Source organism: Apteryx mantelli, chromosome Z (assembly GCF_036417845.1).
Source record: "Apteryx mantelli isolate bAptMan1 chromosome Z, bAptMan1.hap1, whole genome shotgun sequence".
NCBI classification, from domain to species: Eukaryota; Metazoa; Chordata; class Aves; order Apterygiformes; family Apterygidae; genus Apteryx; species Apteryx mantelli.
In genome coordinates, this window is record NC_090020.1 from 59,217,749 (window position 1) to 59,288,690 (window position 70,942).

The 70,942-nt window shown below is 39.7% G+C and overlaps 3 protein-coding genes across 12 annotated transcripts; 2 read left to right on the top strand and 1 right to left on the bottom strand.

Moving 5' to 3' along the window:
• The first annotated feature begins 6,068 nt into the window (after positions 1-6,068).
• BTF3 (basic transcription factor 3) lies at positions 6,069-13,173 on the top strand. Its single transcript, XM_067315455.1, has 6 exons — positions 6,069-6,147; positions 6,457-6,525; positions 9,345-9,458; positions 9,661-9,862; positions 12,443-12,499; positions 13,083-13,173. Exons 2-6 carry the CDS (start codon positions 6,457-6,459, stop codon positions 13,127-13,129), a joined length of 489 nt encoding a protein of 162 aa, XP_067171556.1. The 5' UTR covers positions 6,069-6,147; the 3' UTR covers positions 13,130-13,173.
• On the bottom strand, positions 7,887-34,610 carry ANKRA2 (ankyrin repeat family A member 2). Of its 9 annotated transcripts, XM_067315452.1 has the most exons (10): positions 34,553-34,610; positions 33,425-33,822; positions 31,217-31,375; positions 30,670-30,735; positions 29,276-29,373; positions 28,962-29,087; positions 28,484-28,550; positions 28,308-28,388; positions 10,504-10,580; positions 7,887-9,216 (listed from the first exon to the last, which is right to left on the bottom strand). In XM_067315452.1, exons 2-9 carry the CDS (start codon positions 33,723-33,725, stop codon positions 10,540-10,542), a joined length of 939 nt encoding a protein of 312 aa, XP_067171553.1. In that variant the 5' UTR covers positions 33,726-33,822; positions 34,553-34,610; the 3' UTR covers positions 7,887-9,216; positions 10,504-10,539. The 9 variants fall into 9 exon arrangements, with proteins under 9 accessions (XP_067171553.1, XP_067171552.1, XP_067171554.1 ...); XM_067315451.1 differs by lacking the exon at positions 7,887-9,216 and having other exon boundaries at positions 9,880-10,580; XM_067315446.1 differs by lacking the exons at positions 7,887-9,216; positions 10,504-10,580 and adding an exon at positions 16,304-19,879.
• Positions 34,611-34,860: 250 nt separating this feature from the next.
• UTP15 (UTP15 small subunit processome component) lies at positions 34,861-46,837 on the top strand. Of its 2 annotated transcripts, XM_067315402.1 has the most exons (12): positions 34,864-35,001; positions 35,491-35,583; positions 35,694-35,878; positions 37,001-37,179; positions 37,980-38,105; positions 38,738-38,873; positions 40,071-40,155; positions 42,488-42,637; positions 42,828-42,929; positions 43,144-43,277; positions 44,240-44,298; positions 44,803-46,837. In XM_067315402.1, exons 1-12 carry the CDS (start codon positions 34,912-34,914, stop codon positions 45,024-45,026), a joined length of 1,563 nt encoding a protein of 520 aa, XP_067171503.1. In that variant the 5' UTR covers positions 34,864-34,911; the 3' UTR covers positions 45,027-46,837. The 2 variants fall into 2 exon arrangements, with proteins under 2 accessions (XP_067171504.1, XP_067171503.1); XM_067315403.1 differs by lacking the exon at positions 44,240-44,298 and having other exon boundaries at positions 34,861-35,001; positions 44,803-44,933.
• The last annotated feature ends 24,105 nt before the right edge of the window (positions 46,838-70,942 follow it).

Here is a 70,942-nt window from a genome sequence, read left to right on the forward strand (position 1 = left end):
CTGTACCCACCACTGAAAATATTTTGTCACACTTGGAGATGACCTCACCACCCACTTGTTGTCAAACTTTCTTTTTTGACCACGTTCATGGTTGTCTTTCTGTCTGTCTTTCTGTCTTTGTTTTGTAATTCTTCCAGGGCAGATAAATTTGCTGTGTTTGGTGAAATTCACTTTCCGAAAGGCCCTTTTGGCCTTTACCTTTTGTAAAATTTGCTTAAATGTTCTCAGGACGCTTCTGTACTTCCAGTTTAACAGAACACAGGAAAAGCTTAGATCAGGTTACATCAAGGTCGGTCTGCAACATACGCTGCCTTCAACAGCAGCCAATATCAGTTTTTGAGGGAAGAATACAAGAACAGGACAAGAGTGTAAAATTGTTTTCCAGCAGCCAGAAATCTACCTCTTGGGGATTTTCTAAGCTAGAGATAACATTTGAGTGCAATAGTCTTTGAGGGATTTTCTTTTATGAATTCGCTCAGTCACTTTTTGAAATCGAGTACATTTTCACCACTGAACATATTTTCTGGCAAAATGTTCCTCAGCCTTAGCTACAATTGGTATGAAGTGTCTCCTTTTGTTTGCTTTAAGCCACCTGCTCATTTAATCTAATGCTCTCTCATTTTTGTACTAGAAGGGGCAGTGAACAATTGTTTTTAATTAACCTCTCCCTGCCATTCATGATTTTGTAGATTTTATCACATCCTACTTGGTCAGCTCCTTTTCAGGCAGAAGTGTCGTACTACTTACTTACTACAGAAACACTTCTGTACCACTGACATCTTTGTTGCCCTTCTTTCCACCTCTTCTAGTTCAACTAATTCTGTAAATGTTCCCAGGTATTTGTCACTGCAAAAAGAACCACATCTAAATAATCCTCAAGAGCAGCACAAGATGCTAACATTTGTTTTTCCAATTTTCATTTCAACTTTTTATTTCTGCTCTTTTAAGCCAGTGTCTATTCCCAATACTAGTGGAGGTGTACTTATTTTCAAGATGGAGCACTGGCCATTACAGCTGATACAGTAGGGTACTGGTCACGTGAATAAATCAGGTATGTTTAGGTTATGCTTGACTGCATGTTTCTGCTGATTGTTGAAATCTTTTCAAACATTCTCCACATAATCACTGAATTCTTCACTGTAGACAAGCACACCATTAAGCTATGGCAAATTACTAAGGAGATCCCATATTTCATGGCTCAGATATTTCAGATATTTGATTCTGTAGTGATGCAAGTGAGCCCAGAAGGAGTACAGACCCACTCACTGAAAGCGAATACTGGCTGGGTGTGCTCTTCTTTTGCTTATAACCCCCTGGGGATGAGCTGTGCTGTGATCACAGATAAAGGACATTGAATTTCCATTTAAAGTTAAAGGGACAGTGGGTTCCTGTCATGCCTTGAGCCGAATCAGCAGCTGGCTGCTGCTGAAGAAGGAGAGCCCTAGTCCCCATCCAATCTCCTTGCTCTTGGCCACCTGCTCCCTGCTGCCCTCACGTCAGCACCAAGCTGAAGCAGGAGACCCAAAAGGCATGAGGCAAAACCCAGAATGAATCACACCCTCACAGCTGCCAAGAGATTAGCAAGCCAAGCATGTGGAAGGTGGCATGTTGAGAACTACACATCTGAAAGTGGGACAAAAGTAGTCCTGATTCATCCTGGGATAAGTGTGGCATCCTTGGGTGGGACTATGCTGCTTTTGGGTCATGTGTTAACAGCTTGTCTGACATGTATCAGCTTGTCTTGCCAGGCGTTAAAGCATTTCCATGATCATGGCTTAAACGACCAAGTTCTCTTGAATTCTGGGTATAGGATACCTACAGGAATAATGTTTTCATTTGATTCTCTGTATTCTACACATAAATAAAAGGTACCATTTTTTTCACATGCAATCAGTGGGGAATACGGTGACTTCTGACTTTTATTTATCCTCTAGAAAAATCTTCAGTGTGACACTACCACATGAGAATAGTACAAAAGCTTTTCTAGACAAGCTTTTACCAGTCCAACTGATGGCAATTTTCAAGTATTCAGTAAAGCCTGTTTGAACCATGTTTAGTGAAGGCAGGGGAATCTTCATGCAGCATTTCTCTGACTGCCCTCTAGACTTCCTCTGCAGGGTGTTATAAACAGAGAGACATCTCATTGGTCATGAAAGGCTTCTGATGTGGCTTGAAGCCCTGGTATTTTGGGTTGCTGAGTTTAAGAATTGCAAGTATGGTGAGGAAAGGACATTGTTTCTTTGCTGAGGCGCTCTAGCTCTTCCTAGACATTGAAGTCTATCATGGATTACTCCATTTTCTTACAACTCACCTGCACATGGTAAAATATTCTAAAATATGAAATTAAAACAGCTCTGTACTTAAGTTCCACCTTTCTGGGGTCCCATTCAATGCTTATGTATTTAGTATCTCCTCAATATTTAAGAATTCTTTAGTCGTTCTTACATCTGCACTTTAGGAGATGGTATCTTTTCCCTTTATCTCTCTCAACACTTTCACTCCTTTATGCCAGAATGTTGTTACTTTCCTTCACTAAATTACTAACATATATGCATATTTTTTCCAAATAACCTAGCAACTTTTCCCTAATGTCCTGGAGCACTGACATTAGGTGTGCTAACTTTATTATTCCCTGTGTTACCTTGTTGGTGTGCCATATGCTTTTGTTCTCAAGTGCCAGATGTGACATTCTTTTGAACAACTGTTTCCTAAAAAGACTTTTATTGAGTAGATGTCCTTCCCTGCCTGAAAATACATTGAATATATGCTCCATTTGTTCACTGCCAAGCAGGACAAATATTACTCCATTTTAGCCTGATCATTTATGCTTATGACCTGTGATTTGTTTCATGAATATGTTACTAACTTAACACCCCTTGCTCATTGTACTCTATTATCACTTGTGTAGCACTGACCATATCCTTGAGGAGCTTTTACATTGGCACTTTGACAGCATCTTTGGTCATTCTTTAATTTTAATCTTTCACATAATTTAGGAGACACTTTTTCACGAGCAGCCAATTTAACTGTAAGTTGTTGGATTGTTTTCCATTCCTGTGCTTCTTTTGTGTAGCTAATGAACTTTGCTTAAGGAATTTATAGTCTTTGATGATTCTGAGATCCTCCTTTCCACTCTTTTCCAAAACAGATAACATGCTCCCAGAGCTCATGCTCTGTTTCAGTACTATAGGCAGTGGATCCACTCCATTTTTCAACAGAAGTTCATCAGCTACAAGTAAGTCCAGGTTTAGGTTCATGTTTCTCATTATGCAACTCCACAAAAAGGACTGGAGAAAAAGAGCCAATACTATTTTAGCATTCTAAAATACTTTTTCTCTGATGCAAAGTTTATTTTTTGAAGGTCTGCTGTTTGTTCCAGGAAATGTAACCTAATCTAACAGAATCTCTTGAACTGTAGTTCTTGAACTGCTTCAGTTGACTCTTGATATAACTCAGTGATGTGGTTTTCAGCATAATTTGTCTTTAAAATCTCACATGAGGGAATATGAGATCATACCTCCAGTCCGGTTAATCCTGGTCTGACAGCTGGGACCGCACTTTCTACAGCTTCTATCTTGGAATAATCTCTCTGTGATTCATTTTCACTTCAGTATTCCAGCCTATTAAAACATTTTGCATGTTTGTAATCATCAATTGGCCTTGTAATTCTGAGGTCTTTCTTAAATATTGATGGCAGATTGTGATAAATCTGGAGCTGAAGTATTTATTGCTTTTACTTTCAGTGGCCTGCAGTGACTCAGTTTTTTTCGTCTTGGCTCTATTCCCTTTTGCTGCAGGTACACTGCAAATTACATCTTCTTATAAATTAATAAACTTTCTTTTCAGTTCAGAATGAACTCTCTCTCCCCCTGAAGCCTTCCCCCCAGCCCTGTCTTTGGATTTGGTTTGTTCCTTCCCTTCCGAACTAGATACCGATTTGACTGTTCAGAGAGAGTACATATGGGCATTTTCTCATTTTTCCCTGACCAAACCGTTTCACTGTCCAAATTTTCCAGATATGCTGGACCAAATTTCTGCAGTTTTCCCCTTTTATAGTTGTTTCATTTTTTCTCTGTAATTTTCAGCTGTAACACTACAGTCAGAAGTTTCGGTTCTACTGAGAGGCACGGATTGCTCTTCAGCAGCACCTTACCCTTTTGTGACCTTTTACCACCGCTAGATGGAGTTATTTTAGGCTTATCACGTATTCTCACTAATTACAAAAGTCCACAAAATCGTCTATGCCAAGCAACTCAATTGCAAATTAACATTCATCTCTGCTGTAGTGAAGAGATCAGAGCAAATCAAATATATTGAGAAAAAAAAAGCCCTGGCCTTACTATTATCTCCATTACTAACATTGGAGCCTTAGTCTATCCTTCTGTATTGATTAATATGTTTAGTATTAACATAGTCTTATAGCAACAAAGCCAAAGGGAATAGTTTATTCAGGATATTCCAGAGAAGAGCCGACTTAAAAGGCATCAAAAACCAGGATGAATTAGCCAGGTCAGTAATATTTCTGATGCCAGAAGGCCCCTTGGATTCAGTGGTGGTGAGGGTGGGGGCAGGACTGCAGAGCTACAGGGCTTCTCCTCCCTCGCGGTGCTGGTGAGCGCGGGCAGCACTGCCAGGGCCTGTGGGCCAGCCTGCTTCCTCTGCAGCTCTGCTCCGGAAGCCTGTGTTGTGCTCCGCTGGCCCAGTGTACAAGGACAGCTTAGCTTCCCCCATGGCGAGAGTGGCCGCTGGAGTCCGTCATGTGCACTCCAGGTAATCAAGGGATCAGTCCCACTAGACTCCTCAGAGAGGGCAGCGTTAAACGCATTAATAAACCTTTGGAGGAATGAATTTTTCAGCGATGAAATGATCTCTGCCCTGAAGAATACAGCCTGAGCAACTGACTTTACAAATACTCAGATGTGGGAGTAACTGTGAGCATGAGGAGAGCACTGGAGCTGTGCATTTAGTTCTCAGGACAAGATTCAGGTACTGCGAAAACAGTATAAAAAAAGGGCATGCTAAGACTGTAGGAAAAAAGCTTGAAGAGAACCAAAGAGACTGCAAAGGGAGTGCATTCAGCAACAAGCAGAAAGCAGTTGTTTGTGGGTAATTGATAACATAAAAGAGGATACAAAATCAAAGCAAAGAAACTGAGAATGAAAGAAGAGTAAAAGAACACATGAATATATAGTCAGGACTGGTTACACATAGCCTTGAAAAAAAGTCTGAATGGTGTAGGTTTGATAATGAAAAACCAGCAAACAAGAGTTTCAAGTGAAAAGTGATGTTACAAAGCCTGTTCTATGTGATGTTGTCTGGGATGGATCACAAGAAAAAATGGGAGAAGCACAGGGGTCAGAGCTGGAAGAAGAAAAGCCATGGATAACAGACCAATGTTTCAGCTATATAAACAAGAAAGAAAATACAACGTTTAAATGTTTTCTAGCAAAAAGAGCAGGAATCGGGACCCATCTGTCTGTGGCTGCACATGCTGTTAAGAAGCGGTTACAAGTTATGGAAGAAAACAGCAGGTGCTGAAGGTCGGGGAGGGACTGAGCAGGGTCAGGAAGACAGACCGGGAGCATTTACGTGCCAAAGAAGCACAGACTGACGCAGGTTTCCGGAGAGAACAGGCCCGCCGCGGGGCAACGTTGATTTTATTCGATACCCGCCGCGGCTGCACGCACACGTGCTCCGGGGCACTCCGCGCGCGGGCGGCCGTTGGAGACCAACGGCGCGCGCCCGCCGGGCCCGCGCAGGGGGGCGCGGCGCTACCGGCGCGCCCGGAACGCCTCGGCAGCCGCCGCCCTGGGGCGGCCGCGGCGCCGGCGGGCCCAGCGGGGCCCAGCGGGGTCCGGGGCGCCGCGGGTCGGGCCCGGGGCCTGCTCCTCGCCCCGGCGGCCCCGCGGAGGGCGCCCCCTGCTGGCGCGGCGGCCGCAGCGCCCGAGAACGGGGCAGAGACGGCGGGGGGCGGCCGCCGGCCCGTGCGTGCGTGCGTCATGCGCAGAGCGTGCCGCTGGCCGCCGCGCCCCTCTTCCGGCCGCCATCTCGCTCCGCTCCGCGTGCTGTGCTCGGTGCCGTGCCCCTGCCTGCGGCTCTCGCCTCTCCTCTCCTCCGCTCCGGCTGCGCCGCTCCCGCCCCGGGAAGGTACAAGAGAGACCGCGGGGGGCGGCTGGGGAGGCTCTGCTGCGGCCGGGCGCTGCGGGCCCGCGAGCGGCGGCGGTTGGGGGAGGGAAGGCCGTTACGGGCCGGGCCTGAGGGGAGCGGCGCGGCGTCTCCACGGCGCGAGCAGCGCCCCGGCACGGCCCCGTCTCGGCCGGGCCTGGGGCGCCCTTCCACCGTGCGGGGAGGAGGGGCGACTGCGGGGTCCCTCGCACGCATAGCTGCTCCCGCCGCCCGCCCGCCCGGGGCGCCGCGACCTGCGCCGCCTCCCGGGAGCCCTCGTTCTTTCCACAGATGAAAGAAACAATCATGAATCAAGAAAAACTCGCCAAGCTCCAGGCCCAAGTGCGCATCGGTGGCAAGGTAGGAGTCTCCCTTGCTGCTTGCGGACCCGCGCGACGGTGCGGCACGGCCCTCCCTGCCGCTCCGTGCGGGGCTTAGGACGCAAAGTCCTCAAACGCGGGTGGGAGCGGCCCTGAGGGCGCTCAGCTCTGCTGGACGGTCCCGGGGAGCCTGTGCTGCTCTGGCAATCGCTAGTCAGTTCAGTAGAAGCAGGGTGTAAAGGCTGAATCTCTATCCATTTCTATCTGAGTTTACCGCTTGTGTTCTTGTACAGGCTATATTGGGAGGTCTTTACGATTTGAAGTATGTGGAGCTTACAGTAAATGAGTTCAGGCAGAGTTTTCATTGCAAAGCGTTGAGGGTTATGTTCCAGACCCTAGTCACGAATCCTTAAGTTGCCCATGGGCGTTTTTTTGCCATTCGGGACAAATTGGAATTTCTGCACTTGCCCTAATCTTATTATTGTGGAATTGGACTGCATAACATGTTTGGAAGATCTTTTTATTTTATTGTGATGTCCAAACTTATGTAGATGTGTGATAATCTGGGAGCAAAGAAGTATTGGGAACATGCTTAGTCTTGTGCTAGTAAATGTTTAAATTCCAGTTTGAGCTTTTACAGCAAGAACTTGTTTATATTGAAGAAATAAACAGAATATTTTAGAATGAAACTATTCAACAAAACTCTTATTGATGGAGTTACCAGTATCTTTCATTAATGGGTTGAGGGTTTTGCCTGTAGATAGAGATTTAGGCAGCCTTAAATCAGGCGTGGTAGTGTCCCACATGCTGTGTATGGGGTGCTTGTTGAGCAGAAAACTGCTATATCATATCGATGATTGCATGTGTATTACCTGTGTTGACTACAGAGGTTTTTAACATTGGTCACTTGAAAGTACGCGTCCAGATTACACCTTTTACTGAAACTATACTGAACTATTACTGAAACTAGCAAATAGTTCTTGTGGGCACTATCAGTCTTTTAGAGACATTAAGTGAACTTTAGAATATGTTGATAATGCCATCATCAAATTTTCAGATTAGTTCATGAAATTGTTTGAATACTTGAACCTGAGTTTTGTTTGTTTTATAACTGGAAATTGCTACTAGAATTCTTCAGGGCAGTGTTGCCAAATCAACTGAGACAGGTGTTTTACTTTGGGAATGTAGGAGGAGAAGGGAAAGAGTCAGTTCTCCTTATCGTGAGAAAAGGCTACACTTTTGCTTCTGCTGAAAGATTTTTGTGATATTGCAAGGCTGTAGACCTTAAAAATATGCTGTCTATTGCATTTAGGTGGATGAGTATTGTAATACTTTGTTATGTGAAACTTGAGATTTTTGTGTAGGATATTGCTACAAATAAATGTCATGGCTTTTCTTCCAGACCTTTTTAGAGGAGGACTGGCAGATGAATCTGTGTAGATTGTGTTGCATTTGTGGCCTGCCTGTACCCACTCTTCTTTAATACAGAGGTAGAGCTGTGTAAATAGCATGCCTCAGCATGAACAGGATAAAATTTGCTTACTACAAATCATCTTTAGAAGCTTAAATTCATAAAGATGAAAACAGTAGCTATTCATTTCAACTAGATTCAGATTGTCTGAAGTTTCATATGTGTTCTTACTTGTTCATATTGGTGTAAAGTGGATACATTTTCTATATTGCAACTGACTTAGGCAAGACATAATTTTTGAAATTAATTCAAAAGGTCTTTTGTCCTGAGAGACTTATGTAGTGTTTATGTGGCTCAGTTCCTAGGTAGTCAAGGTACTTAAATTTTTCTGGTTTTAGTAGTTTTCAAATTGTTGTGTGTGCTCACCTGATGGTGGTAGGGAATGAACATCAAGCTCTTTAAAGACCTAACCTTGGAGTTGTAGTCTTCCAAGTGCTGGTTTCACCTGAGTTTGTCTATTAACATTTCTCCTTACTTGTAATTGGCTATGTTAGAGGTGAGTGTCCAGCCAGCTTTTTAGTTTTTCTCAGTTCACTCGGGGTATTGTAGCCATTCAGACTGTTGGGCATCAAGGTTTTCTTGTTGCTAGCATTTAACAGACCAGAAACTGAAGTAGCTGGACTTAGATTAGTAGTGATAGTGTATCAAAAAGGAACTTAATAGTTCCTTAACCTGTTCCTAGCTGTTTTATGTCATATTTTACTGAAGGCTTAAGATTGCACCAGGAAATACAAAATGGTACTTTTCTTTTGAGTAGATACAGGTATCTTCTAATATGGGTCAGTTTTATCCTTGGAGAAATCTAGGGCTCTGTTTCTCTAGAGGAACTTTCCCTTTGTGTATGTTTCTCTTTCTAAACAGAGGTGGTCGAATACTACTTAGAAGTATTTAAAAAAAAAATTTATTAAATATTTTGGCAAAATGGAAGTGTTTTACACATATATAAGTGTAAGTAAGATGGAGATGTGTGTTTGGAATAAAAATGTAGTGTTCAGAGTTTTCTCATATTCTTTTTTTAATGATCTGTTGGTAACTTTGTAGTCTCTGATATCCTTCCTTGTTGTAGCCAAATTTTGATACAGGAAAAGCTTGCTGCTTTAATTTCAAAATGGGGTGCTGCAGAATCCCCGTGAGAACTGTGGCTCTGGTGCATTGGTTCCTAAAATCTTCTGCTACTTCTAACAAACAACCAGGCAAAGCTTGCCTAGTAGCAAGGGAAAAGACTGCTGCCCTGCAGTGGGAGGGGTGGAGTTGTGTGCACTGTAACACAGAAATGGAACTTTGTTTTATTAACTTGATTTGTAGATAGCTGTGGAGTAGTTATGTGGCCCTGTGTGTTAGTTTGTGAAGAACTAATTAAATATTAAGTTGTAACTTTTTTTCTGAAGGGTACTGCCCGCAGAAAGAAGAAGGTTGTCCACAGAACAGCTACAGCAGATGACAAGAAACTTCAGTTCTCTTTAAAGAAACTGGGAGTCAACAATATTTCTGGTATTGAAGAGGTAATTGCTTTTAAGGAAAAAAGATGCTTAATTTAATACAGAAACATAAAATGTATCAAAATAGTTTTCCTGGTAAGTTACATCTTAAGCTTATCTATAAATTGCCAACAAGTCTCTGTGCAGCTTTAGCAGCTTCAGCTAGTTTCCTGTTAAATTGAAAACATGATGCAAAACTGCTTGAAATATGGAATTTTTCTTGCAGGTAAACATGTTTACCAACCAAGGAACAGTCATTCACTTCAATAACCCTAAAGTTCAGGCATCTCTGGCTGCTAACACTTTCACTATCACCGGGCATGCTGAGACAAAGCAGCTGACAGAAATGCTTCCTAGCATCTTAAATCAGCTTGGAGCTGACAGTCTGACCAGCCTGAGGAGATTGGCAGAAGCCCTACCCAAGCAACGTAAGTTGAACCTTGAATACATTTTATGATAGCAGCTGACATATGTAGCTTACTTGCATAGCTGCAGTTGGTCTAGGACAATGAAATTGTAGCTGGACTTGATTTCATGCTAGTTAACATCTTGGTGTGGCTACCATAGTCTGACTTAATGTAGTTCTTTAATACTAGGCAGCTTGGTTACTCTAGAAGAGTTAGGTTTTCAAAAAAGATTTACTTTGAGCATATTTGTTTTGACAGTTTGAATAGAAACACAAGTAAAGCGGAGATAGGCTTGAGGTTTTAATAGGTCTTGCTACTGCTTTGCTTCTATCAGGTGCGGTGCAGATATTTCTTTCTGTGTAGGCTTTTTTGATAGCCAAGTGTATTTTGATAGCCAATATGCAGTATTTGTAAGGAAAGACATTATAATATCTGTGTGTATAAAACTGTAGAGAACAGGACTGGCCTGAGCATTAAGCTAGATACACCAACTTCCTTGTCTACACCCTTAAATTAGTAAGAGAACCTGAACATCTTTTCTCCCTAAAATTGCAGGAGGGAGAAGTAGAGCAGGCCCTTAAGCATGGGGTGTTTGGAAAAAATGCTGCTGCTACAGGGTGAGAATTGGGAGTGAAAGTCTTATTGACACTGGGAACACTCACCATTCCCTGCATGTAGGGTCTTCCTAGTTCCTCTTCTCAAATATTGGGAGTCCATTTCCTCCAAGGTACAGAATATCCTAAGCACAGAGAAAATGGGAGAGGCTTATGAAGGTGTCCAGTTCCTGGTAGTAATGAGCTTGGTGTTTGCATATCTTCTTCTTGTGCTTTGTTGCCAGCAAAGACATCCTTTTGTAGAAAGTAATTTTTTATTCTTGATCTTCTCATTCTTAGTTTTGAGGAGATTTGGTGTCTTTTTTTTTTTTCCTTCTCATGATAGATTCCATCTCTATTTCCATTCCTAAAGTTTATGCTATTTGCCTCCCATCAATTTCCCACCTTAAAAGAAATCTTGCTAAAAGTAGTCTTCAGGAGGTGGGTACAGTGCTGCTTTCCACGGGGAGTTCAGATCTCTCCTTCTCAATGTCACCTGAGTGGCTTCCTTGTGGTAGGAATAGGACAGTGAGAAAACTTGGAGAATTTAAAATGATCTCTTAAGATAATAGTAGACCCCAGCTTTCCTCTAGTAACAAGGTGGGTATATCTAAGACAGGCAAAATTGCACAGTTTAATATTAAAGGAAGCTTGTTTAAAGTGCTTATCTTACAAGACCTGGTAAATAGTTGTCACTTTCCACTTTGGATGGATGCCAGAGCAGTTGCACAAAACTTTCCATTCAGCATTGTTTACTAGATTTGGAAGTCTAACATCAAAGAGTGAACTGTCTGTCATGATTGCTTTTGCAGGTACTAAACTAAACTTAGTTTGGTCTTGTGGATGAGAGAGAATACAGACAATTTAGGATATTGGCTTCTCAGCCAATTAAGGCTTTTACTATTAAGTACATCCTTTGAATTTTATGGAGGAAATAACATGGTTCAGTTTTAAAATGTAGTACCTGACCCTAGGAAGCATTAAAGCTGTAACAGCTTTCTGCTGTTTAAAAACAAAAGGAGGATTCACAATGACCTTGTCCCAAGCCCTTTCAGACTCAAGATTATGAATTCTTTTATTCTCCAGAAAAGAGGGTACAGTGATTTTTGGAGATCTGGTGTGAATCCATTTCTCTCCTCATGCTTTTCTTGAAAATTGAGAAGGATTCATTTGGATAAACTGAGATGATTGAGAGTTTGAGACAGCTCAACCTAGGTAGTACAGCTAAGAATAGCAATAAAAGTTGTGGCACAGGCACCCAAGACCCTGAGGTATCTATTCTTAGCGTTATACTGCTGCAGTTTCACAGATGTTCATTGGTCTGCTAGAATGGGCATGGTTGAGTCTAGTTAGCTCTGGCAAATATAATTGGAATAGTTAAGAAGTTACTGTGTCAGCAGAGATGTGGACCAGAACATGTGATTACCTCTACCAGATAAATGTAAAATTGCACATCCAGTTCCACTGACTTTGCCAGGGAACAATAATATCTTTAACTGCCTCTAGTTATCCATGTCTGCCTGCAGCTTAACAATTACAGCTTAGTTTTCCTTGAAGGTCTAGGCTCATAAGAAAGACTTGAATCCTTTCTTTTTCTTGTCGATGTTGTAAAATAGGTAGACTTTGAGAACCACTGAGTAGTCAATAAATCAAACTGCTGTTAAGAGGAAAGGATAAAATCCTAGTCTTTGCACTTGTAACTAAAAATTATTACCCCAGAAATGACTCAACATGATGTAGTTGCAAGATGCTGACTAGTAAACTGGTTGTAGCATGTGTCCTCTCATTTCCCTGCTGGGCTGTCTTTGAACATGTAACCTAGGAAATTCACATTCCTTTTGTTACTGATCACTGTAAATTTGTATTCAGCGGGGGAACAGTATGGAGCATTGAATAGTTCAGCCTTTTTGATAAAGTTTGTTTAAAACAACAACAACAAAAAAACGCTTTGTAACCAAGATGCCTATGGTGATCTTGAATGATACTTTTGAACTACTTGCTGTTGCAGCTGTGGATGGAAAAGCACCACTTGCTACTGGTGAAGATGATGATGATGAAGTTCCAGGTAAGAACAAACATGAAATGCAGGAAAAGAAGTTGTGAATCTTCCTGGGAAGTGACACGTGTAGCAAATATTGGGCAAAGGAAAGCAAGAATATTAGAACTCTTCTATGGACAAGTTATCCTGTTATTACTGACTGTGGAAGTTTTACACATTAGAGCATCCAGTACTGGCAGTTTTCAGATACCATGCAAGGCTGGATGGATTATTAGTTTGAGATAGCATTTTAGTTCTTTGTAGGAGTAATAGCTATGGCTACCATATCAATTACTTTAATATTTGGTAAAAATGGTGGGAAGAAACTAAATAACTTTTCACTATATCTGCCCTTTGTTCAGTGGTGGGTATAACGAAGCTAAAAGTACTTTTTGTACAGTAAAGTTGTGCTTTATAATGAAGCACCTAAAATTTCTTGCTTTAAATAAGAAGAATGAACCAGAAAGCTCTTAAATGCTGCTAGGTCTGTATTTTATAAGTTGAAGTTTTTTTTACATCATAAGTACTTGATACAAACTAAACTTTGGAAAAAATACATTTGTCAAAGCAGAAGTGGGTAATGCTAATTTCAATATTTTTCTTTTTCTAGATCTTGTTGAAAACTTCGATGAAGCTTCAAAGAATGAGGCAAACTGAACTAAGTGTCACTTTCTGAATAAAGTTAAAACTTGAAAAAGCTACATGGAGCTGCTATTTTATATTGTGACTGCTTTTATTTGATTTTTTTTTTTTTAATTTCCTGTTGAGATCACGAGATCTGTAATATTGGAAACTCCTTGACCCTTGCAGCTCTTTTTAGTTATTGCTTGTACATGATATTATTTTTATGGCCTGGTTGAACTTAAACATATGCTTTCAAATAAGTCAGATTGCTAATGAATCTCTGCCTAAATGCAACTTTTGAGTAACTCATATACAGGCAAAACCCCATCTTTAATGAACTTTGGCATACAATAAAAACATAAGATAAACTTTTCAGTGTGGCTTCTTATCAGAAGAGCAAAAATTTTTTCAGTAAAGATTGGCCTTAAATATTAAACAATCCTAAATTGTCATCTTGCTTTTCTGCAGAGCATCTTCCTGTTGCTGTATTAGAAAACATTGGCTTCTAAACTTTCTCAGTGCTTAATTGAGCATTTTAGACTTAACCAGTGAATTCCCAGTGTTTATAGGTTGAGTTGCTAAGTCACCTAATCTACTGAATTTAAGAAATACATCTGTATTCTAGAATTACTTTACAGTGTTTTAATATAATGTAAAACATGCATGTTGGGAGAGAACTTTCTTTTGGGCTTTAAAGAATAGTAGCAAGCTGTTGGCATCTTGGAGGAACTAGATATAATGTTACATTTCATGTTCAGGGAGAGTTCAATAGGCATCTCCAGGATATAACTATTTAATGAGATTAAAATGTTGTCCCTGTATTTTCATTTCATTTATCTGAAAAAATCCATTATGTGGGGGGAATGGAAGTATAGGAAAGGAAAAGGTTTAATAGAATTGATTGTGGGTCTTAAGTCAATATTAGCAGCTTTAGGTGTATTAACTAATAATTATATTTGGTTGTTCAGGAGTATATTCTTTCTATTACTTATAGGTGTTTCAGAGAATGAGGGAATTTTTCTGGGAAACAAGACTTTAATTTCCAGTCTGACCTTTGCGTAGCTGAAGTTCCTGGGATGAGGGCTAAACTTTAGACTTGGGAGTCTTTGCTGTTATTGATGGATGGGATCACTTGCAAAACCAAAACAGAGGAGATTAGGCTGGTAGTAGAGTCCTCTTCTAAGGTTTTCTCTTTAGAACAAATACTTCAGGAAGTGGAAATCCGTCCTGTTTTGTGCAGGATAAAATTCAGGGTAAAGCTTCAGAGATTGTTGTAACATAAAGGTTCTCATCGTGTCAGGAAAGGGTGGGGCTGTGTTTGACTTGCCCAGCATGTCTGTCATGGTATAAGTCGTTGTTGCTCTTGGGAAAGAGTGGAGGAACTTGTTCAAGCTGCTTAGCTCCTGCGGTTTGAGGCAAGGCAGCAGCCTGATGCAAGTGTGGCTGAGATGTGGCTGGAGTGAGACATGGCTGAGGTCAGGTGCAAGAACTTACAGGAATGATTTCAGTTTACTTCTTGTTTTGGTGCACAAATACTTTATTGGTAAACTACATTTCTAGTTTTGAATTAATTCAAATGAGAAAGTGCATTTGTTGAACAACTGTGACAATAAGGTGGAGAAGACAAACTATGCAAAATTAAGTTTTGAAATAGGTGTGGTGACCTTAAGTGAATTGCCCAATAAAAGGAGAAAAACAAATTCTGCACGTTTGTCTACCACACCTCCTGTGAGTTGTCAATTAAATTTGTCTGCTGACTTCTTGGAGAAATCAAGAAATGTTACCCATTTTGTGAGTCAAATGTGTAAATTTTTGAAAATACTCCGTTATCTGAGCCACTGTAGTCCTTGCTTATGAAATGCTTCATCTTGGTTTCTGTCTCATGAAGTAATTTAATATCTTGTATGATCTAGATAGTGTTAACTTTCTCCACTATCTAGTGTACATACTTGGTGGTTCTTTAAAAAAAACAAACAAACAAAAAACAAAACCCCCAAAACCTTGCTGAAAGACTTCTAATATATTTGAAATGCAAAACTAATGCGAATTCAGTGATAAGTGGGCATGTGACATCTCTGTGGAAGTCTACGTGCTAGGTACGCTCCCAGTCAGGAAATACTAGCATATTTAAATGTAAGTAAGCCGTGACTGAGGATCAAGAAATGATCAAAGTGTGTTTGTGATTATAGCAGATTCTAAATGGAAGTAATTGTCCTGTTGAAGTTAATAGTAATCTTCATGTCTAACACTTAAATATTCAGTCTTGGATTCCATGCTGTGATTATATTCTCTTAATAAGGAATGTGGTTATCTTCCTAGTCTGTCATTAACTGGTAGAAACAGAAAATAGTTACATGTTGATGTTTCTCATTAGCTTGAACTTCTATGTAACCATGCTATAATTATGCCATTAGGGACTTGCATCTGTAGTCTTGCTCAAAGAAAATGGTTTCATATATCTGTTCGAAATATCTTGGACAATGGAGAACTGAAAATAGATGCCTGGGTTTCAATTGAAACAAAGGTCTATTTGAGGTTTAATTTTAGAAAAGCTAAAGCAATGCTCTGGTTCTGTGCATAAAATGTCACAATAAGCTTTGTAACAGTTTGGTTCCAATGCAGTAGTGGGTACTAATGAAATTTTTCATCAGTTTTGTAACAGTTTTTTAGAAATATTTTCATAATTCTTAAGCTGCTCAGGCTTTAAGGACTCTGCTCTTGTTTAAAATTAGTATCTTTAATAAAAAAAGTTAAAATGCTTTCACAAGATTGTGAAACTGTATCTTTTGTTTTAGCACTGTGTGTGTAAATATGAAAGTTCTCTACAATGATTTTTTTAATAACATTGTTTTTATAAAAAGCTCTAGAAGAGGTCTTAAATTACTATTTAAAAAAAAGGAAAAAAAAAAAAAGGTTGGATTCTCTTAAGTCTTGTGAGTTTGATGTGGTATCTTTTAGGGAATGTTCCTGGCTGTGGGGAAAAAAATATTGTAGTACTTGAGAAGCCAGCTCATGGAACCTAGCTGCTCATGCTGTTTGTGAGCATGGATTGGAACATACAAAAGTAGAGTTAATATTCAGTGTGGGTAGAAGAGTCTACGGGGAAGTCTGTAGAGAAGATGATGCCTAGATTACAGCCTTAAGTGGCTGATGAGATAGTGGCACATCTACAGAAGGTGTCAAGAGGAGAGATTTTTTTTTTTTAGCTAGGTAGTTTAAAACTTTGTCAAGTATTTTGCATGTTTTGGACTTAAATCCATGGAATGTGACTCCTGATTTTTTTTTTAAGTTTTTTTTTTTTTGTTCCCTTTCTCCTGTAGCTTCAGCCACATCCAGTAATTGTTAGAGTTGCTGAAAATCTTTCTATTTTATGTGGTGTTAAAAAGATTGGAATGAAGTCTTTTTACAGAAAAGGAGCTGACAGTGCAGCTGAGGTAAGCTTACTTGGCTAGCTGAGTGGTTTATAGCATGAGAAAATACCAAGATTAGTTTGACTGTGAGTCAACCTGGATAGCTTTAAAGATGGATAAAAAGTGGGTGAATCTAGAAGCTTTGACAATCATACATATAACTATTTCTGTGTACTTTAATCAACTTTGAGCTGTGGTTTCTGGATAGTATATATGTACTTGTGCTCTCACCATGCAGATCTTGCGTTGTTCTGTTAATGTTCTGCCTTCTGTCACTTCATCTGTGGACTGTCTTTAGGCAAATAATATTACTTAGCAGAAGGAAAAGAGTTTGTAATCCTGTTACTTTATTTTCTAGCTAGACTCCTTGTTTTTATGGGAAATAGATTTCACAAGTGCAACTTGTGCATTGCCTTTACATTGCACTAAAGCTAGCATGACAATGAAAAAGAATCCTAACGGGTTTCTGTGTTGTGCAGGGATAAATAATGTTTTTACAGGTGAGTTACAGCCCAACTTCTTGCATTACTATTGAATCTGAACAAATCTTAATTAGTGATATAAAGATGTAAGCAATAACTATATTATGTATATCTGTATTATTTCTTACACAGGCTGTGCCAGGTATAAATTTTAAGGCATCTCATTACTATTCTGATCCTGGGCCAGTTGAAGGTCAATATGACCATGGAATAACCAATGCTTTTGTTTTTGATATTAAATAACCAACTTATGCAACACTTCTGTTACTCCGATTCAGTCAGGGATTTGGTGTGTTATACAGGATATTGGCAGCTAATGGTGCCAATATCCGCTGCACTTGAAATTCTGATTCCACATTCCTCTTGAACTGAGTAGAAGTAGCTGATTATTTTTTCCAAGTGTTGGAAAAATGTTGATGCAGGCAGTGCCCCACTCTCACAGTTTTCAGAAGACACCCAGAGCTGAGTTCTCCGGTCACAAACCAATGTGGTTGTTCATGGTGCCACACCTGAGCTAATCGTCTCTAGTGGACTTGAGCTGGCATCTCAAATTTTAGCCATGGGAAACTGAGCAGTCTTCTGCTAAACAACCTCTGTGTGCTGCCTGCTAATCCCAGGCTGTGTCATTCATTCAGTTGTGGCAAACATTTGTGACTGTTAGAGCAGGATTTAAAATGATTTGTTAAACTTGGGTTTTTAAAAGTCAGATATGAGGGTGTTTGAAGTGTCTGTTGAAGCAGAAGGAACTCTGGTTTTAAGCAACAGCTCCTAGAACTGTGTCTCGTCCTGCTATGCTGCTTTCCTTTTACTTTGTGCAACTGCATCAGGCGATCGTAGAGATTAACTGAGTACAGCCCAAGGGTCAGACCTGCTTTCAACAGTGGCATTTTGTAAGTTGCTGTTTTGCAGTGAATTCTTATTAATTATGCTCTGCATAAGCAAGACTGCCACCTTTTAAGGACCAAACTGATATCTAAGAGGGCTTCTTGCACTCCTAACCGCTTCTGACTGTGCAAAGCAAAGATAATGTGATGGTGTTTGTGCGGGCCAAAGTAGGCCCTCACTACATATGTGAAATTAGTGTTTCATTGCCACATCTGTGGAGTTACACACCTGTGTGGTGTAACTGGCAGCTACAGTAGAATGGTGTTGGTAATACATGCAATGGATTAAAATCTTCCTTGCCTTTCCAGAGTTGTTGACTCTGTAGGACAAGTAGGAGTTAAAAGCAGTAATGCTTCATTAAAGCCACTTTACTGAGCAGCATGGCTGTGATGTATAAAGGGAGCAGATTTGAGTGAATAGGAACTGTTGCTAAATATTTATTAAGAACAACTACATTTTAAAAACTTCTACACTTGTGCTGATTTCTAATGTCATTTGGCTTCATCTTTACAGATCAGTTAATTCACATTTTGTTGAGTCACTGTTGTGGGTTTGAGCTGCCCGCAGTAGCCTTGAGTCTTATGTAAATATATGGTGAAAGATGGTTACTGCCTCGAGGCTCTGATCCTGCAAAATTAATATGAATACAATTGTTTGTAGGATTCATACCTAAACTAAAAATGAAGTGAAAAATTGAACACTTGTGGCAGCAAAGTGGCAGGTACATTGATTTGAGGTATTTGTTACACATTTTTGTCCCTGAGGCAGGTTGCATCCAAAGTGGCAGAGAGGAAATAATGTGAAAATTAATTTACTCACCTTCTGGCAGCTTTGCATCACTTAGTGTTAGAAATCAGGAGATGCTGCATTTCTTCCTGATGTAGGGAAGTTCCTAAACAGAGTGAAACCAGCATAGCCAGCTCAGGCAGTCAGGGTTTGCCTTTAGCATATGTTGGGGCAGCATTTGGATAGACAACCCCTGTGCACATTTGTAGCATTTTACGCTCCAGTAAGTACTACCTAGGGGTCATGTTCTTTAAGACTTTTATTTCTACTGTTGGTAAAAGTTAGATCAGCATAAAGGTTTCAGGATCCATTGAGTCTTTTTTTTTTTTTTTTAACAAGCATAGGAAATCCAGACTCACATGGATGTGACCTTGTGCAGATCTATGCTGGTGTCTAGACTGACCTTGTCAGGAACTGTAGACTAGATGGATTATCATACTGCTTTAGTGTGGCAGGTCTCTCACAGTTGTAAAACTGTCCCTTTTATTTAATTTTATTTGTTCCTTGTACTTTAGCATTATCCTATTTTATTTATTCATACCTTGAAAATAAAACACTGCTTGTTTCAAAACATAAAGCTGTTTTTATTTTTGCTTTTTTAAGCAAGTCCCATCTATGTGGTTCTCTAGTCTCCTTAGGAAATATAGCAGATTTGACAGACAAATTATGCCAGCAGGCAGTAAACTGGACTCTGAGGGGGATTGAGCCTTCAAAATATATTCACTAATGCAGATCAGTGCACCAGCATATTTTCTGGAAGGCTGTGAGTCTTCTTGAAACATGGTCACTTTATGTGAGCAGAGAAGCATAATGTTTCTGAACAAAACCCTTTTTGGAGACAATGGCAATGCTGCGTGCCTATGATCTTACCCAATATTTGCAATAGGCTTCATGCCACAGGTACAGAATAGTTAGAGCAAGCTGCTTTTATGATGCATTCTTGGAAGCAACTGATTTTTGAGCGCTTCATATTGTTTAAGATGTTAGACATATCCTAATGGCAATAAATACAGGGTGCGGGGATTTACAGGGTTTAGCCAGGGCATGTCTGTTTTTCAACTGTGCCAGAAGCCTGGCTAAGTTCTGGCACATCAGACTTGCCTGTGGCTTGCACATCATCCAGCATCCTCTAGCTGACAATGATTTAGAAAGGTTGAGTGAAGCCATCATGTGGTATGATATGTTCTCACGAGATACTTGCAAGAAAATAACTGGGAGTCCTGTGAAAACAATGCAGGCCTTTAAGTCATTTTCTAGAAAAAGTTATGGGCTCTGAAAAGCCTGTCATCTGGCTATATCTGCCAAATTTTGATTTTGGTGATAAAAATGAGATTTTCATACAGTTGATCTATATAATGAATCAAAGCACATTTCTCCACAATGTAGGTCAGAATTTCTTTAGAGATTTATCCAGGGATTATTTAGGTTGCTTCTTGGAGGAGAAGGATGGGCTATACAGTGCAGTCACATAGCTATAATCCACCTTGTTGCTGTGCCTAGTTTACATCTCCCTTTCTGCCGGGCTCTGCAACCTTCCCCTGATCCACTAATTCTTGCTTGCATGGTTGGCTTAATCAGTGTTCATCTGCTGAAGACTGACTGACATGCCCTGCAGTCCTGTATGTGTAAAGAATTGCTAGCTTAATTTGGTAACAAATCAACCTCAACAGAAAGATCTATTCAGACGTCATTCCTAGGAATAAACCCTAACAATATCTTTGATCTTTAAAGTTCCAAGCGACTGAATTCCTAATTCAGCTGGTTATATGTTCATTGCCAGAGAGAGCAGTGTACTTCCTGAAAGCATATGTGCCGCGCAGCAGGAGCTGTGCATAGCGGAACTGCTATAACAATACTAATGATGATCAGTCTAGTGATGGGCCATGTCTGCACTCCAGTGATTTATACCATTGTTGTAAAGAAAAGAAAAGAAAGTGGTCCACAATGGTCAGGAAAAACTGTGTTGGAATGCCCTTAACAGTCAGCTTCCAAGTGAAAAATTCACAATGGATTTAGTCTATCACAGTAAATATGAGTGGTCTCCCCCCCCCCCCCAATCCCTTATCCTTTAGTGTTGTGAGAATATGGAGTTGCATCTGGTTCATGCTAGGGATCATGCAGAGAGTGAATGCGAACTGCTTAGGCAGAACAAGTTACCTAGAACTAGCCTAACCTTTTTTGGTTGCTCTACTTCTGATATTTTTGTTCCAAGAAATCACAAAACAACACTTAGGAAAATAAAAAGTATTTCTGGCTCTAGTTTATAGCTGTCTCTTAAGGCTCTGAGTTAAGTAGCCTCATTAGAACATGAAAGAATGTGCTTCAAAATTACTTAAAGGTTAATGGAAGAAGGTAAGACTAAGGCACTATAAAATAGACATCTTTGGAAATACAAAGCTAGTGCTTACTATGAGTAGAAGTTTGTCTATGTTGTTTCTCAGCTAAGTACAAATAAGATTGAATGGCTGACTTCCATCTCTTTGGAGATGAGTAACAGAGTATTTCCTTCTACATGGATACCACCTGGAGACCAACTGCTGAGTTCTCTCTGAAAAATGAATGCTGGGGGGTAATCCTTGCACCATGGCTGCAGGACTAGAGTTTGCTCCTGGTGCCACAGTGAGGAGCTGTGATCACCTATCGTGGACCTTTGAAAATGTGGAGAGCAGAAACCCTGTTCTGTGTTCTGCCCTACATTCCCTGGCTCCCTGCTGTGGGCACCTGGTCCCTACTTGGCATGGAGCAGCTGTGTCAGGTGCAGTTATGCTTTTAAACCAAGGGAAAAGCCACAGGAGGCTGGAGGGAGATGAGGCTGTATTCTGGGAAGGTCTAGCAGGAGGTTGCTGCTTTCTGTAACTATCTCAGAAATTCAAGTGGTAATTCAAAGTACAAGACAGATGAACAAAGAAGGCAACAGAGTGGAACAAGTAACAGGTCCCAGAGAAAACCAGAACAGACAGGGAAGAGCATTACAAAGAGCTCATCCAACTTTACGTGCAAATACTAATGCTAACACTGTCCATGATTAATTCTTTTCAATTTACTGAATCCTGTCTGGATGGAAAGGTATAGATTTAAATTTGTTCTCTTTAAGAATCTCTTTAAAGATGGCATGTTAACTTCTTTTAATAAAATATTAAAAATCTATTTATGGCTGTTCTATTTTTGTTGGTTCAATCTCTATCTCAGTCATTGCTTAAATGTGAGAAAGCAGGAATTTGAGCAATTAAAGGGGATATGCAATGTTTCGTTTTCTCCTTGGTTGAATTAGTTCCCATCTGTATTATTGCCCTCTATGAATAGAGCTGCTTTCTTCTTCAGTTTTCACTCACCTCCCTGCCAACAGATAAGAGGCTATCTTACACTGTAAGGCTTCCAAGCTATCGCAGCCACTAGTAGCTATAAATGAATGTTAATTCTGATAAACACCCTACCCACTGCACTGCAGATGACAGTTCACTTGTTGTGTACTCTTTCTGCCAAACAGACTAGAATATGCTGCAACATCAAACATGAATGAATGAGACAAAGACTTTGTGCAACTCTAAAGCATTTGGCTGTTATTACTACATCAAACTGTGCTAGGCAATCTGCTTTGTGAGGCAGAGTTCATGATATCTATGATTACATGCTGCACACTGAAATTTGGCAAAAATAATTTAGTTAATCAGAAACAGCAACTTATATTAAACAACACTCTGGGATACAGAATGCTGTCACTCGAAATGTAAAATATTTTATTAACAATCCTATAAGAAATTACATTGGCAAGGGACTTTGTCAAAATGCTCAGGGAGAATCAACTTGGAGTTAGATTTAGGGCTGACAATTTTCAAATTCCTCCAGTCCTGTGGCATGCTATGGTGAGAAAATACTGTGCTGCATTCAGACCCACAGGCATGGCTCAAAGGTAACTCTTAGCATCTTCTCTCCACCAGCCGAGGGGGTAGGCTATGGAAATAATTCACTCAAACAAAATGCGTAAGCTGACATTTCAAAACATGTATCAACCCTGGATCAGGGGCTTTTAGGTTTTATCACTATAAACAAAGAAAACCGACAAGGGGTTGGGGCTCCTCACTCCTACAACTATTATACTGAGAAATATTTACACCAAGAGAAATCAAAATTAATCATTGTGCCTTAAAAAAACACAAAAGTATGTGGAGTGGGGCTGTGCTGTTGATACTGCATAATCAGCAGTTGTCTGTGCTGTCTTTATGCTGATTTTTCCAGTGAAAGTAAAACTTTCTCTTCACAGAGTTTCTCCTTGCAGTTTGCTAGCTCTGACCAAGTTTCCCTCAGGGTACCTGAATTACAGCTTATGAAATACTGCTGGCTGTTCCCTCTAGGGCCATCGCAGGGGCCACTGACAACCTCAATTCCATGTGCATTGCTTTAGCAGCATAAGGTAATGGTACAGAAAGGGCTCTCGCTGCAGAAAACAGCTTCTGAAAGATGACTGTCTTCACTTCTGTATTCATTTTTGTGGGATGCACAGTGATTCTTATAATAGCTTGAAATTCTAAAGCAAAAAAGATGGAAGGAATTTTACATTTTACTATCTTATTCCATATCCCTCAATTTTTTCATATAATTGGAAAATCCATTTTCTCAGATGTATTTCCATGTAATAGATACTGGTTAGTTTCTTTCACATATATTTAAGTCAGTGCTGAGTGAAGTTTAAAACAAAATGCAGAGCAGATACTGGAGGCTTTTCATTAAAAAAGTTTTCCTATAATACAAATATTACAGAAAGAGGAAATTTTGCTTCTTATGCATTATTATATAGCATGTTTTTACAGATGTGTTAGAAATTAACCAGGAATGGCACAGGTTATTAAGTTTTAGGAAGAGTTTGCATTTTCTATTTTCAAAAAACATGAAAGTACTTAAAAGGGTTACAGTTCAAAACTTTTTTTTTTACAAAGGCCATTACATCTAACTATTTCCAATATGCAAGCTTACAGTAATTGCCACATTGCATTATTTTATCTTCAAATACATTTTTACATTTACATTTTTCTGGATACTGATTTAATTATAAAACATAATTTCCCTCTCTGCTTCCAAGACACATCACATTTACTGTTTCTTTCATTTGACAAATCAAACCTAAAACCATGTTAAAAAATGGATGTAAGCCCTATATTAGAAGCAAAGAAAGTAGTTAAACACTGGGAGACAGATAATACTACTCAGTTAAATGTACCAAGGATTTCACCAGTGCCTGCAAAATCAGTTACATTTCCTTATTTCAAAGTGCCTCCCTTAAGGTTCATTCCATATAAGATATCAGCTTCCTGAAAGAAAAGGATTTCTTGACTGGTTTTCACAGCAACCACATTTCAGAGGTTAATTCTGCCCTGATTTACACTTTTTATACACCACAGAAGTTTCAGTACAAAGTCAGAGAGAAATTTGGCCATGAATTCAGGCTTAATTCATAGAGTTTGTTTTTTTTTTAATTCCCCCTACATTTTCCCCTGCTGTATATTCAGTCACTTTGAAATAACAAAGCTAGCATTCTGAATTCATTATTTCTATGGCTCTGGCCCAAAGAACTCAGCTGAGTTAGCCCTGGCCTTCCCCATACCCTTCTCTAGGATCCCAGTGCATGTACTTTACACAGTATTGATTTGCTTTGTGTTTGGAACAATTTTCAGATAGAAAAATTGAACATAGTGGAGATGCAGTACTAGTAATACAGCTAGTAACTTCCTAGCTCCTTTGTCCTGTACATGTGCATTCCACTTGTGTCACTTCACTTCAGCTCTAGGGGAAGAGCAAGCTGAATAGGAGACCAGGCTCACTCCCCATGGATTGGGGAAGAAAGGCGGGGATATGGGGTGTATGTATGTGAACACGTCGGACCTCTAGTGGACACAACGGCTAAACGCCTATGTACATGCACGTGAACAGCACATGGGGGATCCATATGTAATGTCAGGGAAAAAGTTCTGAAAGGTCTGTTTCAAAAGCTCGTCTATTATTTGTGCAAAAATATCACATGTCCCATCACTCAATGTAGTTGTGATGAAGCACAGGTGTCCACTAGGATATCTATTAACATTCCCTGATTTTTCACCTAATTTCAAAATCATGTAATAGCTGCTCAAACTTACAGCAGTTACAATGGGACATCCAAAGGACCACATTTCAGCCGAGAAAGGCTGAAATTTGTACCTAAAAGGACACTCTCACACAGTTGTTCTAGAACTAGAACGGGAAGGCAGAGGGATGCAGAAAGAAATTTGATAGGAATTAAATCACCATCATCCAAGTCCTCCAATTTATTATCAACTTTTTAAAAATCAAAGACAAAAGCTGGCACAGTAATTTTAACAGAGGACCTCAAAAACAAATTATACATGCTGCACATTTTGGTACTATTAATAGTAAAGACATCTACCTTCTATGGTGATATACTTCAATATCTAAACAAATTTCTTCCTGTGAATATATTATCAATGATGTGAAGAAGCAGGACAGTTGGCACAATGCCACCTATTGCACTCTGTGTGAACATTTAGACAGTCAAAACTGCTTTTATTCACAAAGTTTTCATGCATCACAACAACTGACATTTTAGTAAAAGGATGACATCACATATTTCTATAAATAGCAATGAAAGAAGAGGAAGCACATGTTAAACCAGTTAAATATTTGAACTGAGGTAAAGTTACTGGGGTAGGTGCCCTGGATGCAGAGAAGGCAGAGTTACTGAATGCCTTCTTTGCTTCAGTCTTTACTGCTCAGGCCAGCCCTCAGGAACCCCAGACCCTGGAGGCAAGAGAGAAAGTCTGGAGAAAGGAAGACTTTCCCTTGGTGGAGGAAGATCGGGTTAGAGATCATTTAAGCAAACTTGACACCCACAAATCCATGGGCCCTGATGGGATGCACCCACGAGTGCTGAGGGAGCTGGCAGATGTTATTGCTAAGCCACTCTCCATCATCTTTGAAAGGTCATGGAGAACAGGAGAGGTGCCTGAAGACTGGAAGAAAGCCAATGTCACCCCAGTCTTCAAAAAGGGCAAGAAGGAGGACCCAGGGAACTACAGGCCAATCAGCCTTCACCTCCATCCCTGGAAAGGTGATGGAGCAGCTCATCCTGGAGGCTATCTCCAAGCACGTGGAGGACAAGAAGGTGATCAGGAGTAGTCAGCATGGCTTCACCAAGGGGAAACCATGCTTAACCAATCTGATAGCCTTCTATGATGGAATGACTGCCTGGATAGGTGAGGGGAGAGCAGTGGATGTTGTCTACCTTGACTTCAGCAAGGCTTTTGACACTGTCTCCCATAACATCCTCATAGACAAGCTCAGGAAATGTGGGTTAGATGAGTGGCCAGTGAGGTGGATTGAGAACTGGCTGAATGGCAGAGCTCAGAGGGCTGTAATCAGTAGTGCAGAGTCTAGTTGGCGGCCTGTAGCCAGCGGTGTCCCCCAGGGGTCAGTACTGGGTCCAGTCTTGTTCAACTTCTTCATCAGTGGCCTGGATGAAGGGACAGAGCGCACCCTCAGCAAGTTTGCTGACGATACAAAACTGGGAGGAGTGGCGGATACACCAGAGGGTTGTGCTGTCATTCAGAGAGACCTGGACAGGCTGGAGAAGTGGGCAGAGAGGAACCTCATGAAGTTCAACAAAGGCAAGTGCAGGGTCCTGCACCTGGGGAGGAATAACCCCCAGCACCAGTACAGGTTGGGGGTTGACCTGCTGGAAAGCAGCTCTGCCGAGAAGGACCTGGGAGTGCTGGTGGACACCAAGTTAAGCATGAGGCAGCAATGTGCCCTTGTGGCCAAGAAGGCCAATGGTATCCTGGGCTGCATCAGGAAGAGTGTTGCCAGCAGGTCAAGGGAGGTGATTCTCCCCCTCTACTCAGCCCTGCTGAGGCCACATCTGGAGTACTGCGTCCAGTTCTGGGTTCCCCAGTACAAGAGGGATGCGGCACTACTGGAGCAAGTCCAGCCAAGGGCTACAAAGATGGTTAGGGGACTGGAGCATCTCTCTTATGAGGAAAGGCTGAGAGAGCTGGGCCTGTTTAGCTTGGAGAAGAGAAGGCTGAGAGGAGATCTTATCAACGTGTACAAGTATCTGAAGGAAGGGTGTCAAGAGGATGGGACCAGACTCTTTTCAGTGGTGCCCAGCGACAGAACACAAGGCAACCGGCACAAACTGAAACACAGACAGTTCCATCTGAACATGAGGAAAAACTTCTTCACTGTGAGGGTGACAGAGCACTGGAAGAGGTTGCCCAGAGAGGTTGTGGAGTCTCCTTCTCTGGAGATATTCAAAACCTGCCTGGACGCGATCCTGTGTAATGTGCTCTAGGTGACCCTGCTTGAGCAGGGGGGTTGGACTAGATGATCTCCAGAGGTCCCTTCCAACCTCAACCATTCTGTGATTCTGTGATTCTGTGTAAACAACCCCTATCACTGATTACAGGGCTAAAAAGCAGTCCACATCTCCAAGCCAAGAGCTGAAACCCACAGAAGAGCCAGACGTTATTCCTTGATATTTTGAAGTAGCCTTAATAAATGAGACTCAATAACCTGTTGAACTAAAGCAGAGAAGCAATCTGGTTAATCAGTGTTTAATGTAATTTCAAGTCTTTAGGGCGATACCATTTTTCTGGCAGATGCTGGCTTGCCCTGTGCAAACATTTAATATAAACAGACAGGAATAAATTCACTCTGAGTTTGCTGCATCCCTTCAGAAAAAAAGTCTCCTATAATGCCAAAAGAATATACCCATGAAGGGAGATAGTTCTTGGAGGTGATGACCTGTTCTCTGATTTGAATAGGCAGATAGCAAACAGAAAGCGAATTTTTAAGCTTATAAATGGAAAGTAGGCAAAAATGCTTGTTAGAAACTGCTACTGTTGAACATTTTGAGATCGAACTCTTGAAGGAGTCCTGTAGTCAGATATCTATGAAGTTACTGACTACTCCAAAAGCACAGGGCTTTGCTTGGAGAAGCTACATGTGCAATGTCAGGCTTATGTTTGGATTCAGTTCGTTTCTGGAACTACAGAGATTTCACAGCTTTCAAAAAGAAGGCAGTGTCACAGAAAAAAAACAAACAATGTAAAGACCCTTCTTTGCTTCTCTCTTTTCTATGGGGAAGAACCAAGTAAGGTAGCCTAATTCACTGATCCTTGCACTATCATTGTCTGCCTCCAAGATAAACCCTCCTCTGCTAGAGTTAGTCTGACAGGGGAATAAGGTTTTGCAAATTAATTCACATCATGGCAATCAAACAGAACACTGGAGTGAGGGGTGAATGTCCAGGGGGGCTGCAGGCCTCTATAATCATTGTCTGGTGCAACACACACTCTTTGCACAGAGTAGCGGAGCAGTTCAGCTCCTCTTGTCCAGATCACGGCTGCATCAGCTCTACTCACTGCTACCTGTGCCCAAATATATGGATCCAGATAGGTGACATCTTCTTACAAGGCACCTTGGTTTCTGAACCAGGGAGAAAAATCACCTTATTCATTTAGCCCTAATACATTTAGGGGTATAAAGACTTTTAGGAGAGGAATCTTCTTACATTTGCAAAAACTCTACCAGCTCATTACAGCAGCTACATAAACAAGGAGCAGTAAAGATAAAAATCAAAGAATTTACATTTGTAATACTTACCACTCCGATAGCCCAAGGCTACAGCCAAATCCATGGAATTATAGCCAGCATCTGTTTCAATAGTTGGATCAGCACCACTTTCTATTTAAAATAGGAGAAGAATCAAACTCAGATTTCTGACAACAAGAACTGGTAGTACCTCATTACTGATGGTTCAGTTTGGATAGTTTGCTTACCAAGAAGAATTTTTACACATTTCACATGGTTCCCATGCACCGCATAGAGTAGGGGTGTGCCTCCATTCTGCAAAAGCAGGAAAAAGCCTTAGGCACTTAATGGTTGAGCAGTCTGCAACTGTAATTCCTTGACATACCAGTACTTCTGTGCATCAATAAGAGAATTCATAGGCTTTATATAAAAATCAGGTTCTCAGTTTTGGTTCTTCATGTCTTCCATCTTTTTTGGTCAATTGTTTAGGCTGTAAGCTCACTCTTCTACAAGGATATCAATCTCATTGCTTTTTTTCAACGAAAAGTCAGAACCAACAGGACTGACTTCTCTTATTTTGTTGAAGAGCATCCTACATAAGTTTTGAAAGCCTTAGATATTTCAGAAGAGGTAGAACAATTTTCAAACCCAAGCCAGTGCTGTGCCTTGTTTCAAATTTCTGACCAAAGCACACTGTGATTTTGTAAATTCCAGCCAGAGACTCACCCAGTCATACTCATTGACATCAACTCCACAGTCGAGCAGCATTTTGACAATATCTGTGTATCCTTTACTGCAAGCCAGTGAGAGGGCACTTTCTCGCCCTTTCCCCAAAATCTGAGGATCTGCACCCTGAAATAATAATAATTAAAAAAAGAAAAAAGAAAAACACAAATCAATATTTTTTTTTGAAGTGAGGTTTCACAGGGAACTTAGCATTAACACTTTTAAATATATAGCAGCATTGACAAGCCTAGAAATGCAAAATGAGCTAAAAAGTCAATCAATAAATTTAAAATGAATTGTATTATTTTCCTTACATTCTGGAGGAGAAATTCCACTACTGCTATCTGCCCATGAGCAGCAGCCCACATCAGAGGGGTAAATCCTTCTTCATCCTTATGATTGATTACATTTTCTGTTTATAGAAGAAAATACAATTCAATAATCCTCTTTAGTGATGCATTGTATGAGCTGGAATAAATGTACTGACATATCCATTGTGAATGGACATGACTGTGCCCTAACAGTCATTCTCATGTGAACTTACAAAAAAAATTTTAATCCCAGTGGTGATGCAAATATCCTCATACAAGCAAAAAACAAAAATCCAACAAGCCAAATTAAAATGTAGAAGTCTGATTTTTTTTTCTTAGTTCTATGAATCAAGCTCTTTTTTTACTCAGAAATGTGGCAGATTGTCTGTAATCTGGGCTATGCCTTTGGAGAGAAGGGTTGCCTCAAAAATAAGGAAATACATTCTGTATTATACTGCAGAAAGTACTTTTTCAATACAGTGAGAGACACACAATCTTTTAAAGAATTAACTTGCAAAGCAATATAGATAGCATAACCCTATCTCCTTGAAAGTTTAGGTAATCACATAGGGTGTTTTGTGGAAACGGTTAAGATCTATTTCTAGAAGAGCTGGAAGAAAAAAGAAAAAACAAATGACTGACTGAAAAGTTGAGTTGAATTAATCTTTTATATCTAAACATTTAAAAAAACCCGCATGCCTTCTTATACACTATTATAAGCATTTTAACCATTACTGACATTTCAGAATCAATTTGCTTTTTATATATATGAATAATTAACAAGCTATATATACTCAGCTACTCATTATCTGCTTTCCATAAACATTTCAACAAATACTTACTGAAAGCAAGGCTGATTACTAATAGTACAATCAGAATATACTATCACTCTGTTCAATATATTATATAGAGTTGACACAGAATGAGTAGAACTGCTACACTGCAGATGTGATCCATGGCTTGAATTACCAACATATAGCTCTATATAGTAACTGATTAAATACAACTGGAAAGCTACTGTTAATAGGAATGTGTTTTAAATTATAAACTAAACTAATAATAATAATTAAAAAAAGGTGCAACTCTCCTGATAGAACTAACAGATTCTCCTCTCTCATTTCCATGGATTACCTATATACCTGGGGAGCAGAGGGAAGAAGGAATTGACCCACAACGCCCACTAACGATAATGTTTCATTTAAACACAAACCATAGCAGCGAGAGACACACATAAAACAACAATCCACATTTGCAAAGAACAGATACCCCAAATATCCTTCAATTTGTAGCACATCTGGAGATTTTTTTATGCAGCTTTGGGGATAAGTTCAAGCATAACAGGGTATAAATTCCTCAAAGGAAAAAAAAAGAAGGTATTTAACCTCCCTTACTCTTACCTTGTTCAATACGTGTGGCCAGGTACAGCATTTCTCCCTGAGCAGCTAGCTGGTGAACTGATAAAGCTGTAAAAAGGGAAGCAAAAGGATGCAGTATGCACACAAATTTTCATTTCGCTCTATTTGGAGTTGGGCATAACATGTCCATTGGCTTGCGCAGTACAGAACTTGGATTTGAAGCATACATAGATTTCACCTTATTTCACCTTATTTTAAGATAGTAACTGGAATTACTACCTTAAGAATTAAAAAGTTTCTGTATCAAGCACATAAAATTAGAGCTTAAGAAGAATCAGAAAAATATTTCTGGTTTTCAAATCAAGAATTGGATCCTCTCTGGAAAGCATGCTTCAGTCATGAATTCAGTAGAGCAGGTGGATTACCATTTTATGGTTGGGATCATGTGAAATGAGACAAGATTATCTCAATGTTTTCTTCCTACATTACAGTTCATTAAAAGACCAGAGAAAAATGGAAAAAATCTGGCAAGTAGCTAGCTTACAGTTCACAAAAATAATTAACAACAGTAAGGCAGAAGGATACTTACAATTTACAAGCAGAGGCGTTGTAGAGACTTCATTTCCCCTATGTTTGTTAGTTAGGGTAGTTGACTGTTTTATTGGAGAGAAATGCTTAGTAGTTGATGGAGTGTAAACATGTCTTACTTGGATACCAGGGGAAGGAGAAGGATGGATGTTGCATTCAGCTATGTTGAATAGAGAAAATAAACATGATTTTAGTGCTAGTAAGAGCCTTAAAAGAAATCCACAGATTCCAAGTCGAACTAGAAAGCACCAGTGTGACAAGATCTTTAAAACCTGCATTAAGTAAGCTTTGTGACATGCGCTTTTTCCACTGTGGTAGTATGCAACTGAAGAAAGCACTGCATTCACTTCTGGCATTAAACAGTACTGAAACCCCACATGTAAGTATAGTGTAGTATCACGCAGAAACACCTTGGTATCAAAATGAAGTAAGCCTTTGTCCAGATTCTCTGCTCATGGATTTATCAGGTAGGAGAGCACTACCTGACCTGTAATATCTTTATTAACACTCTCCAGTGCAATGAACATGATGCAGCCATGGTTACAGAACTGCTCAGCTCATCTTTTTGCCTACTCTCTAACCGATACACAGCAAGGTTGGACCCAACCTTCACTAAATTTCTTCATCAGGACTTTTCCCACTCCTGTTTGACAAAATTGTAACTGCACTATGAATGTCTTATGAATATTTATTCAGTAGGAATACAGATCTTCCACACTAACTTGTAGAAAATGCAACAGCAAAACACCAATTAGAATTCAAGAAGTCACTCACTGTTGCTGTGTTTATTTGTACTAACTTTTTAGCTTTCTATCAGAATCTAACAGTATTTTATTACAGAATGTATGCATTGTCTTGGCTTCTAATTCACAGAAGAATAGCTTCTGATTCTGAGAAGTAGCTGAAAAGCCAATTTTTTTTTTTTAAAAGATGAATGATTAAATACTGGAAAGGCATAGTGAAGACTGAAACTCCATTACTGGCCAAACTGATTTGATACTAGTGTGCACTAGTAATTAATGATTTGAAGCTAATTAACATGCACACTGAATTCATGCTATAAAGAACTTCATGATTACAAACTCAAGTGCAAATCTGGGAAGAGAACTGATTAAAAGAACTATAGATGACCCTGGGTAACAGGATGAAAACAAAATTACATTTTGTTTACCAGTTAAATAGCTTCAGCTGAGGTTATCGAATTAAGAGACCTACCAGGGATTTTTGACCTGCGGTCCCTGAATCCACAGGACTACTTCTAAGGGGTTCACAAATGCTACTTAAGAAAAACAACCCTATTGCTGACAGGTCTAAATTTGCCGTTCAGGTCTGCAGCTCCACTAGAAAGCATTTAGGGCCTGCAAATCAAAAAACTTTGAAAATTACAATGGCTGAACTGCAGCCAAACAATACAAATTGCAGAAATCATCAAAATCTACAATAGGTCCGTGTTCGTGCATATTACGGCAAATTCAGCATCATGACAAGATACACTACTAACAGTCTGAAATAATAAAGCAAACACTGATAAACACAGTTGTTTAGAGGAAACAGACATAAGCCCTAATTCTGTTCTCTATAGATAAGCCCAGCCATGATAAAACCCCAATCAACTCTGATGAAGCTGCACAGCAGCAGGTGGAGATTAGCTGAAGGGAACAGCTTGCAGAATTGTAGCAATATTCACTTTCAAATAGTGTGAAACCAAATCAGTCAATCAATCACTACAGTGACTGCAGGCTTTGTGCAGCCATATTGATAAAACAAAGTCATCCGTATAAACTATGTTATTTTATCATCATACTAGTGAAAGGGTAAAACACGACCCACAAAGCTATTGAAGCTGACATGATCATATAATGCTTTCAGTGACGTTTTGAAAAAAAACATGTATATTCAACAGTGGGTAGCACGTGGTAAGACTGGAGAGTTAGCCAGCAAAAGCAAGCTTGTTTTCATAATCAGCCTCAGCTCTTAAGTACATTAAAGACTTTTTGTGCCATTGCTTTTCAATTAAAAATAACCTTGAGGGAAATTAGTTTACATTAATAACTCATTACTGACTGTATATAATAAAAAATCTAAGGGAACAAGTTATAGAAAATTATTACAGATTAGCACACACATGACAAACGGAGAGGTTTTTTAACATATCAGCTTAACAGGAGGGGACAGTCCACACACAACCATTTGTACCATGAAGTTCAACCTTTAAATAAGACAGATGCCACTTCAAGGTCAGAGTTAACTTGGTCTTGAATATTTTTACTGTCCTCTTCATTCAGAGATTTCACAAATCGCGAGCAGACATTCATATCAAATCTATTGGGCAAAATGAATTTCATTCCCATGGCGACACTCGGAGCTGGGCCTTCCTCTGTGCTAGAGTCAAGCTGATGTTCCACCTTAATGTCTGGCATGGGTGGAAGGCTGTAGCTTGTGGTGCATTCTTCCACAATTAACTGGGCTCCAACATCTAAATTTGTTGAAGACGCCATGGCTTCAATCATGTAAAAGTTCTACGTAAGATGTTTCTTCATGGCTTCTAGCCACCAGCAGTTCCAGTCAGCCAAGCTGTCTCCAATGTGATATGGATGTTAAAATAATCTGTAATTTAACAAAAGTATTCTTCAGTTTGGACATTATATAACAACAGTCTGGTAGAATAATGCACAAGGATACACCAAACCTCCTTTGATTATGCTTACGGCATTTTAGGTAGTCCAAAATTGAAATAAGTATGTTACTACTGACACAAGCCATCGGCCAAATTCTCTGTTTAATTTTTTATGTGGCTGTTCAGGCCAAACTCCCTAATGAAATGAACAGGAATTTAATGTAAGTGAAATTTCAGAATATTAGTCTGGTTGCAGCAAAACAAAACAAAAAATTTATGCCAAGCACTGAAACAAACTTTAAGAGGCAGATGATTTAATTGCCTAGGAAATATTGGCCTTAGAGCAAAAGTTAGAGTGACCGTACATCCCTTCATGACTGAATCCTCATAAACCAAGTGAAATAAAGGGTTCTACTGTACGAGTAGGAAGATGATAAATCCCTTTCAGGTGCCGGCGGGAAAACAGCCCGGACTCTCTGGGGTCTTTCGGCAGTACTTAGGGCGGTTCAAGCTCAGGGCAGGCTGCGCGGCAGCCCAACGGCGCAGGGCGAGCCGCGGCCGAGGGCCTGCGGGAGGGGCTGCTGGGAGGCCTGCCGGGAGGCCTGCCACGGACGCCTGCCACGGACGCCTGCCGCCCCAGAGCTCTGCTCCCCGCTCAAGCACGCGGCAGCCACGGCGGCGGCTCCCACAAACCAGGACAACACCGCGAACCCGCCTCACCTGGGCGCCGCGGCCGTTGAAGACAAGGAGCCGGCGGTAGGACGCCACTTCCGGTGCGCTGCGCGGGCGCGCCGGCTGCGATTGGGCAGCGACGGCGCGCGGGGATGACGCGAGTCTCGCGAGCTCACTGCCCTCCCGCGAGGCAGGCGCGGGCGGGCCATGGCGGCGGCGGCGCGCGGCGTGGCGCTCGCTCCCTGAGGCGGCGGCGGCGGCGGCACCCCCAGCGCCCGGCCCGGCCCGCCCCCCCCAGCGCCCGGCCCGCAGAGCCGCCCCCCGGGCGCGGCCCGCAGCCCGGCGCAGGGCTCGCGTGCGGCCGCGGCTCCCCGAGGAGGCGCCGCGCGGGCCGGCTGCGGGCCGCGATGGCCAGTTACAAGCCGGTGGTGGTTCCGGCGCAGCCCAGGCTCGGCGAGAAGGTCACGCAGGACACGCTGTACTGGCGGGGCTACAAGGTGCGCGGGGGCAGCCGGGGCGGGGGACGGCGCCGCTGCTCTGGCTCCCGCGTAACGGGCTGCCGTCCCGATGGTATCCTGCCGGCCTGTGTCAGAGCTTACTGAATGGCTCCCTAAAAACGAGGCTGACGTGTACCCCGCGTGGGCCCCAGTACTCTGAGCTGCTGTCCTGGAGTATTTTTTGTTGCTTTCGCTGGTGTAATCAAACTATTTTAAAACGTGCATGAATAAGCTTTTGCTGCTCAAATGAAACTCATAGTTAATAGATCCTATATAACGCCTGAATAGGAAATGTTAAAAATGCATCTACAACCTACGAAGTAGTAGAAGGCTGGCAGGAGAGAAACTTAACAGGACTGTGCTTAAAAAGTAAATCGGTCCCAAACAGGATTTTGAGTACTGTGTAGGAATAATAGTAGATCTAGTTTTACTGCTTTCTTTTTTGATAGTGTAGTTCTGTGTATTTGATAATTATTACAATTCTTCTAGACACCTGTTCAGATAAAGGAATTTGGTGCAATAAATAAGATTGACTTCTCCCCAGTGTCTCCCTATAACTACGCTGTCACAGCCTCCTCAAGGGTAAGTGTTTTTCTTTTGAGGTTTTTATGTTCTTAGGCTTTATAAATGGTCTTATTTTGTTTGTCAGCTGGTATTATATGAATAAACTTAATGTCATCTTGTTTTGCTAGATCCACGTTTATGGTCGTTACTCTCAGGAACCAATCAAAACATTTTCTCGCTTCAAAGATGCTGCCTACTGTGCCACATACAGGGATGATGGCAAACTGCTTGTGGCTGGCAGTGAGGAAGGTAGCATTCGACTCTTTGATATCAGTGGAAGAGCACCACTGAGACAGTTTGATGGTCATACTAAGTAAGACAGTGTTGTTTTGTTTCTTGCATGTATAAGCTTGCTTGTGCATTTACATATGTCTGCTTTGCATATTGCTGAAAATCTTAAAATAGTAATCTATGTTATATCGATTGTCTCGCATTCATCTTGTTTAAAAGCCTACTTTTCAATGTTAACATCAGAAATGGAGTGACAGTATATATTTTTTTAATTCCAAAAATGGCTCAAGTATGTGGAAGAATAGATACATCTTCTAATTCAGGCAGGTGTCCGTTACACAATATATTGTGTATGTATAGTCTTGTAACTACAATGTATTGATAAGCAAGTTCTGTTTGATGCTAGGAGAAACAGAGCTCTAAAAAGAGGTTAAAAACAGTGAAGAAATTTGCCAGGAAGAGCAAAAATCACTTAAAAAAGAAGGGGGGGGCAGGGGGATGGAAGAGAAGAAGTTTTTTTTGTTCCAGTGAGAAGAAGAAAAATGTTTGGAATAGGCTTATCAGTTTTACAGAGAGAACACAATAGTAATATTTAGATTGCATAGATTGCTGTGTTGTGGAAAACTATAGGAATTTTATCTATCTACAACAACAACAAAACCTCCTTAATAATGAGAGAGAACACAGGCAGAACTTGAGAGTGTGTTTCCACTATAGTTCTCTGGTTGCAGATAGGGTATTATCTTATGTCCTGACCACTAGGTTACCTGTAAATAAGTTTTTAGGGTATCTGTGTTTTCTGTCAAAGTTGGTCCTTCTTGGGATGTTACAATGATAATATAGATTTGAATAGTGATTTTAAAGGACAGAAAGAGTTCCCAAATCAGTCTCTAAATTTACTAATTATAAATTTAGAGTAAAGTAGAGTACTAATACACAGGCCTCAGTAAGAAATAAAAAATTTACGGCTTACAAAAAGGCATCCAGTAGCCCTGTAAAACCCTTAAAGCGGATCATGTTGGTGCTTAGATCAGCACCTGTCAGCATGACCTCTTTCTGGCTGAAAATACAAAAACTAAAGTATTTCTAACTTCTAAAGTAGAAGAAATACTTTCCTTTTAAAAAAAAATTCTGCGGTCAAACTAAGTGTTCTGGAAACAAGTATGTATTTTAACTTTTGGATATTGTGGATTCTGTTTCCTAGAGCTGTTCATGTAGTCGGCTTCCTATCCGATAAATACAGAATATTTTCTGGTGGTGATGATTATTCATCAAATTTGTGGGATATTCCAAGTGCTACAGAAATTGTGTCATACAGTGAACATATGGACTATGTGAGATGTGGTTGTGCAAGTAAACTGAATGCAGATGTCTTTATAACAGGTTTGTGTTTTGTTTTTTTAAATGCTTCTTTTGGATCAAACTGAAAAAAAATAAAGATGGTTTCTCTTTGATTCAGTAGGATCTCTTTGATTACATCTTAAACATGAAGGATCTGTCTTCCTGCTTTGTGCCTACTTTGTCATTTCCTTTTTGCTTGTTCTATTTTAAGTGGTTTGACTGGCGTAACACTGATACCTGTAGGGAAACTGTAAGCGAGCTCACTTTTAACGTGCACTTTCTTTGGGCTTTAGCCTGTTGAGGTTACTTGCCTTTGAAAGCTTAAGAAAGTCCTGTGAGTGCATCCTTTAGCTGGCATTGACTGAATGTTTTGTCAGGTTTTGGAAGAAGGGGACATGTTAAATTGTAGTTTGTGCACAAAAACTTGTGATCTCAAAACCGAATTGTGAGGTGCTGCAAGGAGTTACTTGAAACCAGTTGCTTTTGGATTTCCTAACAATTGCTGTGGATAGTCTGGTATTCCTTACTTTTAGATGCATAAGACCGAGGTTTCATCAGATTTTCTCACTTCTCTTATTGTATTTACACTTGAGAATGGAAGGAAAATAAAGTTAAGACTTAACATGTCAGCCCTTAAATATAATTTGATAGGCCTAGAATTAAAAGCTGCATGCTGTCTGAAGGCTGTAAATTAAGTCAGGTAAAACACTAGGTGTTTTAAGTGTATTGTTTAAAACTGTTTCCATTTGGCAGGAGCTCCTTTAGCTTGTAGCATGTGCCTGTTTTAGTTTTTGAAAAAGTTTCACTTTCATAATTTCACTTATTTATGGTGTTGATTACAGGTTCCTATGATCACACTGTGAAAGTATTTGATGCGCGAACAAAAAAAAGTGTCATGACAATAGAACATGGCCAGCCTGTGGAGAGCGTGCTTCTCTTCCCTTCTGGTGGACTTCTAGTATCTGCAGGTACCTGGATAAAATTAACTTTCTTTTCTGTTGGCCCTAATTTGAGAGACATTTCAGCTGCTTAATTCCTGGGTGATGTTTTTATTTGGCAATGAAATGGTAAGTGACTTAACAGGTGGATTTCTTAGAGGTCTTCATTGGGAATCTCTGTTGATCCAGAGGGCAAAGGTAGAGGTTTTTTGTCTCCGATTTGCTCATTCTTGTAGTCAATCAAAAAAAAAAAAAAAAAATTTTAATGACTAGATAAAGACTTTAATTGGCCCAGTGCTGAAGTGAAGGAATGAATGTATTTAAGAAATGTTTTGGGAAGACGGGACTGTCTTTCTCTTAATGATGATGCTTAGCAAGGCTTTTTAGTCTTCTCTTATCATTGCATCAGAAATCCTGTGACCCAGTGCGGAGTCAAAATTTTTTTGTAAGGAGGATATTGAGACATTGAGCTGTACTTGCAGAATGACCTGAAAAAGGGAGCAGGCTTGTAATCTGCCTTGTTCGTAACGGATGATGAGTAGGTACAGAAAGCTCAGTGTTACAAAGGAGGAGGCAGCGTGTACTCTCACTCTGAAAACCTCTTCAGAGAAGCAGAATTGTGTATGCATCAAAAACTGTTCTTTGTGCTTTTTTTCTCATAGGAGGTCGATATGTCAAAGTTTGGGATGTACTAAAAGGTGGACAATTACTAGTTTCACTTAAAAATCACCATAAAACCGTTACTTGTTTATGTCTGAATAGCTCTGGACAAAGGTTACTGTCAGGATCCCTGGACAGGTTAGTATATTTTATGACTTTGTGGTTTAAATTCCTTAGGATTTCTTTTGTTCCCTTTGAAGGTAAAACATCAGGATGAAGCTGTGCAGATGTTTTGAGCTGAGACGTTTTTAACTGTTAGGGATGTAATTTATCTGGAAGCATATCTTGGGCCAGGGTGCATGTTGCAATATACACTTGCCTTTCCCTCTTATTAGCTTGAATATCAGTGTGGATTGCATGTGCCTGTTGGGAATGGATGTGTGGCACTTCTTAGTCAGCATTTGTTTTCCTGAATCTATAAACAGACCTTTGCAGTCTCAGTAAAGTAACTGTTCTTACTTTAATGCAGTCACTGTTAGCTAAAACTGGTATTAGTATTCACCGTTTTTATATATCTGTGCAGTTGCTTCCTGTCACCCAAACTGACTCTGTTGGTGGAAGGGATGCATCCAAGGTGCACAAGTCAAAAATGGCCTCATTACAGGATGTTCCTCTGCTCCTACCCCCACCCCCTTTTGCTGACTACAGTTATTCAGCTTGTTGTCTCTGAGACATAAGAAATAGTCTGAAATGACAATGGTTTGTTCTCTTCCTTCCTTCCTCTGGTACTTCCTAGGCTTACTCAAGCATTATGTTTAGAAAGCATAAGCTGAAGATCACTAACTCTGTACCTATTTGTCATTCAATGCTTGTAATGCTAATAAGTTCGTGCTTTTTATAAAGTACTGTTTTATTTTTCTGATTGTTAAATACTTATTTCCTGCCTTCAGCCAAATCTTTAAACAGCAGCAGGAGGCAAGAATATCCATGTGTTTTCTTCCAGAAATTGTAGATAGATCTCCCATTTAAAATTAAAAAAAAATTGAAGAAACGGTGCCTTAGTGTTTCCTAATAAGTGTTGCTAAATTCAGATTGTCGCTACATCCTTCTCCTTTTTTTTTTTTTTTTTTTTTTCCTATTTATCCTTCCCATGTTGTCCATCTTTTGGGAGTAAGGGTAATCCTTTCTTGCCTTTTATGTGTCTTTTATTAGAAACTTTCTGTTATTACAGGAGCAATAATGAGGAATAAGTTCAGTCGTAGTCTGAAGAAAGCGTTGTTTAAAAACTTGGTTTCCTTAAACTGATCTAACAGAGCTTTAGAAGGATGAAATTCTTTCAAATTGTCTACAATAGGGTATTAATAAAAAAGTTTTAATCATTACTTTTCTGTGTAGGCATGTGAAGATTTACAGTACAACTTCCTACAAAGTAGTCCACAGTTTTAACTATGCAACATCAATCCTCAGTCTTGCATTGTCGGTAAGTACATTAGAAACCTTCCAAGGCAAGACAATTACCGATAACTTTTAAGTAACTTAAGTAATTCTTTTTTGCTTTTATTGCTTCAGAAGCAATTAGATCATTAGATGCTTCAGAAGAGTGCTCTGTATGCAAAATAGGATCACTGAATATATTCCTCCTTAGTAAGCATTGCACTAAGAAGTTTTAAACATTATAAATAAGGTACCAGTTATTACCTTGTTAGATCAGTACAAAATTGTGCGTGTGTCAAGGACAGTATTTATCATGGGGAAGGTAGGTAGTTGACAAGGGAATAGCCATGTCTTTTGACTTTAAGAAGATTGTACTAATCTTTTGCTTTTCAGGAACCCTCTGAGTCTCCTTTTACGGCAGTGATAAAGGGACGAAGTAATTCATTTGTTGACTGAAAAATCTGGAATGGGATGAACCTTTCTTAGAAGTCATTAGTGTCAGGTTAGTCTGAGGAAGAAAAGAGGGCGTAGGGTATCAGCAGAATCAAACTTGTCTGCCGAACAGGTGTCTCTGTCTCAGAAACAGAAAACAAAGATACTCATTTCTCCAAGCCTTTTGAATTCCAATGGATAAATGACCTGCTGGGAGGAAAGTTGGAGGCCAGCACCACTTTTTGTAAACAGTGCTGTTGTGGTGTAGTTGCCCTCCTATCTAGCCTCTGAGGGATATATGAAATGCAGTGCCAGGGATATCAGCCCTCTTACATTACTATTGTCCCTGCCCTTAATGGAACCAGGGAGAAAGCAGGGGTTCTTCCTTTCCGATTTTGTTATCGTGTTCTTCCCTGCCCTTCTGTTTTAGTGAGTGCAGGAGGGCTAGAGCTATCATGAGCTTTGAATGACTTTGCTCGTGGTGAAGAATGTAGGTGGGGCATGTTTTTCACACAACCAAAAAAAAAAAAAACCCTTAAGCTTCTGTAGCAACTGCAAAACATCGTGCAAATCCTGTAGTTTGGCATCTCTGTAGGTATCTTTCAAATGTAATCTTTTGTTTTATATTAAGTACCTTGAGTTTTAAATGGTCATATGAGGACGTAAGAATAGCTATGCTGGGTCAGGCCAAAGGTCATTCCAGCCCCAGACCCCTGCTTTGAACTGTAGCCATAAGCAGATGCATATGGAAAAATAAAAACAGGGAAAGCATATGTGATATGTCTGCTGATACTCTCCCAAACTCCCAACTATTTTAAGGTGAGAAACTTGCTGATCTGGATATAGTTTGTGGATTTCTCTTACATGAAACTGTTCAGTCCCACCTTGAGCTTGTGCAAACTTTCAACATTCACAAGACTTCTTTAACAAGGAGTTCCACAGGTCTGCTACCTGTTATGTGAAGAATTACACCCTTTTATTCCATTTCAACCTTCATCAACTTCATCTGATGCTCTTGAAAGAGACAGTGAACAGCTGATCTCCATCTACCATCTCCATCCATGCATGTCATGATTCTGTAGGCTTCTTTCACATTCCTCCTCAGATGTCTCTTTCCATGCTGAAGAGTTCTGCCTCCCTTAGTTCTACCTCAAATCAAGCCAATCTTGTATTCTTTTTTTTTTTTTTTTGATTCTTCTATTCTGAGTCTGCTACTGTCTTTCAGAACAGTATCCTCCTAGGATTTAAGAAGTAGCCAAACTATTGATTTATTCAGTGACATAATGACCTCTGTTTTATTCTTCTGTAGTTATTCCTAATGCTTTAGTTGCTTTTTCTTAACAGCTGTTGAGCATTAAGCTGATGTTTTCATAGAATTATCTGCTAGTAGTAATAGGTCAGAAACCATTGTTTTATGTGTGAAGTTACTATTTTTTCCCTGTGCGTCACTTGTCATTATAACCTTTAGCATTAAATAAATATCACCTTGCTATACAGATAGAATCTATACCAGTGACTGATGTTTTGAACAATTTTTACTTTGTTCTCAAAACTGCTATGCAGTGATAGCTTTCTAATAGATGATGTTCATATTTGCTGTATAGCATGTAATTGCCAAAGGGAACTGAACACCATTTAAAAAACTGTCATAAATGATAGGCATTTGCAGCCTAAAACAGAATGATGATATTGCTTATTTGAACCTTAACATTAGAGGTTTACTAGATAGATCAGGTTGCTTAGGACCTCGTCTTTGAAGGTGGCTGTGCTTTGAGCAGGAAGCTAGACCATAGGAACTTGAGGTTCATTCCAACTTATTCTATGATCCTGTGATTAGAGCTTTATTATGAAGCAAAAAAAATTGAAAAAGCTGCATGGTATAGTACGTATGATCAAATAAAGATACTAGGTTACTAACTGTGATTTATTTATTTATTTCATTTTAGCCTGAAGATGAAACCATAGTTGTAGGCATGACCAATGGGGTGCTAAATGTTAAACATAGAAAACCCAAAGAAAGCAAAGAAAAGTCTCAAAAGAAGAGACAGCCAGCATATAGAACCTATGTAAAAGGAAGAAATTACATGCCAAAACAGGTATGGCAGGGTGAGAAAATGTGTAGCGAAGCTCTCCTCAAGATTGTTTTTTGTTGTTTTTTTTTTTTTGCTGTGTTGAAGAAAGGGAGGGAGGGAAGATACGAAGACACATAAGCTTCTTCATGATAATAAAATATTTAACCCATTGTGTATGTGTTTGCCTTACTCTGAACTTGTCTTTCAATTCTAGGAGGATTTCTATGTCAGTAAACCTGGAAAATGTGTTTTGAGGAAGTATGATAAGCTGCTGAAGAGCTTTCAATCGTCCAAGGCCCTTGATGCAGTACTGGAGGTAAGACTCTGTTGTGTCGTCTTATCAAAGTTGAGTTCTATCATCTGAAATGGATTTTTATTTATCTCAGACAAACTTTATTCTAGTGTAGAACTAGAAAGGAATCAAACCTATATGGGTTCCTCGTGCATTCTTATTTATTTATTTGCAAACTGGTATCAAATGTTTTGTGTTTGAAGATGGTGCTTGATACTAAACTCTTAAATATGTCCAGCCCCACATCAGGCTGTATACTCCTGAAGTTACAGTTGCAGTCATGCAGGAACTGAATCGCAGAGGGACACTAAGGAGTGCGCTTGCAGGCCGAGATGAGAAGCAAATTAGTCTCCTCCTTACATTTGTGACAAGGTATATATGTTTTTTTTCCTAAAAAATTTTCTGAGTAGTTACTTTGAGGCCTGTATTTCTTGTTAGTTTTTGCCATGTAGTCTCAAGAGATGGGTGGAACACTTGGTAGTCTTGAAATCTATATGCCTTTTGCTTTCTGATATCAGGGTCTAGGATTTCAGCCAGAGTACTGAAATTTACATGTTAGCACAAAACACATTTGCTGATGAGAACCACAAAGAAAGTATATCTTGCCGCTTTGCCTGATAGTCTACCTCTAGTACTGCTATTTTCTTTGTCTTGATGAAACTCATTTCTACATGTACATGATGCTTTTACTTGTCTTCCAAACCTCACTGCCTTCCCCACAGAGGGAGGGTAAATACCACATGTAAGTTTTAGACTCTCAGCTCAGACTCCTGCTTTGTGAGGCTTCTTTAAGAATCACAGAATCACAAAATGGTTGAGGTTGGAAGGGACCTCTGGAGATCATCTAGTCCAACCCCCCTGCTCAAGCAGGGTCACCTAGAGCACATTACACAGGATCGCGTCCAGGCAGGTTTTGAATATCTCCAGAGAAGGAGACTCCACAACCTCTCTGGGCAACCTCTTCCAGTGCTCTGTCACCCTCACATTGAAAAAGTATTTCCTCATGTTCAGATGGAACTGTCTGTGTTTCAGTTTGTGCCGGTTGCCTTGCGTCCTGTCGCTGGGCACCACTGAAGAGAGTCTGGCTCCTTCTCTTGACACCCTCCCTTCAGACACTTGTACACGTTGATAAGATCTCCTCTCAGCCTTCTCTTCTCCAAGCTAAACAGGCCCAGCTCTCTCAGTCTTTCCTCATAAGAGACATGTTCCAGTCCCCTAATCATCTTTGTCTTGTCTTTCTGTATGTGTGTGAGAAAACCACTTGCAACTAGTTAGTGGAAGGAGGAGGGCTGTTAGCAAAAACAGTAAAACTAGGATGTGTTCTAATTTTGCAGGCGTGTGATTGAGCCTAGATTTACTCCTGTACTGGTAACTGTTGCAGATATGATCACTGGTAAGTACAACATAAAGAAGATTCTCAAAGCCCTAAAGCTAAGCTTAGAAATAAGGTGTATAAAGTACTGTATTTTTTTAAGAAATCACACTTGTATGGGTTATTTTATAAGTATAAACTCAGTGGTGAAAGAATGATCCAGATAACTTTGATCACACTCAGTATCTGAGTCTGACTTGTGATGACTGCAGAAAGCTCTTCATCAGCACTAAACATCTCTGATACTTTGTATTTCTGTACTTATATAGTACAAGTGACTTCAGCTTCTCCACTGAGATGGTAAAAAGACTATTTGAGGTAGTAAAAATTTCTGCTTCTGTTAGTTTAACTTATTACTGTGAGAATATACCAATAATTAACAGTTTTTAGAACGCCATTAAAGTTGTCTTATTTGTCCACAGCATTTGACTATTGTTAGGCTCCTTAAATTTGTATCTTAACTAGCCACTATAATTTTCATGTCTTTATAGATGTGTGGACTATTAAATGACTGTTTCTTTGCAGACATTTATCAGCCTGTGGTTGGACAGTCAGTGCTTGTTGATAAACAGTTCTTGAGACTTCAGGAAGCCATAGGAAAAGAGATTGACTATCAAGAGGAATTACTAGAAGTTTTGGGAATGATGGATGCACTATTTGCTACTTTGACTAAGAAGAGGGCTGCTTACCTAGAAGAGAACAAAAGTAATGGTCTTACAAAGACTCTGGAACAAGATATGAATAACTGATAACCATCACAGGAAATTGTCACAAAAACTGTGTGGACTTGAAATATATGACCTGATCTCCTGGTAACTTTTTATAATAGCAGCTTTCAAAATACTCCCTCTCTGCAGAAGTTCTCTTGCAGAGTGTGTTTTTGAAGAGGCTGAATTATTGAAAACAGAGAAAAAAGGACTCTTTCAAGATTTTTCCATGTAATATTTTTTGAATAACTGAATTTTAAAGTTTTATTCCAAAGCTATTTAACTTTTAAAGTGTTTTGTTCATCTAATACTAAGTCATTATTTGATTTAGAGAAACAGTCAACAACTTCCACTTTTTATTCATCAGAAAATAATTGAGGTTTGTCTAATTTTAATGTGTCAACAGCCTTGTATAAGAATTGGTTAATATCCAGTCTCAGGTACTTGGACACAGGAATAAAACCGAGTTTAAGTTTGATATAACTTGACTGCATTGTGTTTTCTCTCTCTGCTTAGTCTCCACCTCAAACTTTCATGAATTCATAGGAAACAACACGATGACGTAAGAAAATGAGTGCACATGATTTTTTTTTTTAGTGCAATAGAAGAAATATGCTCATGTTTATTGAAAAACTTGCCAGTTTCTTTTTTTTTTTAAAGATGCATATACCTTGATATGAACTTAATTCTCAAGAAAATAGATAATTATTTAAGGGAAATGAAATGGGAAATAAATTCAAATTAAATTCACTTAGTGAATAAACAAACTCCACATCAGTGAGGAATATCAGTTAAGTAGAATTACTTTTTTGCATTTTTGTGAAGTCCTATAGCTTTTGTTGTACAGTAAATGTAATACAAGCCTGCCTTGTTATCAGTATGTATTTGAGTGCTGGGGTAATTGCGTACTTAACTTCAAGCAACACTGGAGTAAGATAGTATACTTTGGAAAGATGTGTTGGGTGGCCTTGGATATACCCATGTGGGAAGACAGTAAGGTAAAACTTTGTTCTTAACCTGTTCCTGTGTTTTGTGTTTTCCCTAGGGCTGAAATATGGTTGAGATAATATGATCTTCCTGCAACAGGAATTTGCTCATGTGTGACAGTGAAAGATGGTAGAAATAACCTGAACAATTCTTGCAAGTTCTGCATAAAATCTTAACCATCTTTGACTAAAAACTGTGGAGCAGTATCTGGTCAGCTCTTAAATTAATTTGTGAGCAATATACATTCCTGGCTACTGTTTTTTGCAGGTTGTATTTTGAAGTCTTAGGGGGATTGTAGATAATAGTAAGGAGTGTATTCATAAGTACTTACTTTCTGCAGTGCTCACTGTATTATTTTTAATGTATTTCTGTTAGTTTACTTGAACTTTCTGATGTTTTTTAGCAAATCAGTATGTTACTTTTAACTATGTAACTTAATCAGGCAAAGTCTCTTAGAAGACTTCAGAATGAAACTTCGGGGTGGATTGTGTTACCTTGCTCAATTCCCTGTATTCCATGACACTTCAGTACTTTTTGTAGTTGAAGGTGGATATTTATGTTGGCAGCCTGGTGTTCCACTGCCTGAGGACCATTCATCTTGACATCAAATATATGAATATCATTAGTAAAAATTCAGACTATCTTTAGATAGTCTCATAGTATATACCCATTGTAGTGCCTTGGAGTTTGATGTGTTGCTAGTACACCCACAGAAAGAAATTAGATTAAAATAGCAATTAGTTTATGGTCTTAGAGTAGCTTAACATGAATGGAAAACCTTGTAATAAATTATTCTGCAAACTGAGCTTGGCAAGCTTGAACTGGCAGCAGGTGTGATTTATCATCTGTACGAATGGAAATTTGATAAAGATGGAAAAACAAATGCTGCTTAAGACCTCTATTTCTGAGAAGACTACTAAAATTACATTTTGGAGACTCTTATCCACCTGACCCTACAGATTTGCTGGTACTTGAGTGGAAGAAGCCAGATGTATCATGAGTTCTACTGGATTCACTGTCTCCGTGTCGAATGCTAGCATTCGTTCAAGTGACACCTAGTCTGTTTGTCAAACTTGTCTGTTGTGTTCCTGCTCTTGTCCATTATGAAAATTATTCTTGTTTCTTTTTCTTCCTCATTTAGTAAGATTTGTTTTTATTATACAAGGTTTTTTCAATACTTATATAACTAAGTTACAGAGGAATCAGACTAAGGTTTTATTATTAGCAGTGAGGCTCCTATTGTTTATGTTCTGATTTTATTTATCTGTAATTTTATTTTAAAAAAACCTTCAAACTTCAGCATTGTGATAGACTGCCGTTGAATAAGACAGTGAGAAACAAAGCTTTTGTAAATAACTTAGTCTGCATTTTTTTTCTGTGCATTGGTAAATGTTTAAAATGCATTAATGCAATGTCAAACCTGTTTATTTTTGCTGTTTTACAGGCAAGCCTAAAGTTCTTGTAATTTAATCATTTTTCCAGAAGTATGTTATCTTGTGCCCTGGAATCTAATATTCTTAAAGCACTAAGATGGAATGGGATGAATTGTAGTAGTTAATCGTCCATTGGATTGGAAGGGGGGTAGTGCTGGGTTTCCTGAGGACAGGGAATTCTACATTTTTCTCTAAGATCGTGGATTTCTTGCACACAGCATCTTCCTTGACTTCTGGGTCATTTGAGAATTACCAGGTTGGTTTGGCTTTGAAATATTATTAATATACCTTTTCCCAGAGCAGCAAGTTTTAGATGAAATGCACTTTAACTTTTTTGAAATCCTTTTCATAAGAAGCATTTTGTAGCTGTTTTATTTAAAAGAGGAAAAAAAAGTCCCCTTTTCCCCCTATTTCAGAATATTGTTATGCCTGTGAAGCACTGTTAGCATGGAGGCTTCTGCAGCCTAATGCAACCAGAAATACACTGGGTTTCTAAAAGAAAAGTAAATGTAACACTTCTCTTTTCTCTTCTTCAGCCACCTGAATTAAGTGGGAGGAAGAGAGAGAGGAGCTGGTTGGTTGTTTTTGGCAAACCTTCAAGTGAGCATTTGTCAGGAAAGATGCTGATCTCTTTTCCTTTGACTTCTTCTGATAATGGCCTCTGATAACGAGTGAAGCTTGTATTGCTAAGTTACTTAAGTGTTCAAAATTCATGGGGGTTAATATGTTTGTATTTCAGCAGATGTGCTTTGAAGACCATGCCACTAGAATTTCCTAATTTGTATTAGCTGAGTTGTTCAAAGCTGAGTAGCTAATCATGAAAAAGCAGAAAATACCAGCAATATATGTGCTCTAATGTTATGACTTAGTGATATAAAGGGCTTCAAAAATAAGAGACAACTGAAACAAACTTTAAAAAAATCTCAGAAAGCATTTTGAGTGGGACTGCCTACTTTTTTAATAGTGTACTTTGTATTTGGGCTATCTTAACTGATGTTATCCCTACTGCCTTACTAGGGTTTGCTTTACTATAATGTAGCATACATGTTTCCATCATAAAATGGAACACTTTTCTGGTTGTTTACCATTCAAGTGGTGTGGGATTGTAATTAGCATCTTAGAACTGAGTGTCATTTAAGTCTGTAGCATATAAGTGAAAATGCTCTGTGCTAACAGTACTGTGAGAAACTAGGCTGTAAACCATGGTAGCTCACTAGCTTCTTTATGAGCCCTCTGTACAGAAGTGGTAGAATAATATTTGAATGGTAAAATCATCTCTGCTTGTTCCTGCAGGAGGAGGCTTCCGAACTCAATTTTTGTGTGTGCCTTGTGAAAGCAAGAACCACTGAAGTACTTTACTAGTGCTGGAGGATAGCCATTTAAAACATTGTTTTAAATAATTGCAAGCTTTGGTCTTGGATATAAAGAGCTTATAATTAAAATACTACATTTCTTTTGTACCGAACTGCTGATGCAGTTTTAATAAAATAGTTTTTCGAAGTTGGGTACTCCCTTTGCACTTTTCAGTTTGGATATAGGTTATATTATCTGAACATTTTTATAACTGAATGTCATAAAGTACACTTGTGTACTGTCAAGTGATGCAGAACTATTGAGTGACCATTTGGCATATTGTCTCACAGCTCTGTGCTTGTTTCCCCTTTTATAAAATACCAGATCTTTGCCATCCTGATGCAATGAGTTTTGACACTTAGATCCAGAAAGATTAAAGGGATGGAGAATGAAGGGTGCTTGTCCTTTTGTTTAGCATTATTAGCTTTACCTGATTTTTGATAAGCCATTAAGAATTTTAGTGATGAAGTCGCAGGTGACAACTCCTTGGTGTTTTTTTAATAGATAATGTACCTTTTATGAGATAACTGTGTATGTTCACTTTCTTAGGCAATTTAAAGATTAACTTCCAGATGAATGAGGACATTACTCATTGCAAATGGAACTTTCCAGTCACTACATGAGGATGGACATTTAACTGAAGCCCACAGCATCAAGGGAAACTTCTGGGTACCAGTAGCATATAAAATAAGTCAGTCTGGTTAGCTTTTTAAAGTTTACTTGACACAGTAAATATTGTTTTAAAATAAATTTGCCTTGCCAAATAAGATAAAAACAGGATTTTTGGATGCAACAGTTTGTACTCTTTTTTTTTTTTTTTTTTTTATTACAGGGAATATTTATGTTCCTAAGTGTGTTTGGCATTGTGCACAACTAACCTGTATACTGTCCCCTTCTGCAGGTAGAGGGGGACTGACTGATACTCAAAAGCACATTATTTGTGAAGATGCATTGGTAATGGTGGTTGCTAAAAGGGGATTATACAAAGCACAAAGAATTTGACACAGAAAACAGTAAAATGTGAAGAGGAAGGGTAAAGCTGTGAAAGTGTAATATTGTAATATTGAAGTGGCTGATCAAGCAATTTCTGATTGCTTAATTTGGCAGGAAGAGCTAGGAAATGGATGGATATAAACCAAGATGGAAATGTTCTTGCTCTGTGTGTATCAAGATGCAAAACCTCTTGGCTGAAGTCCTGCATGATTTAATACAAGCTCTTACAAGAAACTTGTTTTAATTCTGTTACTATCTCAAGGTATATGCTTATTCCAGAAGAGAATCTACCCTTTAGTGTTTGACCACTCTTGAATGAAATATGTTACTGTTTACAGAGTTACCACCTTAATCATTGAGTTCTGGAGTTGAGAGAACTCAAATCTATTCATGTAGTTGCAACAGTAAATGGAAAAATTACACATCTTGGATCTGAAGTTTTGATGCACAATACCTTTTCCTATGCTCTCTGATCATTTAACTTTCTGCCAAAGATCTTTTGTTTTAGTTTTGAAATCTCATGAGTTCACTGACAATTTAAAAGCCTGGGCTTGTGTGAGGAAAAATCTCAAGTGCATTAAAGCAGGATCAAAACATCTCTTAAAAAATAAAAACAAAACTCGCCCTTTCATAGATTCCAAAATTTCTTCTGATCCTGCTCAGAAGCATCAGAAGTCCATGTGGATGGAGAATTTGTCGTTGCTTTTGCCAGTAATAGCAGTTAGTGTTCAGAATCTGACATGTCTCTGCATTTAAAAACAAACAAACAGAACCTTTTAATGGCTCTAACGATGCTTGTGCAACACAGGCTGAGCTGCTTCTGGCAAATCTTGCCAAATATTTGGTTTTGATCTGCATATGTACTTGAGCTCAGGGTTTGTGTGAGGGTTACAGTTGCAATACTGAGCCGAGACATTTTTGCATTGTCCTAGATAATCATAGGCTGCCTTTCACTGATATTGTATGGTTGGATACTGTGACCTAATATACTGAAATAGTGCACAGTAAAGAAGTCAAACTTTTTGCGGAAAAACATCATATTTTTTTATAGGATACCACAAGTTCACTATAAGTTTTGTAGCACCAGAGAAAATTTTCAGGGAAGATCACACAAGTTTTACAGTTGAAAAACAGGAAAAGACAGCTTTGTTTCCTGAGCCACTGTTCTTAAGTAGGCTGTAGCCTCAAAATGCTTGAATTGAGAATAATAGATGACCTCTCATTTCCACGTTTATCATTCAAGCAAAAACTGTGCAGCACACCATGAAAAAATGGAGTAAACTTTAATTAATGACATATAACTCCTAGGCAGTGGTTGTTCTGCCGATGCTAAGCTGCTCTACACCGTCTAAAGGCAGTCTCTAAAGTGTATGTGCTGTGATACTTGAATGTGCTCTAGCAAAACTTCTGTATACTGCATACATAGTCTCAGTGTATACTACATGTACATAATGCTTGTTTTCATGATGGAAATCCTATAGAGGATTTTCTCTGGAATTGAGGTCTAAGTCAGTATCTTAACATAATGCTACTAGTTTGGGAAATTACATAAATTACAACTCTTAACTACTACTTTTCATAACTTTTTGCAGTAAGGAAAATTTGGAATTGAAATCATGAAATTCTACAACTGCTGCAGATAAGTTTATGCTCTTCTTACATAGTTGAATAACATGCAGTTGGATATCTTGCAGGTAAGATGTGGCTATATTCAGTGGTAAGTGAAGCAATCCTTAGGTATGCTTTCAATAAAGTGCGTTGGGGTTAGATGTAGAGCAAGGATGCTATAAATCAGTAATGTTTTTGTTGTAAGCCATCACTAACCTGGCTGAGCCCAATCAACCTGTGTCCCTCATTCCTTCTCCTTGTAAATACAACTTTCCAAAGTCAAGTCCTGATCACACTGTAGCCGATAGGTGTTTTACCTCCGAGACCTCACGGAGCTGTGGGCTGAGTCCTAAGAAGTAAGGCACAGAAAGACTTTGCTTTCTTGTACTCTGAGTAGATGTTTGCCGGGATGATAAGCTACACAGAGTAAACAAATGAAAGGTCTCACATTTTGAAGATAGACACACACCACATAAAGCCATGAGGCTCTTTAATTAAAAAAAAAAGAAGGGGGGGGAAGGGAAGCAGAAGGAGGTTTTTCGTTTCTTTACCTCTGCTGCATGGAGGTACCTTCATGACCTGTGCTCTGTTGCAGCAATCTAATATATTTACTTTTTAAAAAGGCTGGTGAAATTATTATACATTCAAATGTGTGGAAGTAAGTGAATTACAGGTCTGTAATTGCCTTAAGGGCATCTGGTAAAAAGACCAATCACTAAGAAGTTTGAATTTTTGATAATGAAGTTTGAGTCTGGTTGTAATTTTGTGCTCTTAACTAGGAGCTTTCAATGTATTTACAGCTTGAATGCAGCTTTGCTATTATTTTGAAAAACAACATGTGGACCTTCTAGTATCCGATATGAGGGAAATGTTGGCCTGAATTCATTGGCTGTTTATGTCCGTGGTGTGTGGGGGGGGGCGGGGGGTTGTTTTTTTTTTTTTACACTGTCAACACAGATACTATCAACACAGAATATTAACACTTAATGTGTCTGCTATTTTTGTCATATGTGGTTGACAGTTTAAAAGGCAAACAAAAATCCTAGAGTTAATGGAAATGTCAGTCTGAGAGAGACTCCAAAGGGTGTCACTTGCTTCATTCTCTGCACTGAAGCAGGGAGTAAGCCTGCATAACTGATCTCATACTGTTCCTTTAAACCCCTAAAAGGAAGACTTTGATCTCTTTACCTGGTGAGCATTAGGGAAGAAATGATCTTTTACTGTTGCTTTTTCCTAATACCTACCTAACCTAATCTTTGAAATGTCAGCTGACTTTTTTTGTCCTACGTCTGGAGAACGGCAGATCACAACTGTATGTGTTGGGTTTGTAGTTGTTGGGTTTTCTTTGTTTGCTTTTAATAGTGCTCCCATTGCTGCGCTTGACTAAGGAAAGAGTTCAAGAAGGTATGACTTGCAAGTATCCTAATGGGTATGAGAAAAGGGCATAGGATGGAAAAGAGGTATGGCAACAGAGCATGCTTTCATCTCAGAAGATACTTTCTGAGGACTTGTTTAACATTCTGACAGTTGGCTTAGTTAATTTTAAGCTGGTAGCATTGCTCAATAAATCAATTAGAACATAGTTGGGCTCTAATTCTGGACTGAACAGACCAAGCTCCCTCATGTTTTTTCTTCTCTTCCCCGGGTTTGTTTAGGACACGCAGGAATACACAGCTACATGTAGTGTTCTGGCTGATGCTTCACCAGCACCAACTAAAACATATAGTAATTTGTCTCTCAGGTCTTGCTTACAACATGAGAAATTTTTCATCCCCACGGCATTGCATTAAAATGTTGATGTTGCAAAGAAAATAAGCTGGCCACTAAACAGGACAAGAATTACTGAAGTGCAGCAAGAGAGCTCTAGGCTTCCCGCCTCACTCCTCCCTCCCGTGCGGAACAACGCACCTGGGAGGGCGCCGGGCGGGGGGGCGCGGGGGGGGCGCGGGGCCGCGGGGCTGCAGCCGCGCGGCGGCCGGGAGAGGGCAGCGCGCTCCGCCCGAAGGCGCTGCGGGCCGCGGGGCGGCCTGGCGCGGGGGGGCCCGGGGCCGCCCTTTCCCCCCGGGACTATCACAGCGCGGCTCCGTCGCGGTCCCCGCGGTCTAGCGGGGCCAGGCGCCCCCCCCCCCCCCCCGGCCCGGGCTCCGCGGGCGCAGCCCCGGCGGCGGCAGCGCCGCGCTCCTCCCTCTGTCCCTCCGTCCGCCGGCAGCGCGGGCGGCGGCGCCGGCCCGGGGCGCCCCTCGCAGGTATCGCGGCGCTGCCCCTCCGCGGGGCGGGCACCTGCCGCCGGGGAGCCCGCGGCGCGGGTAGGTGTGGGCCGGGGCCGGGGCCGGGGCCGGGGCCGGGGCCGGGGCCGGGGCCGGGGCCGGGGCCGGGGCCGGGGCCGGGGCGGCCGCGCTTCCCCCGCTGCCCCGCGGCCGGCGCAGCCCTGGCGCCGCGCTGGAGCTGCCCCGCGGCGGCGGCCCGGGCCACGGGGAACCCTGCTCGTGGGCTTTGCTTTACGTTGTCTTCTGAATTCCCCAGATAAGTGGAGAGAAGATTGTTATTCCCCCCCCCCTTTTTTTTTTACTTATTCTTTTCTATTAAGAGCCACTGCTTTTTTGCCCTTCTTTTTTTTTTTTTCCTTAGATCTTGTACCTAAGTGGGTAGGGTTGTATTTTTAATCATAAAAATGCTGGTGTTTCTGAGCTGTAGTAAATGGCATTTTAACTGTTCCAACTGAAAAAAAATGCAAAAGAAAGCTTTCCTAACTGTAAAACTGTGAAAAACAAAATCTACAAATAGATCTTCTTAGTGATTTGTTGTATTAACTCTGGTATGGGCAATTTAGAATTATGGAAGTTTTCAGCCTGAACATTGACTCTTTTTTTTTTTTTTTTAACAGAAAAAGGGTGTAAAAAGCTTCTTATTTTTTTACTGGCTTATTCCTGCCTCTGTATTTGGTATTATACAAAAATGCAGGTGGTTCTTGTAAGTCATTATAAAAGTGCATGAGTGTGTAGAAGCCTCACAGATGACTTAAGTTTTTTGTTTTTCTTTTATAGAGATAATTTTACAGGGTTAACTCTCTTTGCAGAAATAGGATTTCAGGAGTCATTTGAATGAGAGGGACTTTTCCACATAGGTTAAAAAAAAAAAACACTCTATTTTGAGAATTCAGTATAAAAAAATCAACATGTCAAAATTTTGTGAAAAGTATTAAAGTGTTTTTTTCTTCATTCAGGGCAGTGTTTGAATGTTAAATGCAGTAATGAAAGTGTTCACGTAGACTTATCTTAACATTAATCTATCATGAAATTCATCTGTCCTTCTCAGTTGAGTCATGCATCAGGTACTTCTGCCAATACTTTGTTATCGTATGTAATGCAGTAGTAGTCTTTTTCTCCATCTAAAATTGCTGCTGTTATTCAGGAGAAGTTCCTATCATCTCCCCTGAGAATCGGTCCTTTATGGGGCTCGTTTCAGAAGGATGTGGTATGTAAAATGGCTCAATGTTCTTTCATTCTGAATAACGCGTTAAACAAGAGTTTATACCAGGATATAGGAAGGATAGCTTGTGACTAATATAGTGACTGAGAAGATCCAGTTCCAATTTTCAGCTTTGCTACCAGCTCTCTACGTGGCCTAATGTCAGTGGGTCGACATCTGTGTGTCTTGATTTCTAGCTTATAGAAGAGGGGATGCTGTAATCTTTGGGCAGCACACATTTTTTCTGTGCCCACTACAAGTAAGTCTTTTAGGTGGTAACATACTATGTAGCACAGCAAGTAGTGGTTTTATTACAATGAGTGTTTGTGCCCAAGTATTAAATCTACAGAGGTCTTTATCTGCACCAGCAGTTTTCATGCTGTTTTGACTAAAGCCCTCCTTTTTTTTTTCTATTCTGTATTAGCTTGGATGTTATTACACCCACGGTGTCTTGTCACCTTTTAGGAATGCTTTTCAGAATTTTTGTTAATGTTGTTGGTTGAAACTCTTTGAAAATTGCACACAAATTTTTCGTTAATGCCCTTTGCCATTAATGCCCTTGTTGAGCTGTATGAATTATCTTACAGGTTCAGCATCATTCAGATACTGAAAACTGGCAATAAGCAGGTACCCCTAAGCTACCTTACTGATTAGAGGAGGGCTCTGAGGTGGAATAGTCTTTCTTAGTGGAAGCTGCTTCTGTGAATATCAGAATTATATCTAATGACTTTGGTATCAAAAATTTATTTCTTATTCTTAATGGTTGTAGAGTTTGTTATGCCTTGCACATTAGTAACATAATTATGTGATCAAATTTTGCTTGCAGAATCATTTACATACTAGTTACAGTATCAACTAAAAAAGAAAACCACCTTGATTCTGTGAGTTAAGGCTGAATTAACAGAGGTGGCAGCTGGAGAGAATATCTCTGTTATTTATATGCTATATGCACATGTTTGAATGCATATATCAACCCCACAGTCTCTGGGTCCACTTCCTTGCTATTCTGTCAGTGAAATGCACAAGTGCACACTCTTTAATGCATCTCTTGTATACGGCAAGTATGTGGATGTTGTGGAGTACTTGTGAGAAAGGGAAAAGAAAGGGAGTTCATAGGGGGTTCACAGGTTTTGCTCTGGCGTAATGGCTTCACTGTATGTAAAATATAAAGTAATAATTTCTAAAAACCGTTACAAAAATTCTTCATTTAAAAAAAATCTCTCAAAACTGGCATTAAAGGAATATTGTAGGTGAGACAGAAGTCTGACAATGGTATCAAACAGACTTAAGTTTGTTTTAGTGATTTTACATATGTATCAGTTTTCTTTTTGTCTTTCAGTAATGTATAAGCTGAGTTTCACGTTTCTGAGTTTTCTAAAATCTGGAGCTCCATTTTATTTTTAGTTGAAATGAAAATACTACTTTAAGAATGTTAATACAGGAATGCATAAAGACTCTATTCTGCCAGCCTAAGGAACAGGCTTTTTTTCTATGAGTCACTTTTCTAGAGTTGTTTTTGTATATTAATACCCAAATCTATTTTTAAAAGTTTAAAAAATGTAACCCTTTTTGGAGACTCTTTATTTTCTCTGCAAAGGAGCACAGAATGGCTGTGGCTTTAACAAACTGAAGAAATACGATAGCCATGAAGGGAGTGACATTTTTTGGAAGAAGATGTAAGCTTCTTTTTGTCTCAGATTGTTGAAATGAGGGCTATATTAAAAGGCGTTTGGCTACATTTCTCCTGTTCACTTGTTACGAGAACAACTAACGTGTGGTGAAGTAATCAAGACTAATGCAAGCTGCTTCATTATAAATTTAATAGATAACGGTTTATTTTACCTCTTGCTCTGAATACTATTGGAAGGAAGTATATGCGTGTTCTTGCAAGTTGCTAGCTGAGGGCCTTGCTTTGTTTACCCCCACATGCTATAGATTTTTATGAGAACTAAGTATAAAAATGTGAGATTATATCTAAAAATTCAGCTATAAAGTTACAAATCTATGGATTTTGGAATGTAGTATTTATCATACATTTATTTTCAGCTTGCTACTTTTTTTTTTTCTTTTAATTCCTCTAAGGTCTTTTAATCGGGTCCAGAGCAAGGATCTGCGCATAAAAGAACGTTCTTTACCAAATTAGACCTGATCTCCGTGCAGCATGTCTCCTGGTACTTTAGAAGCCATGACTGAGCCTTTTGATATACATACGTAACTCTGATGGAATCTGTAAATCCAAAAATACACTTTGGTTTGGTTGCCATGTTTGTTGAAATGGAGCACTTTGAACATTGTTAATGGAAACTTGCTGGTTTATGAGTACTGTGCTAGAATCTCACAGTTTTTGAAGGATATTAAGATATGAGAAGTGTAAAAACAGTATGATGTACAATAATTCATATTTATCTGAAGTGATTTCATGTGGGCTGATATAGCACTTAGCTTGTAGGGACTATTGCGTGACAAATAATAAGAGAGCAATGATAACAGTGGTGTGTAACACAGTCATCAGGTGGAAGAGAGCTAGATAGAGGTTATCTTAAAATGCTTGTGCTACGACTTTTACAGTGCACAGGATATTTTGCTTAGAAACAGATGCTAGTTTTTAAAGCAACACAAATGATGCACTTGACATGCCTGCTTACCTTCCAGTGGCCTCTGGGTGGGACGTACCCATACTTTCTTGTTGCTCCAGGTGATCAGAAATCAAGACTTAATGTGCTTGTCTTAATGGTAGTAATGGGACTGTAATTCTCAATGTTTTATAGACATGAGTCTAAATAGGTCCACCAATTAAAAAAAAAAAAAAGAAAGGAAGAAGAATTAAATTCTTCAGGCACCTGCAAAGTATCACTGGTGGATTATTTACATAGCTTGACAGTTTTGACTTTGTCATTTGCTTTACAGTCTATGAAGCAGCAGTAGGTCTGTGGTACCGAGGTGTGGGATTATGGTCCAAAAGGAGAATATAGGGAGTAGGGTCTAAAGATCTCATGTTTTGTTAACTTTGAAGTGATCTGTGGAAATGTGAAACATATATTTTATACTGCTCCTTATACTTTGCAGCAATTTGCAAGGCTTACACAACCTGTTCCCTGGTCCTACTTAATGAGCCTTGGGGGCTCATGACGACAGCAGTGGAGCCCTGAGTTAAGTCCATATGAGTACAGCAGTCTGGTCACAGAGCAGGATCAAAGCCTGAGTCCTGTTTTCACGTGCTCTGCTCCTTTCTCCCACTGTTATACTCTTTATTTACATGGAAGAGGAGAAAATAGAATTCTGAGCTGGAAGCCCGGTTACTCTAGGATCCAGAAATACCCTTTTTTGTGTCTAGAAAAATGCTGATGATGCACAGTAGGTGCTAAGATAGTTACAGTGGACCTGGAGGGAGAGTATTTTGGCTGCTGAAGGGTCACCTTCTCAACCAGTAGAAATACCTTTATGCTGAGATTTATGTAATGCTTTCCCTTATCTAATTTCTTCAGTGTGTACAGAGTGAAAAAGTTTGATAGCTGGCAAATTTTCCATTAAAATGCAGTTAGGCCAGTCTCCAATGCTTTTATTTTCCAGTAGTGTATTTCCTTCTTCTGGTCTTTCTAACATTGACATGTCTCGATACTTGGGGAAACCATTCTATAAAATGCTAAAATCTGTAATGTTGAAAGAAAATGGATACATAAGATTCCCACAATTGGCAACCAATAAATAAAATATTGGGAGAGGAAGAGAAAGTTGTTGGAGGGATTATTCAAATATGTTGCATCTTTTGTTAAAACACAGCTATACTTGTGGATGTTCATGTCGATAAACTTGAGCTGGCCAGGAGACCAGAAATAGTATTTGTCACAAGGTCAAATGGGAGACTAGAGATTTTAAAAATTGTTAGGTAAATTATTTTGTTTTAAAAAATGTATATTCTTTGTTGCATATTCACCTCTGCTTGCCTGAAACCTGTGCTGCAAGTCTCTCCAGTTTACAGCGCATCACAACAAATGCTTCCATTACATTTCCTGCTAAATTGAATCAAACTGGAAGCCAAAAAGGGATTTTTTCTGTGTATAGATGAATCCTGCTTCTGCTGAAATTGTGTGGGCTTGATCTTTGTGGGCAGTGGCTGAAATTGGACCTGTTTGTCTGTGAGATGCCAGTCCTGCTGGTTTCTGTGTCAGAGGCACAGCTGTCAGAGGAACAGATCGAGTTCTGCTCTGTGAAATGATGTGTATCCACGATGTCAGGGAACTGAACCTGGAGCCTGCACTCGCTGTGCAGGGCAACTACTCCTTAGTGGCTCAGAGCCCTTATCTCCATTGCATCTATCAGACCCTGGAGAATCTTCTGCTTTCTGAATTCAGCAGTTCCCTCTTGTACAGAGGAGGTGAGTGGTAGGGCAGCAGGCAATGATATCTCGTTCAGTCCCTTAGTCTGAAACGGAGATTGCAGAACAGCTGCTCAGTGGCCTAAGCTGAGTATTTCCTCTTGACATGTATCCTTTTCTTCCTCTTGCCCCTCCCAGTTGCTTCCAGCAGCCAAGCCCTGGATGGAGGAAAGATGTGAACCACTTGTGTAAAACCTTTTCTAAACAACTGGCACTCTAAGAGTGACAGAAAAGCAGAATTGTTTGCTTAGTGTTGTATGTTGACATTCATGGGTCCTTCTGCAGGAAGCAAAAGGATGATCAGTTTGCTACCCTTTTGCATCCACGAAACATCATTATAAGGAGTTTTATCAGGGGAGTACATGTATAAAATACTGAGTATATTTCAAAGTGGTTATAGTTGGTGTTCAACATCTAATGTCTTCTGAGTGCTGTGCGAAAAAACATTGATCACTTCAGATGACCTAAATGCTCATTTTATTTGTCCATTCAGGATCAATACTGAGCTAGGTGCTTAATATTTCAGAATGGAGACACAAACCCCCAGAGGAGCCACAGTGTAAAATAGATGAAGGGTGAGGGAACTGAAGTTAGGAAGGCATGACATCTCCAGTGAATTTTGTTTGTATTGTCCAATATAAAAGGCTTTTATTGTCCTGCTAGTACAATGATAACCCCCAAAGGAAGGGCTGCATTATGCTTTCTCATGTACACTTGCAGTAGAATAGGAAGACTAGAGGGATGCCTCCCTTCTTCATCCTTTCTTTGAGGGGGAGAAAGATATTTGCATATGCCTCTTGAGGCTGTGGGGGTCAAGCTAGGCATATGATGGAAATAATCCAAAGTAAGTCTTCTTCTGTTGGCATGGCATAATGATTCAAGTGTGCTGCTGTTTTCTTGCAGAAGAGATGATGGAGTTTAATCTGGATATCTTCCTTTAAAGAGGGAAAGCCATTGCTGTTGAAGGGATTTCCTATAGCAAAATAGAGCAATGGTGTAAAACAGCTGGCTGGCATGTAGCAATAGAAGAGCAGTTGTGTTATGTCTCTCATTTCAACCTACCATTAAATGATACCTGTGCCCTTTATGTATGTAATGTGTGTGTGGCAGTAATTGTGAGCTGGTGACAGGTCCAGGATGGAAATTAATGTGCTTTATCCGTTCTGTAATGTGACACTTCTGAAAAGCTCCACCTTGCAATTTTCCTTGTGGAAATAATGTTACAGCTTTTTAGTTTCTCTTGTAACCATGTTTCTTCTGCACAGACAGGAGTGTGCTTCAAATGCTGCTGCTCTCAAGGTTATATTCAGGATTCTGTTGCTGAACAACTGCAGAGCTTTGTCTCTGTCTGTCAAAGCGAGACACCTTGGAGTCAGCGCAGGATTCTTCCTCCATGCATTGAAAATAAGAAACCCCTCTGTCTGAGTCTAGCTGCTGACTAGACTGACTGGATTAGTGTTTGCCTGATACCCTTTTCTTACAATATGAAAGATTGTTTTTGGCTGAACGTTTGTGGCCAGTGATTTTGTAAAGGGTTTTTTCTTTTGTGTTAAAATTGTACTGAAGTCAAACCACAAGAATGTAGCTACTTGTTAATGTCGATGAATTGACAGGCACCATGAGACATTCATTAACAAACTGTGCGCTTTAAAAGGAGCATGTGTTAGGGGGGTTCATTTTTGTTTTTGATGGAAGCTGTGCATTTGATTTTCCCAGTTTGTAGGAAGGGAACTTTTCAAATCCTATCTGACTCATAGGCAGGCTATACCTGTGCATTAACAAGCTATGTGCTGCACAACCATGTTGTTCTTGGAAACTTTTCAACTGTAAAAACAAGGCCACATCTGAGTTGAGACAGCCTCTTCTTAAGACAGACTCTTTTTTGTAGCCTGTTTTGGTAAGTGGAGGGAGATTTGTGCATAGTTGTTGAACCCACCTTGCCATTCTAAAGATGTGAAGTTACTTCTGATATGCTCTTTCTCATTTGTCAGGAATGTTATATTTAGAGTGTGAATTTTGAGGATGTAGCGAGCTTGAAATACAATATTAGAAACCAGTGCTGCAATGATGACTGTAATTATAGTAATTCCACTGATTTATTCTATCAGTAGCTTGCTGTTTAGGTATCTAAGGCAACCTGCCTTGGGGGTATCTTCTATGAAGTTACTAAAATACCAAAACCAGATGCTTGGGATGTTGATGTGGAGTACAAGGTTGCTACAACTACATCTCTAGGTCAAATTTAAAATTCTTTCCTTTGCCTCTAGAGATAAGAAAGGCTACATACAATTCACAGTACTGCATTTGCCACAACTGCAGATGTCTCAGTGTCTTGGGCTCAGCTGTCTGCTGACCTATTTTGTTTACTGTGTCTATTGTGTGAAAAGCACACAGCATGTTAACTAAAACCAGCCACCCCTCCTCCAGCATTATACAGGCATCATTATACCAGCATTTCCTCATTCTGGGGAAATTTAGGCCAACTGGACATATGATAAGTTTAGTATCCTTTATTTCTTTAATCCTGGAAGATGTTAGCTTAGTTTACAAATTGAACGGGATATAATAATATTAATATCTCCTGATTCGATGTGTAATAATTCCACTCATTTATTCTGTTTCTAGATGCTGTGACAATGGAGTTGAGCTGCACTGAAGTACCTCTTTATGTAAGTTCTACAACATTAAGCTTCTGCCCTGAGAGTCGCTTTCTTTTGGATAACAGCTTATTCAAAAGCAGAATGAATGAAACCAAAAACCATTCTCTGGTTGTCTGAGACCTTAGACTGTTGAATGTGGCTGTGTAATGCAGGCATGTGTGGGGATGATGTTTTCAGTACTGTGATTCACTTCTCTGAAGTAAGTTTAAAACCATTTTCCCTTTATGATAATTATTCTCTTCTTTCTTCTTCAATACTCTCAATTTCAGTTTTCAAAAATAGAGATACAGTCTGTGAAGAAGCAATGCTCACTCCCTAGTTTCCCATGGTTTGCATCTGTGTTTTTTTTTCTATAAAATTCAAAATTACCATTCTTTCCACTTCCTTAAGGCGGAAAGTTGTATCTAATCTCAAAAAATGAGTAGGTTGAAATTTGTTAATCAAATGAAGTTTTTCTGTGAAACTTGCAGTAATTGGATAAAATAGGTGAACTCAGAAGAGTTCAAAAGCTGTTTTTAACAGAAGTCAGAACGTGCATCAGTAAAATTTAGTTTACTGGATCCTTTAATTGGGATGTGGGTATGAGGATTAAAACTTTGGCAGTCTAGTCATTATTATTATTAATAAAACATGGCTGTCTTTTTTGGGCTGTTCTGCCTTGGTTTTCAATTAAAATGGTAGTAGCAGGGGTATGTGAATGTTGGTGTCTATGAGGGTAGTGGGAGGCTATTGAATGGGGACCAAAAGGGTAGTGAAAGGTGAAAGACGACAAACAAAACTATTAACTGCTTATTGTAATTAAATGGGGATGGAGAGAGAGGAGTGTAAATCATCTGTACCCTGGAGGCTTGAAAGAACGTAGAATTACTAACCCATCAGCAAGAGTTTTTGTTGTATTTGTCATCTTGGCAGTGGGAACCTCAGGCTGGAGAAAATTAGGTGCAGTTTCTTTAATGGCAAAAAAGACAGAGGGATATTAGTGAGGCCTGTTCATATGATGTCAGTCATATGTGAGGTCTTAAAAGCAAACTTTGAAGGAAAGAATAATCAAAGACATGGCAGTAATGGATAAAATTCAACATGTTTTTATCATAAGTGGTTGTATCAGGCTAACCCCGCACCTTCCCATGATAGATAACTGATCAGTTAGACAAGGGCAATGCAATGGGCTTAATCTGTCTAGTTGCAACTGAAACATTTGATCCCGTGTCTCACAGGAAATTCTTATGTAAGATGAAGAAGGTGGAGATTAATGTTGTAACTGTAAGACAGATAAGGAGCTAGATAAATGGATACTACTATGGATTATATTGCAAAAACAGTTTTAGAGTAGAGAGAGGGAGAGATATTACAAGTGATACTCCTGAAGGATCAGACTTAAGGCCAGTTCTGCATCATACTCTGATTATAACCCTGATGTGAGAGCCAGATGTAGCTCATGAAGTATGTGTAGATTTGTGGATACCATAATATTGGGAGGTACTGGTTAATATTGAGCAGAATTCAGTTATCACATGGGCAGACTGAATTTTCCTGCATTTTATTTACTCCAGTTAATAAGATCATGATACAAAGCTATGTATTTGGAGACTAATAGTGATATATTCACTATAAACTAGGCACTTATTAGAGGGAGGAGAAGAGGACTCAGGGTGTATTAGACAGCGGTAGGATAACTGAGATGAAAATATGATTTTAGCTGGGAACATGTACCCTAAGCTTTGCACTAGTGAAAGCATGTATCAAAACTGAACTTTAGTAAGTTGCTGGTTGTCGTCCACAGCCTCGCACCAGCCACAGTGGGCACATCCCAGACAAATCTCTTAGCTTGTCAGAAGCCTGAAGAGACTGTTTTGAATTGCAGTTATACAGTTGCCAACTTGTTTCCTTGTGAGGGAATAGGGTGAGGTGGTGGCTCTCTGGGAGGTCTGCAGAGATTCTCCCAAGCCTGAGGGTAATGGTGAGATGTAAACTTCCAAAGATGGAGCAGGAGCATCTTCCATGACTGGCACCCTGGGTAAGCCCCAGAAGCTGGGACTCAGATCATTTCTGAACAGTCTCCTACATTTCTCATGGGAGAGTGTGGGGGAGATGTGTGCCTGTGGGAAGAAGGGTATGCAAGTCTTTCAGGGTTTCTGCAGGGTTTGGGAAGGGGCTGTATAACAGTCTAAGATAAATGAGTAAGATCGAAAGTTGTCCTTCAACCTTCATCTAAAACTTGAGCTCTTGGCAGACCTTATAATGGTCATCTGGGGTTGATCAAGTTATTCTGGTGTGGTCCACTTCTGTGCATGGTGGAAGTTAGCAGCTGCAATATTGCATCTTCAGAATCTTTTCAGTCACAATATTGTTCCTAACCTGAGTACTTCTGAGTGCGTCTGGGAAGACTGAAGAGGTCTGTGTCTCTTGAAGTCCTTGAGTCAAGGCACCTTTTTTCTCTTAGTTAGGTCCAATTGCTTCTTCAGTTTTGAAAACTCCTTCCAGCAGCTCCTCCTCTATTTACATGACTTGCTGGAGAACACAATCAAGTCAATATTTAAATTAGACATGAAAGTCCATTCTGATTATGAAATTTTTTGAACAGTTTACATTAGGCAGTTCTCTGGCTAGCTGAGCTTGTCTAAAATTTAATGAATGTTCATTGGAAAGAAAGGATAGAGAAAGCATCTCTCAGGAAGACTCTGAGGGAATATGACAAATATTTGCATTTGAATCAGTTCAGGTATTTCTCTGATGTGTTCCAGTCCCTTTTAAAGTGAATAGTGGAACTACAAAATACAATGTAATGACAATTGTATACTGCTCACATGCACCTTGACAAATGTCAGCATCGAACTGTAACATGCTAATTTCCACAAGAATAAAATGGGCATTAGTCCTAAGTCTTTTATATTCAGTCTGTCAGAACAATCTTTCAATGAAAATGGTCAAAAGGTAGGAAATAGTCCTTCCCTCCAGCCTCTGCAAAAGCATAGGTTTGTGTGTGTTCAAGAGAGAGATCTACCACATGCTAGGTCCAAAATTAGGATGCTTTTCATACTGTTTTCAAGCATTCTTTTCATCTGTACCAACTGGATTTTACACCCCTCTTAATTCCAAGAATATCTGTATGACAGGTGTGCATTTTGTGTAAATTATCTGAGAATATCTGCAGCTCTGTGATTATAATACACTTGCTAATATTTTTAAAGATTGTATGCAAGATACTTTTTTGGGTCGGTATATGTGAGCAACTATTACAAAGCTGGAGGATTCACGCAGCACTGTTATTTCAAACTGTTGCGCTTTGTCAGTACTGGATTTCTTCGCAAATCAGTCTGGTCGACTGAGTGACGACTGTTTATTTTTTGTTACATAAAGACAAATATATTCAGAAAGCTTAAGATCTTTGCTAGATAATATGATTTTTGTGAAATGTAATTAAAAAAATACTTATGAAATTACTTAATCTCAAAAATACATTATTTTGATACACTTTTCCTCATATGTAATTTTAGTGGCAGCAATACGATTAAAATCTAGTTACAACACACATAAATGTCATGGTTTAAAAAATAAATGGTAATGAAACAGAAAATTAAATATTTCAAGCACATGTTTTTCAGTTAATTTGAGGAGCCTGTTTCCGGCTTCTAGACAGCAAAATACTGGTAACCACATCACAAAATTACTCCTTATAAGCCAGTCTAATTTTCAGGATTGACTAGCCATGGAGAAACTGATACATAAATAAATACACTAATATCATACATATTGTTCCTTCTTTCAATACTAATGATACATTGTTTAAGTGAGTAGAACTTGGATTTAAATAGCTTTCTCCCTCTTCAATTATGTTTGTATTTTTAACTCATAAAAATGAAATTATATTTATCTGCTCCTTTCTGTAAGGAGAGCAGCAAGCTGAGTCTTTTAATTTTGCAATGTAGTAAACACAGTATGTGGAATGGGACCATACTGCCTTTAGGCAGCCACCAGTATCATTGTAGACAAAAAAAAGTTAAGAAAAAAAAAAGTTTTTTGAAAGATAAAAAGCAAAGTATTTCACAAAGCAGTTTGAAGATATTAAAAATTTAAATATGGCAGTTGTTCCTCCTATTGAAAGTAGTTGCTGGTGTGGAAAAACAAAACTGTCTCATAGAAAAGTCCCTCCTTATTTAATGGTAGGTGACTTTTTTAGAAATGTTAGTGATCATTGACGTTGATCTTTGACATTGGCAAAGAAATATCCTGCTGCTGTGGGGCAAATGGACCGTGGGAGCAGTCAGCTTTCAGGAGAAGATGAGTGATCTCAGAGAAGTCTGTAGATTATTCTTTACTGAGAGCCTGCTAAATGTTTCTCTTGGGAGTAGTGGAGAGAAATAGAGGGATGCTAAGTCGAAGAGGATATCCACCACAATTCCCTGTAGGCATCCGAGGGCCTCTTCCAAGGAGTAGTGGGAGGTTACATGTCAGTTCTATCTTTCCAAAGGAATATTTAGATGTTAGTTCTCCAAGAAGAGGCAGGGGCATGGGCTCCAAGCTCTGAGGATCAAGATCTGCTGGAAAAGAAAACTTCCACCTGGCCTTTCCCTCCTTATGATGTTAATACCCCTTTACTATACATGGCTTACTAGTTCTCAAATGCATTTTCCTAAGATACCAAATTGTTCTGCCTGCAACCATCTCTCTCACTGGAGTCAGCTAAAAATGCTTGAGATCAAAACTCTTTATTTAATTTCTCTTATATTCTATATATTCAATCTGTCCCTTTAACTAACTCTCCTAGGTGTTTGTGTGAGTTTGCTCTTGTTTGGGGTTGGGGTTTGTTTCCCATGCTATTACAGCTGCTTTGGTGAAGTGTAGGCCCCAAGGAGGTCAGAGTGCTTATGTATTCGCTGCTTAGTACTGATGTGTTGAAATAATTCCTGCAAGCTCTGACAGTGCAGCGAGATTTCCTCTCACTGGATTGGGGAGGGCTGAATTTAGCTCTCGCCGCAGGAGGGCAGGACATAGCACCGAGCTGTTTGCATCTGGAGAACATCCGAGTGCCTTAAGACTTTTCCACCTTGCAGTAGGTCAGTACTACTCTTTGGCTAGATCAGGCTATGGGCCCAGCTCAGTTTTGGCAAAATTAATTTTTCTTACTGTGTCAACAGCTGTTAGAACAGCACCCACTGAAATATTATTTAAAAAAGTGGAGTTAGTAGTTTCAGGAGTCACCTTTGCCCTTTAATTATCTTGTGAATTTTCCTAATTTTACAACATCAGTCCATTTTAAGTCTTCCTTCTTCCCTTTTGCCAAATAGTAGTTCTTTATTACTGATTGAAGAGTCTTGGCAAATAAAGTTTTATGGAAGAACAAAGAAACAACTCATTAGAGAGGGTCCAAAATTTTCATGACCCAAATTTTCTTGCAGAAAAGTTGATTTAATTGTGAAAAATATTGATGTACCAAAAAGAATGATTACTAATGGGAAAATTTTAAATGCAAAAGTATGAATTACCATTTCAAAAGTAGACTAGTTGTATTTCTGTGTTTTGACTTAATGGTGCCATTTATAGCTTTCTGGAGACAAAATTCAGTTATCCATCTTTGTCTCTTACCTTTTTCTTTCAACTTCAAACTATTTTATCTGTTGGAAAAAGTGTGTTAGAAGCAGGCAAGCACATTTACTCTATTTTATTTGTAAAAACAAAAATTATTTTGCAATGATATTTTAAATTATAACAAAAGCATAAGCAGTGTGCTAAAAGTGTGAAGTCTTTCAAGCGATTCTTTCCTCCCACTTTTCTTTTTTTCTTTCTAGTACTTCTTCTCAAAGTCTTTACAGAGTTTGCGTGCTCATGCCTGTTCTTTGCTTGTCCTGCCATTTTTTTGAGTCAGTGATTTGTTCTTGACAATGACACTTAGGCTTAGTTCTCTCCATTTTAAGAACCTATGTTTTCCATTACTGTAGAAATTTCAGCGCCTAATGATCTTTATAATGCACTGTTCCTCACAGTGCTCTTTTGTAGTCATGAAATGTTGTTTAACTTTGTTTACAAAGAAGGTCTGAGATGCTGTAAGTATAGTAACAAGCCTAAAACATAACAAAGGTGTAGTGAAGCAGGAACTCCAGGTTTCTCAAATCCTAGCCTAGTGCTCTAAATGGGGCAGCATCCTTCCTCTGTAGCCTGTTTAGATGTTAGGTATGTCTGTTTGAAGAACATTTTTGCGTGAGGTAGTTTGCTTTGCTTGAGGATACCTGAAAACTGCTTCTAATGTATGGCATATCCGTGGCTTGGGTGTGTCCCATCTCATTTATGGTGCCAAAGATAGGAGGACAGCTGCTTCAGAGACCCACTCCAGTCAACGTAGGGACGCACATCCAGGGGCTGCGTCAGAGCTCGGGCAGGCGGAGTGTGTGCTCATGTACGAGGAACCGCAGGGACTGGGCTTGGGCCTCCAGCTCCTCGCTCGCAGCCCTGCAGGGGAGAGCGGGGAATCAAGGCCAACAGCTGTTCCCATGAGCATCTGGAGCACCTGAAGCAGCAGGTCCTGAATTCAGACGTCAGTTCCCTGCACATGCAAATGCCCTGTCTACACTAGCATTTGCCTTTGCCGTTGGCCTTGCAGGAGCTTGGCCTCCGTAGCAGTGATGGAGGAGTAATGTGTGCCGCCTGGCTGCCTTAGCTGACCTTCCAGCCAGACTGGCTCTTGGCAAGTTGAGATGATAATGTGGTTGCCCTGCTGCCAGTCATTGGCAGCCTCTCTGCACTATTTTAAACATTACTGCTGGCCCAAAAGCTTGACTGTCTTTAAGAGAGGTGTGCAAAACTAAAAATTATGCTAGTGTAGGCAAGACAGAATCTGGCTGCTTTTTTTATCACATGCAATATGCATGTAGCCTATCCCTACAAAGGCATGTCTGTGTTACAACCTATCTCAGTTAATTATCCCTTGGATCTATGATGTTTTATTTCCTTCTGTCATTAAGTAACAGTTTCAAAGTTATTTTGATCTTTTGTTACCTTTTCAAAGGATATACCCTCTCTCCAAGAGTGTTTGGGCAAACGCCTGGGCTACAGCCAGGTTCATTAGCATCTTCATTGTTTTCTTATTCTGAGATATTTTTCTTCCTTAAAGATGAGCTGGCATAATTCTCTGGGACCCAGTTGAAAACACGACGACTGTGTATGCACAGATAACTTGACTAGGTTCACTTAAGATTAGTCATTTGTTACATCTTTTTCCTAAAAATAACAAGGAGAAGGGAGGAGAAAGTGAAATAAGGGACAAACTTCATACCCATGGGGCCCAGAGAACAGCAACAGCAAATTCCTGGACTGAATTTTAAGGTTCTTCAAAGCAAAGGCCGCTGTATGTGCGAAGAGTTTAACTACCTGGGTTTCTATGGGTAAGAAACGTGGCAAAAAAAATTTACTCTAAAAGGTTTTAGTTTGCAGAGAAGCTCATTTCATTATCGAATAAATAAAGATATAAGCCAGGAGGCACTGCCCAAGGAAAGAAGCAGGGGAGCTCTATGCAGCCAGCTCCCCATGATCATCCCGCCTTCCCCTGTTGCTGGGTTTCATCCGCCCCTGTTGGTGTAGCCCTGGTACTGTTGCACCAGCTGCACACTTGACAGCAGCGACATTGAGGAAAAAAATCATTACACAGTTTCATAGAGTATATTTACACAAACTGCTTCCAGGCCAGTTTCAGAATATTAATGGCTGTTCTATAGCTGAGTAAATTAAAGGCATTTAGACTTTTATGTTCATACTAAAGTATAATTGGGTTTAGATTAGGAATTAAAGTCCTCTTGAAAAGCTCAGAAAGTAAAGGATGGTAGAGTGTTCTTTTTGAAAGAGGATTTCAATGTATATCCAGAAACTGGATTAATTTGGTACTTCTTCAGCAACTTCTATTTGTGCTGTTTGCACTTTTGTGGTGAGATTTTCCAGAGTGCTCAGTGTTGGTTAATGTTTCTCCAACTGAAGGCAGTGGTAAAGTGTAATAGGATGTTCACACAACCCTGAACTCTTCTGAAAAATGTCAATTCTGCACTGATATCTATGCAAAAGGCGATTAAATAAACAGGGTTTTATTTGTGCTCTAGCAATATGGCTAGGAGTAATTCGAGCATATGTTCCCCTCTGCTGGAAAATGTTTAGAGGTCTGTAGGCAGAGGGACATTGAAAAACACTGTGAGATGGTTAAAAAGTTACGAACCATCCTGTTTGGCAGATAGAAATTCCGAATGATTTCCTAAAGTACGTTAGTTGCATACCTCATTAGAGCTAGAGGGAAAAATGACGTGTAATTCTTATCCTTCTTCACAAATGCATAGGTTTCAAGCGCATGAGAACTGGAAAACAGAATTAATAGAAATAATTCAACAATGTATTCTATTTGGTAAATGTGATTGATGTTCAAAATGGTATGGGATTCCACTGTGCTTTTGCATGGGCTAAGTGGAAGTGGCACCTAGGGCTTACATGTTACTCCCAAAGTGAGTAGTTGGTCATCTGCTTAGCAAAGTTGTGTTCCTTCCTAGTTTTTCCACGCTGCGCTGAGGGGAAGGAGGGGTGGAAAGGGATAGAGTTCCCCACAGGAGGATGCAACATTTTAGTTTTTCTGCCCTTACCACATGCTCAATCTCCTCTGGCCAGCACTTTGGGGAAAGAAACCTGCTTCTCCCCTGTCTTGCCCATCCCTTGCTTTTATGTTCTTTACTATGGGAGCAGGGGAGAGAGGCCTTCTGTTGCATTAGGGCTGGCCATATCCTGGGCCATAGTCTGTGTGTTCAACCAGGCTGAAGTCAATGTCTTGATAGATGGTGATTTTGAAACAAAAGAAAGAGAGATGTGGTTTAAAATGTATAATGTGTGTCAGGCTTCCAACTTGGATTTGCTGCTGCACGGAGCTATGTTTACTGGCCTGATCGAGTGCCGGCTAGAGTCAGCGAGTGTCTTGTTGCTGGCCCCCGTGGGCGCCAGGTCAGGGCCGTGGTGGGCAGATTGCTTGGGGTGCACACAGAGGAGCCCGCACAGTAGTCGGCCTGTGTTTGGACGCATAGCTGCTGCCAGAGTGAGACACTGAGGAAATGCATTTAA

Coding starts and splice junctions, on each gene's coding strand:
- ANKRA2 (XM_067315446.1), bottom strand. CDS start 33,725: ATGATTGAAGCCATGGCGTCTTCAACAAATTTAGATGTTGGAGCCCAG. Junction 28,551..28,961: donor ATGTCAATGAGTATGACTGG/GTGAGTCTCTGG, acceptor CTGCTTTTGCAG/AATGGAGGCACACCCCTACT. Junction 19,880..28,307: donor AGCCTTGGGCTATCGGAGTG/GTAAGTATTACA, acceptor TTGTTTTCACAG/GACTCCCAGTTATTTTCTTG.
- UTP15 (XM_067315402.1), top strand. CDS start 34,912: ATGGCCAGTTACAAGCCGGTGGTGGTTCCGGCGCAGCCCAGGCTCGGC. Junction 37,180..37,979: donor TGCAGATGTCTTTATAACAG/GTTTGTGTTTTG, acceptor TGTTGATTACAG/GTTCCTATGATCACACTGTG. Junction 42,930..43,143: donor CCCTTGATGCAGTACTGGAG/GTAAGACTCTGT, acceptor AAATATGTCCAG/CCCCACATCAGGCTGTATAC.
- BTF3 (XM_067315455.1), top strand. CDS start 6,457: ATGAAAGAAACAATCATGAATCAAGAAAAACTCGCCAAGCTCCAGGCC. Junction 9,459..9,660: donor ATATTTCTGGTATTGAAGAG/GTAATTGCTTTT, acceptor TTTTTCTTGCAG/GTAAACATGTTTACCAACCA. Junction 9,863..12,442: donor AGAAGCCCTACCCAAGCAAC/GTAAGTTGAACC, acceptor TTGCTGTTGCAG/CTGTGGATGGAAAAGCACCA.